This window comes from Magnolia sinica, chromosome 17 (assembly GCF_029962835.1).
Source record: "Magnolia sinica isolate HGM2019 chromosome 17, MsV1, whole genome shotgun sequence".
In the NCBI taxonomy this organism is placed as follows: domain Eukaryota; kingdom Viridiplantae; phylum Streptophyta; class Magnoliopsida; order Magnoliales; family Magnoliaceae; genus Magnolia; species Magnolia sinica.
The window spans coordinates 51,536,065-51,608,153 of NC_080589.1; the positions used below are offsets into that span (position 1 = coordinate 51,536,065).

General features: G+C 41.0%; 1 protein-coding gene and 2 long non-coding RNA genes across 3 annotated transcripts; 1 reads left to right on the plus strand and 2 right to left on the minus strand.

Moving 5' to 3' along the window:
• The first annotated feature begins 2,288 nt into the window (after positions 1-2,288).
• On the plus strand, positions 2,289-9,247 carry LOC131231604 (MDIS1-interacting receptor like kinase 2-like). The gene is made up of 3 exons (XM_058227856.1): positions 2,289-2,781; positions 5,191-5,733; positions 8,483-9,247. Exons 1-3 carry the CDS (start codon positions 2,493-2,495, stop codon positions 8,839-8,841), a joined length of 1,191 nt encoding a protein of 396 aa, XP_058083839.1. The 5' UTR covers positions 2,289-2,492; the 3' UTR covers positions 8,842-9,247.
• Positions 9,248-15,891: 6,644 nt separating this feature from the next.
• LOC131231980 (uncharacterized) lies at positions 15,892-50,911 on the minus strand. Its single transcript, XR_009164594.1, has 3 exons — positions 50,806-50,911; positions 49,245-49,453; positions 15,892-16,003 (listed from the first exon to the last, which is right to left on the minus strand). It is a non-coding gene; the product is annotated as an uncharacterized LOC131231980 (long non-coding RNA).
• Positions 18,076-23,354, minus strand: LOC131231982 (uncharacterized). The gene is made up of 2 exons (XR_009164596.1): positions 23,301-23,354; positions 18,076-18,358 (listed from the first exon to the last, which is right to left on the minus strand). It is a non-coding gene; the product is annotated as an uncharacterized LOC131231982 (long non-coding RNA).
• Positions 50,912-72,089: the final 21,178 nt, after the last annotated feature.

Consider the following 72,089-nt stretch of genomic DNA (forward strand, 5'->3'; position numbering starts at 1 on the left):
AAACCCTTTTAGGGGAACCAGAAGCTTTGGATCATTACAAAATTTGTTTTTCCTCTTCATCCAGGTCTCCGTGACATTATGAATAGATTGGATGGAAAATAAATGTTATGGTGGGCCCTACAAAAGTTTCCACGGTGAAAATCAATTTTCTGCTACTCTTTGTGGTGTGGTCCAGTTGCTCCTTGGATATGATTTTTTTTGCTTGGATAATGCTCCGAAATGATCTCGAAATATGGAGTGGTCCAGTTGCTCCTTGGATATGATTTTTTTTGCTTGGATAATGCTCCGAAATGATCTCGAAATATGGATGAACGTTGTGGATATAATAAATACGTAACTGTGGGGCCCATGTAACTTTGATATCTTTTGAACCGTTCGTACAACTCGGAGTTCGAGGAGTGTCAGCGCTCGTCTTCGCGCACAGATCCGCTTGAGGGAAAGCAGGGGGATTTTCGAGCTTATTTCAACCAATCCGCTTCCCCCTTATTAAGGTTTTTTTTATTGGACGCGGATTTCCTGCGAAAGGCTTTCGCAGGAAGTTCCTGCGCTGGGAGCGCACGTGGGGCCCACTGGGATGTTTGTGAGAAATCCTCGCTGTCCATCCATTCCGTGAGTTCATTTTAGAACATCAGGCAATCGTATCCAATGCACAAGTGCACTGAAAACGTGATAATTAAACGTCCCTAGTTGAAATATTCATGAGGCCACAGGAGTTTTGAATCATGATAATATTTGTGTTTTCAGTTCATCCTAATAGGAATGATGTTATTAATGGTGTGGATGGCATGTAAACATCACTGTTGATCCCAGGAAAGTTTCAATGGTAGAATTTCCCTAAATACCTTTTCTTTTAGTACAGTGCACTTCAATCTTGAATCCTATCCAATTTTGGTATAATCTCCTAAAATTATCTCACAAGGTGGATATACGGAGTGGATTCCAACAAACATTACGGTGGGCCCCATTTGCGTTTCCTGCGCAGGAACTTCCTGCGAAAGGCTTTCGCAGGAAATCCGCGTCCGTTTTCGTTGGTCTGGTAAATAGAGTGGGCTTGGGTGGAATTTCCCTTATTTTAATGAGATAAACTTTTATGTTTTTTGGAAACTGTGATGGAAGGTAAGAAGGCACTTAGAAATTATTCAAATGCCTTAAAGCAACGTCAAATTACATTAATTTGATTAATTGACCACCGGATTGGAGGACATCTACTACTGGAGTTCAGCAAATCTGAATTTAGATACAAGTGCTTGCATATCAAACGTCATGCCCTGCCAGATTATCAAATAAACAGTAATCCCAAAATCAGGGAAACGGATTGGCTACTCCCCCTGACACCAGCCAATGGCTGGTGGTCGGTGCTCCTTGGGCCCCACCATGATGTATATCTTTCATCCATGCCGTCCATCTACTTTTAGAGATCATTTTACAGTATGAGACCAAAAAAGAATTATATCCCAATCTTAAGTGAACCACACTACAGGAAACAGTGTTGAATGAGCGTCGACCATTAAAAAGCATTTTGGGGCCATAAAAGTTTTGGATCAAGCTGATTTTCGTTTCTTCCCTTCATCTGGGCCTGTATGACGTAATCAACATATTGATATCAAATAAACAGTACAGTGGGCCTTGGGAGGATTTTAATGATGGATATCCAATCACTATTGTTTTCATGTGGTGTGGTCCCTCTGAGATTTATATACCACTCATTTTTGGGTTCAAACCATAAAATGATCTGTAAAAATGGATGAACGGAATAGATGAAACACATACATCATGATGGGGACCACAGAGCACCGACCATCAGCCACGGGGCTGGTGTCAGGGGGAGTAGCCAATCCGTTTCCCAAAATCAGGTCGTTTGAACAATTCTGCGGACGTGGTTTGTATAGTGACCCAACACCAGCCAGATAGCTGGACCCATCATGACGTACGCATCTTATCCATAACATCCATTTATTTTTTCAACTCATTTTAGGGCATGAGCTCAAACATTAGGCGCATCCAAATCTCTGGTGGACCACACCATAAGAAACAACTCATTTTAGGGCATGAGCTCAAACATTAGGCGCATCCAAATCTCTGGTGGATCACACCATAAGAAACAGTGGGGATTGAACGCCTACCGTTAAAAATATAAGTGGTAAGTTTGTAACCGACCACAATCAAGGATATTTCAACGGTATGCATTCAATTTCCACTGTTTTATGTGGTGTGGTCCACTTGAGCATTGAATATATATGTATGATTTTCTCTCATGCGATATGGATGGTGCGGATAAAACACCAATATGACGATGGGACCCACGGAGACCAGGTCGTGCACGTGGATACTCACGTGCCAGTGTGCAACAGGCAATCCGCTTCCGTCTAAATCGCATGCGCGCATGTGTACGAGATTTTTATTTTATTTTATTTATTTAAAATAGCATCAACCTTCTCCTATAAATACCCATCCATCGTAAGTTGGTAGCATACCATTAAGCAACAGCAACCATGGCCATACACAAATCTCTCCCCTTTGCTTTTCTGCTCATTTTGTTAGCCTTTCTTTCTTTCCAAGCAATATCATTTGCAACAGCAGCACCATCAATCACACTCTCAGAAGTAAAGGCTCTCATGAAATGGAAAGCCAGCCTCTCAGCATCACAGGCTCTCCATTCATGGTCTCTTCCTTCTGCTAATTCTACCACCAACATAATCTCTCCATGCAACTGGACTGGGATCTCATGCAACATCCTTGGAAGTGTAACAAGGATAAGCCTCCCGAGTGTAGGTTTGGAAGGTAAGCTCGATAACTTGAGTTTCCCGTCATTTCCAAACCTCCTTCATCTTGATCTCAGCGACAACACACTCATAGGAACCATTCCAGCCCATCTTGACACTCTTTACAAACTCACCTCCCTGAATCTGTCTGCAAATGAAATTAGTGGATCAATACCTCTGGAAATAGGGAATCTTCTGAATTTGAATGAGCTTGACTTGTCCATTAACCATCTAGATGGTTCCATCCCTTCCACTTTAAGAAATCTAACAAAGCTTTCCATCTTGTACCTGGACCAAAATCAAATCTCTGGCTCCATTCCTTCACAAATCGGGAATCTACAAGCTCTGGTTGAGTTGACATTGTTCCAAAACAATCTGACTGGTCCGATCCCTCCTGCTTTGGGTAATTTGCCCATGCTCAAAATTTTGTATTCATCCAGAAATCAAATTTCAGGCACAATCCCTAGAGAGTTAGGGAATCTCAAGAATTTGGTCAAGTTGAGGTTGTACCGAAACAATTTGACTGGTCAGATCCCTCCAGAAATAGGGAATCTGGTTAATCTCATGAAGCTTGACTTGTCCATTAACCATTTAAATGGTTCCATCCCTTCCACTATAGGAAATCTGACAAAGCTTTCCATCTTGTACCTGGACCAAAATCAAATCTCTGGCTCCATTCCTTCACAAATCGGGAATCTACAAGCTCTGGTTGAGTTGACATTGTTCCAAAACAATCTGACTGGTCAGATCCCTCCTGCTTTAGGTTATTTGAGCAACCTTACAATTTTGTTTCTGTATGACAACCAAATTTCTGGTTCAATTCCACTAGAAATAGGGAATCTGGTTAATCTCAAAGAGCTTGACTTGTCCGCTAACCTTCTAACAGGTTCTATCCCTTCCACTTTAGGAAACTTGTCCATGCTCACTGTTCTTCAGCTGTTCGAAAATCAATTCTCTGGTTCAATTCCACCAGAAATAGGAAATCTGGTTAATCTCAAAGAGCTTGATATGTCCACTAACCTTCTAACAGGTTCTATCCCTTCCACTTTGGGAAACTTGTCCATGCTCACTGTTCTTCACCTGTTCGAAAATCAATTCTCTAGTTTAATTCCTACAGAATTAGGGAATCTAAGGAATCTTGCTGAGCTAGCTTTGTACAGTAACCTTCTAACAGGTTCTATCCCTTCCACCTTAGGAAACTTGACCAAGCTTACTTGGTTGGGCCTTTATAACTGTCAATTATCTGGTTCCTTGCCTCAAGAAATAACAAACATGACAAATCTCTCGGAACTCTACTTGGGTGACAACAACTTCTCTGGCTATTTACCTCAGTTATGCCAGGGTGGATCTCTTGAAGCCTTCACTGCTTTCAACAACCATTTCACCGGTGAGATCCCAAGAACCTTCAGAAACTGCACTAGCTTAACCAGAGTGCGACTCAATGGAAACCGACTTGCTGCAAATGTATCGGAAGCCTTTGGTGTATACCCTCACCTAATATTCATGGATGTCAGTGACAACATGTTGTTTGGTGAACTCTCACCACATTGGGGAGAATGCCAAAACTTAACAAAGTTACAACTCTCCGGGAACAATATCACTGGTAGAATTCCTCCTCAGTTTGGGCAGTTGGGGCAGCTAAGAGTGCTTGATCTTTCTTCAAACCATTTAGTAGGAGAGATTCCAAAGGAATTTGGGAGGCTGGCTTCTTTGTTCAACTTGACTTTAAATGATAACCAGCTTTCTGGTCAGTTACCACAAGAGGTTGGAAACCTATCCAATTTGGAGATTCTGGATCTGTCAATGAATCACCTAAGTGGTCCAATACCACCTCAATTAGGGGATTGCTCCAAACTCCATTTTCTGAAACTGGGTGAAAATGTTTTGAACGGAAGCATTCCTTTTCAGATTGGTAACCTAGTATACCTACAGGGCTTACTAGATCTAAGTCACAACTCCCTCAATGGAAAGATACCTCCACAACTTGCCAAATTGGCTAGTCTGGAAATTTTAAACCTCTCTCACAATATGTTGTCAGGTTCCATTCCGCCTTCTTTTGATGGGATGGTCAGCTTACAATCTATTGATTTTTCATACAATGTTTTGGAAGGTCCTCTTCCTAGCAGCAAAGCCTTTCAGAAGGCTCCATTAGATGCATTCATAAAAAACAGAGGCTTATGTAGTGAAATCCAAGGTTTGCAACCTTGCAATACCTCTTCAACAAGTCATGATGATGCAAGGAAACGCCACAACGTTGTGATCCTCATTATTCTTTTCTTCTCGGTATTGTTTCTTTTATTTGCAATCGTCGGTATAATTTCTTCCATTTATTATCAAAGAAGAAGAAGAATAGAAAAAGGGGTTCTTGAAAGGAGCAAAGGAAATACATTTTCAACATGGAATTATGATGGGATTTCTACATTTGAAGACATTGTAGAGGTGACAGAGGGTTTTGATGATAAATACTGCATTGGAACTGGAGGGTATGGAAAAGTTTACAAAGCAAATCTACCAGCAGGCCAGGTAGTAGCTGTGAAGAAACTTCATCCACTCAAAGGGGAAAATCAATCTGATCAAAGAAGTTTTAGAAATGAGATAAAAGCATTAACAGAAATCCGCCATCGCAACATTGTGAAACTTTATGGCTTCTGTTCACATACACAATGCTCATTTCTAATCTACGAGTACATGGAAAGGGGAAGCTTGGCAAGCATCCTAAGCAACGATGAAGGAGCTGCACAGTTGGACTGGACTTTGAGGGTGAATGTTATTAAAGGTGTGGCTCATGCTTTATCTTACATGCATCATGATTGTACCCTGCCGATTGTTCATCGAGACCTATCAAGCAACAATGTTCTGTTGAATTCAGAACTTGAGGCTAATGTTTCTGACTTTGGAACTGCACGATTGCTGATACCCGATTCCTCAAATTGGACTACACTCGCAGGCACTTGCGGATACATCGCTCCGGGTTAGTTGCTAGTAGATTCTCCACACTTTAATAGTTTTATTAATAATTGGTCTTTATTTTTCTTAAGCTTTTCTATCTTTTGTTGGCACTTATATATTATGAAGTTTGTGCATATGTTAGCATACTGTTGCTGAATGTGGCAATCCGCAGCAACCGGAATATGAGAAAATTGTATATGAAAATGCTCTCTTTTCCCACAAGGATTCTGTACGTGGCCCACCACCTTGCATATATATATATATATATATATATATATATATATATATATATATATATATATATATAAAATACCAGGGATATTATTCCAATCCTTAAATTTATTTAATTAAAAATTAGAGGTTTCGACATACACCTGCATATCCTTTCATCTATGGTAAAAAAAAGAGCCTGCTTTTAAACTCTTTCCAAAAACCCTCATACTCTTTCGAAAGATGGTCCTAAAGCCATCTTATTTGACTTTAACTAAAGCATGGCTAATCAACCGGTCATTATCTCATAAAAAAAATTGCTTATTCCTTTTTTCAAATAAACTCAATGATTATAGCCTACGATATTTCATCCTAACACCAGCTTACCATCAGTGAAACTATCAATAGTCAATTAATTAATTAATTAATTTAGTTATTTATTTATTATGCTTTTAGTCCATACAAATTGTTAAAATGACATTTCCAACTGTTCAAAAGGTCATTCACATTGGGTTGAATGTAACCACTTGATTCTGTCCATAATCTAATATTTTTATGGCCCCCCGACAATTTGAAAGGTGTATGTTCAATATGCACTTTTAAATGCCGTGTGGCCCACTTGAGCTTTTGATTCGGATCATTTTTTTGGCCCAAGCTGTAAAATCATATGAGGGAAATGGTGGACGGCTTGGATTTTTCTCAAATAACGTGCATGTTGGGCTCCATGATCACCATGACCATGCATATCCCATTGAAATCAGACGTGGGTTCAGATATGTGACAAAACATGATTTGTTATCAAATCTTGGCGGGATCTACTTTCATGATGCTTGTGATAAATTCGACCTCCTACCTATTTGGCCATTTAATTTTAGGATGTGGACCCAAAATTGAAGTTGATCCAATGCACAGGTGGCTCTCACAACAGCAAAATGTTGGACAGTGGCCTTTAACAATTCACTCTTTTTTGTGCTTTGTGACTCACTTGAGCACCTGATCTCCCTCATCTTTAGGCGGCTAAGTAAAACCAAACTTGTAAACGGGATAGATTTCTCCATGATGGCCCCATGCTTTTAGAAACCACTTGTAGTGAGACTCAATAGAGGAGTCGTGAGATGTGACCCGAGGCGACAATGGTTGTCACTTTCCGTTGAATTTCGGTGGAGCACACTTTCGTGATGCTTGTTGCAAATCCAAACCGTCCACCACTTTCCCATCTTATATTAGGGTGTAAGCCCAAAATCCAAGTGGATCAAATGTACAGGTGAGTCCCATGATAAGAAAAAGTATTTGGTAGCTTACCATGATTGAAACTATCAATGGTCCATTTTATATTTTTAGGCCATTCAAACCGTTGAAATGGCATTTCCTAATATTTAGAAGGTTATTCCTACTGGATTGCACCTAACTATTGGATTTTGCCCCTGATCCAAAATTTTTATTGCCCCATGACTGTTTGAAGAATCTTCAATTTAATACGCACTTTTACCTAACCTGTGGTCCAACGGAGCTTCGTATCTGGATCAATTTTTAGCCTTGCCTTAAATTCATGAGGGAAATGGTGGATAGATAGGATATATATCAAAGTACATAGTGGACTATGAGTTTTTTGGAAGGGTTTCACAGCTTTACAATTCAAGCCATCAATGTGATGTCTTACACCCTAAATGCCCCACACAACAAAAGAAGTTCTAAGATTGGAAAATCTTAGTCATTGAATTTACCGGCTTTCTTTGTTGAATATGCACAATTGGTTCGCTTCCTTTGTTTCCCTTGATCGTCTGATTAGGAGAATTATTAATGCACGAGCCATCCAAATTGGAGGCTATCAGTAATTTGGATCTTGAACTATGAGTCTCACCATTACATACTTAAAACCTCATAGGGATATCATAGAAACTCTTTGGTGAAACATGTTTATTGGTTGTTTCTTTGCTTCCCATATTTTTAGAGAGAGAGAGAGAGAGAGAGGGAGAGAGATTTGGTTTGTGGGTCCAGAATATTGATACAAGTAATTATGCCAAATCCATTTTAATATTGTCAAACAATTCACATATCACCCATGCTGATGAAATGTGTAGCTGCAATGATGCCTATATGCGCACCATTACAGTCTGGTTCACACATGCCAACTTCTCATGCATTTGGGACATTTGAGGCGTACATAGAGGTCAGCTCAACCATGCAGATGACCCGACACTATGATTATACCAGTCCGCTTATCGAGCACGCCACCACCACATGAAAACAATAGATAGTTCCGTGAGAGAAAAAAACAAACCAATAGTACGCACTTAATGTATATATGTGGCATGCTTGGTGAGTTGACCATCCCGACTTTCCTAGGAAGATCATCCCAAAAGCCTGATCCATCTTATTCACCTCCCAAATCTTCCAAACACATCTTTGTAGAGATGCCTTAGGGTTAGCAAGCACAAAAACCTACAATATATGAAACCTAACTGGAGAAACCCAGGTGAGTTTTGATATATGATTAAGAGTTTAGCTATTGATGATTAACAAAGAGAAAAGAACATGACTAACAATATTCTCTCTTGTAGAGCTTGCATATACAATGAGGGTGACTGAAAAATGCGATGTATATAGCTTTGGTGTTGTGGCACTTGAAGTGGTGATGGGAAGTCATCCTAGGGAGCTCATCTCCTCTTTGTCATCATCAAGTAGACAAGATACACTGCTAAAAGATATGTTGGACCAACGTCTCTCAGATCCGATGGCTGACGTTGCACAGGAAGTCTTATTTGTAGTATCCATGGCTCTTGCATGCATTCGGCCAAACCCAGACTCTCGGCCAACCATGCGACATGTGGCTCAGGAGCTTTCTATTAGAGGGCCTTCTTTCTCTCTACAGCCATTCCATGCAGTCACATTACGTCAACTGATGAATCTGAAGGTATAGTTGGGTGGATGAAGTTTGTGGACATGTGGCGGCATGAACATTATTACTATGTGTTTGTTGTATGAAAATCATCTAGCATGGAGAAGGTGTTTTTCTTGTTATGATATGTACATAATTCAGTGTGTAGAATCGATGTTAATAGAAATATAGTATTTTAGTGTTGGTGATCGAAATCTATATGTAATAAAGTATTTGAAAGGATAAAGATGTTTTCTTGTGTGATGTTTATCTTCTAACTGAAGGGTTTCAAGCCAAATCAAAAATCTACCTTCAAGGAATTATAATCATTTTCCTTACATATACTAATGTATTATGAAAAGTAAAAGAATGAGTTTATTTATCTAAGAGAGATGGTCTAAGTTTCTTTTTTAGAAGGCAGGGAAGAAAAGACTCTTTTATTACCAAGGGCTAAAAAAATAAAAAAAAATAAAAAAACAAAAACAAAAAAACAAGGGGCAAAGCCCTTAAAGCAAAGGAAACAAACAATCCCACATATTGGGCTTGAAACAAGCACTCACACTCTAAGACAGGAAAAAGAAGAAAGAAAAAGAAAAAGAAAAGAGCCTAAGCCCTGGGCTAGGGATGGAGAGCCCACGCCTTGGGCCATGGAAGAAATTAAAGAAAAGAAAATCCAATGAAAAGTTAACTCACTAGCAAGAAAATTTCAAAAAGTAGCACCCAAGGCCGAGTCCTAGACAATCTTAAAATAAGTTCTTTCTAGCATTTTCTAATAATCCAAGAGGAGAGATATGAGATTACACTAGCTAATAGACTTGTTGATGCAAAAATCCAGTCATCCCTTCTAGATCGCCATATACCCGCAAAACCACACCCCAATGGGGATCCTAGCTACCGCAGGGGACCCGCTGATGCCAAAGTTAGAACATGCACACTGGGTCTAATAGAACTTAGTTTTTTGTCCGTACCTTTCAACATAGACAAGGCCCTTATTTATAGCATTTTGGTGCCAATTATGTAGATGGTTAACTTCCTTACTTGGTAGGTGTGTATTATAAAAGGAATCTCCTCCCGCACACGTCATCCTTATCCTCTCGAGATCTTTGGTGAGGATATCTCCAAGTGGTTGGCCTCCGATGGGCTAGGGGTTGATGATCGAGTCCGACCTCACAAGCGAGGTGGTCGAAGTCCATGGTCGGTCTTCGATGACTGAGGCAGACTCGAGGTCGGGCTAATCGAGGTCGGGCTAATCGATGTCCTGCCACGCCGTTCGAGTAGAATTGTTGATTGCGGTCGTGATCTTCGGTCGAGGTCAGGTCGGTATTCAAAGGTTGTCTACCGGTTACAATGGCGAGACAGCCGAGGTTGAGGTCCCCTCCGGTGGTCGGGACTCGAGTTGTTTGTGGAGGTTGTGCTCGGAAGCATGGACCCAACTCATCTCCATGCTTCGTGTTCTCTCTCATGGAGGGAGTGGGCCGACTTTCTCTTTTGCGCATTATGTTCTTCTTCATACAGGTCATCTGGGCGGCGAGGACCAAGCTCTCTACCTCTTCTATACTTTGTATTCTCACTCATACAGGTTGTCTTACTTGGTACATTTTCACCCATAACAAGACTCATTGTACATGAACAAGAGTATGAAGTAGAAATCTCACACCTCCTTATTATAATCTTAAATAAAAGCATTAAAATATAGATAACATTTAATTTAAAGATGCCAACAAAAAGGATTTCCAAACTTCTATCTCCTAGCCTATGCATGTCAACCTCTAAGATAACTCCTTAGATGGCTCCTAAGGAGAGAGGAAAGAACATGAGCCCAGTTCTTATATCATTTATTTTAACACATGATATTATCCACTAAGGTCAAGATATCTGTGATCATAGTTTTGAAGCACAAGAAGACTCGCTCTATTATGCGATGTGGGGATATCCTAGACAGCAAAGAGCAAGCTTGTGGAATTGGCACCAATAAGTGCTTGAAAACAAAAATGACTAAAGATTTCAAAACATTAATGATATGGTCTAAGAACGGCTTTCTTTGAAAGAGATTTAGAATTTAAAATGCGGTTATATTCTCCCTCCCAAATATGTCAAACAAAGGCCGAGAAATAAAACCTGCTCAGCATGTTAGGAACATGACACATGTAACCCTCAATAAGATTTCTAATAGATTGAAGAAGAGGGATAAATAGCTAAATGGGATTTAAGTGAAGCTTTTCCCAAATCCAAAGGATAAAGAGATGGTAAGTTGTGGCTTCTTTAGTTAAAAGAGAAAAGAAGAAAAAAGGAAGAAGAAGAAAGAAAAGAATGACAAATCCACAAATGTGACTAAGATGGTGGTATTGTAGCTCAATGCAAAGTTTCTATGAATATACGCCAGTCTATAGGGGCATACATCTATGCCTTTCTTTACATGTAACCCTAATGTTAATAGCACCGTGACTATCATTAAGAGAGCCTTATGTTTCTTGGATATATCCAAAAATTACATAAATTGGATAAGCTTCCTCACCTTTGGAAAAGTGGAATTTTTTTTTTTTTTTCATTAGAAAATTAAAGGAGGCGTTCCAAAGAACTTCAATTGGGCTTATTGCAACCATCTTCTCCTTCTTTAGAAGTCCTTTATTATAATTATTAGTTACAAAGTTGGTATATTTTTATGGTTTGTTTGGGGCTTACTAAAACAAACAAAGAAAAGATTCAGAAATTTTTAAAAACTTCTACTATGAATTGTTCTTTAAAAAAGGGCCTGTTTAAGTGCTTGGAAAGTATTTGGGTGGAAAACATTTTTCAAGAAAATGACATTTTCTTAAATTGTGAGTTCACCTTATGGTGGAAAATATTTTCCAAGAAAGCTTTTTTATAGAAAAAAAAAACTCCTATAAAATATTTCCAAACGTCCCCCTAAAATTTTTCAAGAAAGATTTCAGATTAAAATAGGCGTGAAGGGGATAATACGAGTAGTTTAAATCATTCATTGTTGATTTGAGATTTCCAAAATGTGAGACAGATAATTGTGCCTATGTTCGTCGATATAGTGCAAGTAACTTCATTCTCTTATGATTGAGTATTAATCAAATTATGGTTGTACATCTTAGTAAAAATATGGTTGTGTAAAAGCTTGTTTGGTTCATAAATTAAATAAGAAAAATTTAGGAGTCATTAATCATATTCTTCAAATGACTATATTTGGAGCAAAAAAGCAGGAAAGTGTACATAACTCAAAAGAGTTATGTTGAAAGAGCTTTTCACCACTTCGATGTGCAGAATTTCAATCCAGCTAGTACTTTATTTACTTTGGTTTGTATTTATTTGCTTCGGTTTTAGATCAAAAATCTCTTGATCACCATTTTTATGTATGTTCATTCTGGCGCCCTGGGGAGGATGAGCATCAGAAAGTAATTGGGAGATTATTGTTTCTTGTCAATCACCACCCAGCTGTTGTCTGTCACTTGTATCTTCCACACCTTCAGCTGGCTGTGGATTAGAAATTTCTTGATTTACTATTCTCATCATCCTCTTGCTGCCGCTCTCTAAATGCCTTTCTTTGTTCAAATCCTCAGCATCCTCAATCCACTGAATTCCAGGATTCCTGGAGATCAATTCCATCACCTCAGCTTCTCATCAATCTGTTCACCCACTGGCGAATAATGATAAGTACTCAATTCTGCAACATCCTCAACCAATTGAAGATCGGAGAGGTCTTTGTCATTTCCATCACCATTGGTTCTGATCACTGGACCCTCATTCCCACAAACAGGGTTGATGTTGTTTGGAAATTCGGCATTTTTGAGAGGTTGTGGACTAAAGAACTCTTGAAGATCATTTCCATTGCCTTGTCTTGTTAATACATTCTCTCCACAACCCTCTGGATTTCGCGCATCATTCTCCTGTCCACCGTCCTCATGCAGTTCAAAATCCAAACTCTCCTCAAAGTTATTTTTGCTTTGGTGGTTGGTTTCTGCAAGATGGGAGAATCGTCATTTGAAGCAAGCACAACTTCCATTCTGACTACTTCTAGATGAGCAACAATACAAGCGTTATCAGCAGGAAAAGACTGAAATGCATCCTAATCATCATCATCTTCTTCTTCTCCTCCACCTTTTTCCATGCTACTAGTGTTGGGATGAGTTGTCACTGGTTCTAAAACATAATCTTGAGGCTCATTGTCCATCTGCAATGGTATCTTGATGATTGGAAATGGAGATGAACATGTGGATTTCACCTGAGTTGCATTCTTGCCCTGAGTAGCTTTAATCTCAGATGATATCCTGAAAAGTACCATCCAAGAATGTTAAAATATTTTTTCTCCCTAATCGGAATTAGATACAGTAGATATGTGCGGGATGAATCATGAAAAAGGAGTTTCTTGATACACTAATAGATTATGAGAGCCATAGTAGGATACCGATATTTGTACCTTAGCTCAAAACTCAAACCATCCAAACAGCATTCCCCTCTGTAAATGGAAATTCCCCAAAATTGGATTAATCAAAATGATCCTGATCTCTGCTTAATGGACTTCAATTTGTTTAATTCAAACAATTGAATATTTTCTATTCTCTCAACGAGATGTCCACCAATCAGGCAGTTCGTATCATCCACTCAGGGTAAATTTTTTGTTACAACAATCTAAAATGGGATCCGTGATTTGAACAATTAATTTAAGGTACACTGGTGCCCATGCATAGGGTGGATTATCACATGTTCCCAAACCACTGAAGCTTTTCTCATCCCGAAAATGAAAACAAATTGAGAAACTGGTCACATGCAAGCAAGGTGCCACAACTTGTCGAACCATACGATCTTTCCCACCAACAGATCACTTGTGTAGGCATCAATACTATGAAAATAGTAGGACCTACCATGAAGATCACTATGAACAAAAATAAGGTTGTCTGCATCAGCTAGGCCATACCACAAATCAATGGACAACTGACAATTTGACTCGAAGTACATTAAGGTGTGGCCAACCTAGTAAGCATATCAGCTTGAATTTCCAGAAGTATAATCCTCATGGCAGGGCCTACCATTTTCATGTCGTACACAAGTGGCATGTTGGCAGAAAATATCATATGGTACCACAAGTTGCGGTATCATTGACTGTGCATGATCAGTTCTCAAAGTGTAATAAACAACACCACTGAATTCAACAAGGCGTCAGTAGAATATGGGTCATTGTCACTGAATTATCGTAATATACATAAACAAGCCAGTGGATGAAACAAATGGATAATGCATGAGTAAAACCAAGATAATATTATGTTTAGATCGGCGAATTCATAATATATAAGATTTAATATCATATTCACTTCAACAGCCAGGAGTACAAGATTTGCGCAAACAACAATGGCCCAAAAAGGTCTCATACTCATGAAAATTCATTGCAAGTGACTGAATCAGCGTAGATGATTGATAATTTGAAGAATAGTTTCCTTTAGTAACTTGAAAATAATTCTGCAGAGGCACTTTATTGATGAGAATGTATGTGGGAATTTGGTGAACTATGTATGCTGTGGTAAAAGAATATTAAGTCTTTCGCAGAGGAGACCGAGATCCCTATTGATTCTAAAGAGGGAACAATCATGTTTAGAGCCTAGTTTGGAGATGTGGTGCCCATGGTTAGTCTACCCAAGCCATCGATCCGACGGCCCCCATCATGGATGGACCATATCCCCAAAATCTCCTAGATTGGAAGATCATTGCCATCAAATTTTTGGTCTTTCCTCCATTAAATGTGGGTTTATTCATGAATTTCTTTTTAACCATGCATTTGCATGTCAACAACTGGAAGGTTTTAGAGTTGACCAATTGTGAGGATATTCTGTAAGACCAAATGGCTTGGATAAACCAAATATGGGACTCAAATCTACAAAGCTCTAAACGGGGATGTTTCCTATTTGGAAAGAATAGGGAACTCGACCTCGACATTTACAATTTCATCTCCTTGTGGATTTAGCTTCGAGAAAAGCTGGACTGGCAGTGTGATGGATGACACATAGGCACTTAGAAATTAGTCTAAAATTGAATACGTAAAATAAAAGTAATTTAAATTAAGCTGTACAAATTATAGGTCCCTGTTTAGATGTACCATGAACATGATTATTTTTTATCTGTGACTATCAGATTCGGCAGCAAAAAATGAAAAAATGTTCAATGGTCCTGTTTCAACAAACATGCATCCACAAACCAGAAGTTGGGATTGTTCAAGAAATCTTCTTTGTGGACTGACTTGGCAACAATTTTGGCAGATTAGTCGGTTTAATTTGAGTAAAATGTATGTTGTGCATGGGTGACTGCCTATCAAAGTGTCCTACACTGCCTGAGCATCAAATAACTCCCCTTTGTTTTTATTTTTTTAGTGGTCAAATACACTCTCATACCCACACATACCACATGGGTTCTCAAACCCATAACCTCAAGATGAAATACACTGTCTACCACCAAGCCATCAGTGGAGAACCATAGGGGGCGTTTGGCGCAGGGTATTAGATGGGATTAGGTGGGATAGAATTGCATTTGGTCCCATACAATTCCATCCAGCATTTGGAGAGGATGGGAAAGATTGGGATTAGGTGGGATGGAATTGCATTTAGTCCCATGGAATTGTATTTGGTCCCATGCAGGATTTCCGTGGATTTTGAAATCCACTACACACGTAGGCCCTACATTGATGCATGCGTTTATCCATGCCGTCCATCCATATACATCATTTACATGTGACATTCTGGTTATATATGTGTACAATTGAACGGCATCCGTTGTGAATTTGGTCCATTGATTATAATTCAATGGTCCACCAAACATGATTTTGCTAAATCCAGTGTTTTCCCCTAGCAAAATTTTTATCCCAAATATGATATTGGGTGGCTACAATACCGTGATATTTCATGACATGCAATTATTGTGCAATAATTATGTTGATCCCATCTAATACAATTCAATACCATTCAATTCCACTGACCAAGCACGCGCGTAACATCTTCCTGACATTCACTTGCGTGTGACATTGTGTTCAGGAAAACCAAAAGTCTCAAGCATTCACCAGCAATAACAACCGATACCCTGGTCTGAAATCAATACAATAAGACAACTCTTTTAGAAGCACATGATGAAAACCAACTTGCTTATATGCCATAAATTCAGATGGGAAGTACCTCCAAGATCTTGTGAATTAGGGAGAAAATATCTCCGAGGAGACCTGCAGCAGAAAACAAAATGAAAGAATTATTTCCCATGTTTGCACTTTCACCACAACTTGTGGCACCGTACCATCTTTTGCACAAACATACCACTTGTGTGGCATCAACACTGTGAATGCAATAGGACCCACCAGGAAGATCACTTGAAAGTTGGAACAAAAATCTGTCCTTTTCATGCATCAGATGGACATACCACTGTAATCAATCGAAAACAGACAGTCTGACTCGACATTAAGGTGTGGTCAATATAGTGAGTAAATCAGCCTGGGTTTTCTAGAAGCATAATCCTCATGGTGGGGCCTATCATTTTGATGTCCTACACAAGTGGCATTTTGGAAGGAAAGATCGTATGGTACCCCACCAGTTGTGGTATATTTGCCTGCACGCAATCAGTTCTCAAAACAAATTATGCAAGTGCATCATTCCTGTCTTCCTGAGCTGGTCTACACCAATCTGACATAGAAGTGTAATGAAGATGACCACTGAATTCAACAAGACATCAATAGACTATGGGGCACAGATTCTTTATTTTCATAATGCAGATAAACAAACAAGTTGATGGAAACATTTACAAAATGGATAATGCAAGACTAAACCAAGTTCCTAGTATGTTTAGATCCGTGAATTCATAACATATAATATTTAGTACGATATTTTCTTCAACAAACAGGAATAGAAGATTTGCACAAAACAATAATGGCTAAAAAGGTGCCATACTCACCTGAAAATTCATTGCATGCAACTGAATCAGCCTGGATGATAGATAATTTGAAGAATAGTTTCGTTTAGAAATTATAACTTTGAAATCATTTTGCAGACACACTTTATTGTTAAGAATGTAAGTGGGAATTTGGTGAACCACGTATGATGTAGAAACAGTATACTTTTTCATATCAAATAAACTTTTCGTTGACACATTGGTAATTTATAGAAATATAATACAGAGGAGGCCGAGTTAGTTCCCTATTCATTCCGAACAGGGAACTTTCCTGTGCGGAGCTTAGTTTGCAGATGTGGACTGGCACCCACGGTTGCTCTACTCTAGCCAATGTCTAGGATATACTAATCATGGCCCCAACTATACAATCTAAGTTCCAAATGGAAAAGTTCCCTATTTTGAAATAATAAGGAATTCAAACCGCGATATTTTCAATTTTCATATAATCGTGGACTTAGCTTCAAGAAAAAATTGACACTCTGGCAGAGTGGTGGATGATGCACAGACAGTTAGAAATTAGTTAAAAATTGCATACATGTAATTCAAATTGAGCTGGCCAAATTATGGGTTCCTGTTTAGATGCTTCCAATGGTAAATTCATAACATCTTTCTGACATTCACTTGTGTGTGACAGTGTGGGCAGGAGAACTACAAGTCTCAAGCATTCACCAGCAATATCACCTGATTCCTTGGTCATGGTTTTCCGAAATCAAGAGGATAAGATGAAATGTAGCCTTCTTGTCACGTGGTTTGCATCCCTTCTTACTTGCTACCGTCACTACAACAAAAACTGCCCTTAGCTTCAGCTCAAAACTGTAACCAAAAACAAGATAAAAACTGAGGCTAAAGCCTCATTTTTGCCTCAATTATCCTAACCAAGGTTGGAACCCCCATGGCTAAAGGCTTTAGCCTTGGTTTTAGCAACCAAGGCTAAAAAGGCTTTTATAATCTCGGTTCTTCAAGTGAAGCTAAAAGTTCCAACTGAGACTAAATCCAAATTTTAGCCTCGGTTGCCTCCAACCGAAGCTAAATCTATTTTTAACCTCAGTTTTCTACAACCGAGGCTAAAGCCTTTAGCCACGGGAGTTGCAGCCTCAGCTTGGGTAACTGAGGCAAAACCAAAGCTAAAGATGGATTTAGCCTCTTTTAGCATCAATCGAGGTTAAATTCAGCTTTTAACCTCATTTCTCAATAACCGAGGCTATATCTAGTTTTTCACCTCAGTTAATGCCAACTAATATTAAATCCATCTTTAGCCTTGGTTTCTATCAACTGAAGCTAACAATATCATAATCAACCAATGACTGAACCTATGCATGTTTCACCCATTTAACATTCATCAAGACAAAACAATCAGCACAATACCAACAAAACAATTAATGGTCTATTTAAAGTTTTCAAAACAAACTACAAATGCACATGAACTGCCACATAGCCTTCCACACAGCCAACAATTTTGTGTTGGCAGAAACGGATTCTGATTTTTCAGTCTTGAATGCGTGCATCCCATATTAGATCACAGATATCCTGCACAGTCATTTTCTCGGAGACCCCATCAATTGCAGCCACCAGGTATCTATCATTGCTAGTTAGAGGCTGTCAATCTGTCACCTCTGGTACAGGTATAACACCATAACTGCCAACAACAAAGACAAAAAAAACTTAAAACTCTAATAGGAATTCAAAATCAGAAATCTAAAGATAATGCTAAAAGTAAAAACTGGAATTATAAAGTCCCTCCGAAAATAGCTGTTTTTGGGTGGTTAGTTGCCAAGAGGAAAGTCCTTACAATAGACAATCTGAGGAAAAGGGGCAGGTCTACCATTCTGTCCTCTTTTTCTGTTTCTTGGACGGCTCTTAGGTCTACGAATCGCGTGCTTGTGGCTTGGCATGGTGTCCCCCTCAGCAAAGACAGATCTCGGGTTTGGAGAATGGCTTTATTGGCTGCTTGGATCGTAGAATGGGCCTGCAATTCAGTCAATCTTAGCGGGACTCCTTTTGCCCCCGATCACCTTTTTGGTGGGTAGTCTCTGTTTTTGTGTTTTGCTTCTTGGTTTTATTTTGTTTGCTGCTTTTTCTGTTTTCTTTTCCCTTTTTTTGGGTTGTATCTGGGAGATCAGTTCGCTATCTCAGCAAAGACATTTTCAAACCGAAGCATGTCCTCAACATCAGATTCCTCAAACCGAAGCAGTCTTTCAATTTATGGGCCCATTGTTCCATGAACCAAACTGTCTCAAACTCCACCTATGTCTGAAAGATCGTGTTGTGAGACTAAGGAACCTTTTAGATGCACTACCCAACAAAAGGTGTTTCGCTGCAGATTGCTTCTTAACAAGCTCTGGTTGCTTGGTTTACTAAAATGCAGTGACCAGAGAGATTTTGATCATTCTTCAGTAATTAAGGGTGTGTTTGGCGGAACAAAGTATCATGAAATTTCAACATATTTTGCACTGAATTAGACGATTAATCATGAATTTTCATGATATTTGGAGCAACCAAAAGTAGCCTGAACTAAATTTCTACTGTCTTGCTTATTGTTTTTCTGAACTTACAGTTGTTGTGCTCTTTTCCATCTTGGGTGCAAGAGCAGAATCTATATAAGAAGGCACATGCAGAACTATAAGCATGGAATTAGAGATACTACTCAGGAGCATATACATGGAAGAGATATTATGCAATGCTCGGCCCAAGAGTTTCTATGGGTTTTCAGTTTGTAAAAGTAGAACCCGTGGTTCAGTGATCTAAACCATCTATATGATGGGATCCAACATGCATGGACCATGCAATGATCTAAGCCATCTATATGATGGGCTCCATCATAGATGGATCATACACCAAAATATCCTAGGCTTGGATATCTTATCCATTCAATTCACGGACAGTAAACGGACAGTTAAGAGACAGTTAAGAGTTAAGATCAATAGTGATTGACTCGGTAGCTGGGATCTTCCAATCTCAGGGACTTCTGGTGTGTGGTCCATCCTTGGTGAGGCACATTGCACCATCTGTTTGGATCACTAGGAACTGGCTTCAGCCAAATCTCAAGTTGACCAGCAAGTTTTTGGATAGTGTCACTTCAATCATTGATGCAAAAAAAAAAAAAAAAAAAAAAAAAAAAAAAAACAAATAAAACAGGACATGTAACCAGACTTTTTTTTTTTTTTGGTAGAACCCAAGGTGTTTTAAATAAGAATCCAACATGAACAATTAGAAGAAGATCTATTGTTGAGCATTCAGAATCATTGTGTTCAAGAATGAGTTCTATGTACTTCGCTTTTGTGGTGGTGTATTGTATTAAAGTGACCTGGGTCAGCATGCCTTCCATTAGGAAATGATAATCTCAAGAGAAGGGAGAAAATCTTCCTATGAATTCTCAATTTGGAATACCTGGGCATGGGTAACAATCTCTCCACAGAGAGCATACTCACATTTTAGATCCTGATGAAAGAAAAAGCAAAAAAGCATTCAGAAGGAAGACAATAACCCAAAAACCACAACAGAAGCACATAAAACAAGAGATTCAGTACAGGTTAGAAATCCAACACTTTCCGAAAAAAGAAAAGAAACCATAGTATAGATCAAGGGCCCATTTGGACACACTTGGCAAAGGGTGTTTCTACGCTGCATTTGTTTGTCAGATTTGTTTGATTGAGTGGGGTTTTTAGCCCCTATTTTGCTGAGCAAGGGACAAGACCAGTTCACAAAAGTATATTCAAACACATCACAAACTTTGGCACCAAACAACACATAGGTATAAAACTTCCCTTCTAGACTGTGCCCAAACGGTACTGATAACTAAAGCCCACACCTGGGTTTATACAAAAAAATAAAATATAAATATAAATATCTAAGCCATTAATGTGGCTATTCCCATCATGTGATGGTTAATACTCGAATATCTACTCTATCAGATTCCATAGCAATCCATTTGATAGCCACCAGTTGGATGGTTAGGATAGTTCAATCAATGTGATCAATGAGCCATGCTCATTCCATAGCCTTTACTCCATGCCTTTTAAAGATCCTATGCTTTCACCTCTTTCCTTATATGGAAGGAAACACCACGCGTTTTGTTGAGTGGGGCCACTTTTGTTTTGTTAGCTTTTTCCAATTGATAATCCAAACAAGCTTATCATCTCTATCCAATTATTCTTCTTGTCTATCTAGCTACATTGGTGAGTTTATCCTCATTTGCTATTTTAAAAACGGATGTCTCTATGTGTGTGTAGACCACCACCACAATCACCAAAACTAACAACAATAACAATATTTGTAAGGAAAGAAAATTCTTTGCACTTGTTTTTTTTTTTTGTTTTTGGTTAAAGAAAAGTAATGGAAAATACTATTCTTTATAGGTGAGAGTATTTGGTTTACAATCTCATAAGCGGATGTCTGAAACACCCTTTTCTCAGCATTTGACTGAAAAAAATATATATTTTGGCTCCCTTCTTAAGACAGAAATGGCAAAAGCTGGCGCTTCGCTTCTTTAAGTGCAAACATATTGTTGATAAAAATTAAATGCTTTCCTTAGTTGACCGTCAATCCGAACAAGCACTAGATTCTGTCGTCTTCTTAAAGTGTTGGGAAATATGTGTGCCCCAACTTAGTGCTCACCATGCGCACAGTTCGTACTCATTGATACGGGTGGCTGGGCAGCCCAACCTAGTAGGGTGGCTAGCTAAGATTGGGTTTGAATTTCATGCTAGATGATGAAAGGTTGGACTCTGTTAGGAAAATTCTTCCTGATATGAATTTTTTTTCTTCTTCTTTATTTTGTCTCTAAGATTTAGGATCTGATTAGAGATTTAATTCCCTCTCTTCTCTATATATTCATCACAATATAAAAAGATCTATTCATACAAAGAAAAGTCATTCAATCTTTCATAAAATTATTTTTCTCATTTATTAAAAATTTTCTGACTACGGTTGGGCTAATGATGATTGGTCCACCCTAAGCATGAGCCATTAGGGGTGCCCTGGCTTAGCCCCTGTTCTCTATACCTGGGTCGTGACCCGAGCTTGGTCTAGCCCTAGTTGGATTGAAAAGGTCATGGCCCTGCCCTATAAGGCTAGCATTATAAGGAAAATAGTCCAAATATTAAATGTGTGTGACAACTTAATCTAGGAAATTTTTTGGGAGAATCCTGTTCATCCAAGACAGTTCATCATATAAAATGTTTTGATCATCGAAACGTGACCATAGATCCAAGAGCTCCTTTAAATTACACGTCCACATTGAATGGGAACTGCTTATGTCTCTGCAACATCCTTTATAAAAAATGGTGGGCCAATTGATGATTGGACTGGGCCAGTGCCACGTTTAGTGCCCAAGTCCTGGCCCTGCACACCGAGTCATCCAGGTCGGGTCAGGCCAACTGGCCTATAAGCCAACTTCCATATAAGCCAACCACCATTTTTATCACTCTGCCACAAATTCCTATATACTACATATAAATGCGATAATGCATGTTTAGCTTAATTCAAGTACCTGAAACTTGGTGCTTGTATGGAGGAAGCAAAACAAAGAAAAAAAAAAAAAAACCATTGCAAGGACAATCAGCATTCTGGACATGATGGAGTGCATCTATGCATTGCTCAAGGACACTGGACTTGTTCCTTGTTTGATATGAAGCTTTGGATATGGGCATGCATCATAATCTAAGTCTTGTCCCAACTAATCAGAATTTGAGCATGCATGAGTTGGGATTATTGGTTGTGATTTCTTTTGGATGAATGCTAACAATTTCTTGCACCGATACAAAATTTCTAGAATCAAAGGCCCCATCTACAAATGCAAATTGTTCTAGATGTATGAGGAAATTAGCAGTGGATCATCTCAACAGAGTTTGCACATTGCTCATTTGCAAAAGGGTTGTGGGATAATTTTTTCAATGTGTTCGGAGTTTCATGGGCATTGCTGAAATTCGTTGATAGTTTTCTTTTGATGTGGCATGATGGGAGTATAGTGAATATTGGGAGAAAAGTCTGGTGATTAATTTTGTTAGTAGGCATATAGGTTCTATGGTTAGAAAGGAACGACCGATGTTTCAAAAATCATAAGGCCTTTCAGATTTGTAAGCTGGTAATGTTTCGGCATTGGATTCAGTGACATTTAATAGTTAATTGATAGTCTCTCACTGCAGGTATTGTAAATCTCACGGGACTGACATGCTCAGACACTATCCAATTGTCCAAATTCCAAAGTGCTTCGGCACCAAGTTGAGAGCATGAAAATTGTGGAATAGGTCAAGTTCAACTTAATAAACTAACTATAATATTTACAAATCCAATAAAAAAGCTCATAATCTTATATATATATATATATAAACCTAGCAATGAATTTGAAGTCAGGAAATTAAATTCCCAATTTCCTCCTGGAAACTTGGGAAGGAGAGCCACACAGATAATTCAAAATACACGACACAAGAAACCTCAACATCTGGTCCACTATTTCTACAATCAAACTAAAATAAAAATCACTAAAACCTCATCATAGCTCAAATTCAGGAGATCTGATACAGATCCAAATCACACGATGCAGTACAGACTCTATTCTGAAATGAGTTCTTGGTTTTTACCTGTCAAGGCGCCACTCGTGACAACAGCCGTAGCTAGGGTTCCATCACTCAGACATCCACCTGAAGGAATAAACAGGCAGAGAGAAACATCCATCGCATATAAGAACAAGAAACCGAAATTTCTTCATTAGAAGAGAGAATCACACTATCTGAATCGATGCCTGATTACGATCTGATCCAATCACGTTTAAAAGACGACAGATGGAAGATGAAAATGAGAAATAGACGGGAGAGATCAAATCCAGGCATGTAATAGAAATCGAAAACCTAGACACGAGAATAGCAAATCGTTGGTTGAAAGAAACAGAAAAAAATCACCTCAATGTTTCGATTTCCACGGCTATCGAAGACATGCCTAGCTATAATGACCTTTATCGCGCCATTTGCTCTCTCAAATGGCCTTGATCGTTGCCATTTCCTCTCTCTCGCTCTTTCTTTGCTGCAAATGAATGAGGGTATCATGGCCGCGGGTAACTCATCCACCAAGGAAGCGGACACGGATTTCCTGCGCAAGTATGATGGGTGGGGCCCACCTCAATGTATGTGAGAAATTCATTCCGTCCATTCGTTTTTATAGATGGAAAATTGGGGAAATTGTGAGCGGCCTCCAGAATTTATCTTTTCAAGTCGTGAAGGTTCGGGACGCATAGGCGGCCATAATACCGTAGGCCTCCATCCAGACCGATTCTCCATTCGGATCTTTCATTGTCGCTTGCACGCTCTCTCATCTTTACCAATAGCTCATTTTCTTTTCTGAGCCACAATGATTCGATCATCAATAAGTGGCTGCATGTGGAAGTATGCGACGCTCTCGAATGGCTCCTCCACTATCAGCTTCTGCTCGAAATCTCGCACAAACTCCACCATATTCTACTCTCTTACCATTAACGGGGCTGCAAATTCCACGGTTTTCTTGCGGCTCAATGCATCGGTCACAAGGTTGGCCTTGCCAGGATGGTAAGAAACTTTGAACTTGAAGTCTTTCAATGTCTCCATTCAGCGGCGTTGCCTCATATTCAGGTCTCTCTATATAAAAATGTACTTGACACTCTTGTGATCGCAAAAGAGCTCGAACTCCTCTCCGTAGAGGTAGTGTCTCCGTAGCTTTAGTGCGACAATGACTGCCGCTAACTCCAAATCATGAGTGGGGTAATTTTCTTTGTGTTTCCTCAACTGTCGAGAGGCATAGGCGATCACCCTATCCTTCTGCATAAGTACGCAACTCAAACCGACGTGAGAGGCGTCGGTGTAAATAGTATATTTAACCCCTTGCTCTGGCAACACTAATACGGGTGCAGACGTCAGCTTGTCCTTTAATTCTTGGAAGGCTGCCTCTGCTTTCTCGTTCCAAGCAAACTTAAGATCTTTCTGTGTAAGTTGAGATAATGGTCAGGATATCTTGGAGAAATCTCTAATGAATCGGCGATAATAGCCGGCCAGTCCAAGAAAACTCTTCACCTCTATGATTGAGCCAGGCTGCTCCCAGTCCTATACCGCGGTCACCTTGGCAAGGTCCACGACGATTCCTTCCTCGAAAACTACATGTCCCAAAAACTTGACTTCTTCCTTCCAGAAGTCGCATTTTTGGTACTACGCAAACAACTAGTTCTGCCTAAGAGTATCAAAGACTGCTCCCAGGTGTTCTTCGTGGTCTTTCCAACTCCTTGAGTATATCAGAATGCTGTCGATGAATACGATGACGAAACATTAAAGATACGACCGAAACACCCGGTTCATGAGATCCATGAATACGGTCGGTGCATTTGTAAGTCCAAACGGTATCATGAGGAATTCGTTGTCCCCGAAGCTGGTCCTAAAAACTGTTTTCTACACGTCTTCATCCCTAACGCACAACTGATGATACCCGGACTGTAAGTCTATCTTAGAAAAATACTGAGCCCCCTTCAATTGGTCGAATAAACTATCTATCCTGGGCAGAGGATACTTGTTCTTTACCGTGACGTAATTTATCCTGCGATAATCTATACACAACCGCAGCGATCCATCCTTTTTCACAAACAACATAAGTGCTCCCTAAGGAGATACGCTCGGCGTATAAAACCCGAGTCCAACAAATCATCAATCTGCTTCCTCAATTCCTCCATTTCACGTGGAGGCATGTGATACGTCGGTAAGGAGATAGGTGTTGCACCTGGCACAAGGTCGATGGTAAAATCGATCTCGTGTTGAGGAGGTAGTCAAATGATCGTTCTGAACACATACATGAAATCTTGGATTACTGGTGTGTCCCCAAGCGACGGACTATCACAATTTTCCAATAGGGAGGCGTAACAACGAATGCGGTAAGCACAACTAACCTGAACTAGGAAGGTGAAGGTCGTACCCTTGGACCCATGGGCTGTCACCAATCTGGTTTCACAGTCAATCTCTGCCTTCATTTCGGTGAGCCAATCCATGCCGAGGATGACGTTGTAATAATATATCCGGGTTACAATTAGGTCAATGCACACCACTCTGCTCCCTAAATCTATCGAGCAACTCTTACAAAGCTTAATGGTGTTTGAGAAGGTTCCTGCTGCAGCGATGACTCTCACCCCATTCATAGGGGTAGTGTCCAACCCTAAACGCTTGACTGTAGAACATGCTATCATTGAAACAGTAGACCCGGTGTCCACCAACAGGAATATAGGTGTACCTTAAATGTGGGCATTGACTTCAAAGGTTAGTGGTACTGCAACCACTGATTCAGATGCTTCGGCAGCGAGTGCATGTACGCGAGCTTGTTGCAAGAGGTTAGGCGACGCCATCATAGGTCGTTGTGGCGGCCTATTTCGGGATATAGGAGGCCGGTTGTACGGTTGCATCGGTGCCACAAATCGCAAAGGAGGGGCTGAAATAGCATACAGTGGCTAGCGATTGACCCTCTGAGGCGGTGTGTAGCCGTTATCTTTCATCTTGGTAAAGCAAAAGGGGTCAGTATGGCCCGCTTTATTACAATAGGTACACCAAAGATCGGATCGCCTCTGCTAAGCCGATGAAGCCATTGGTCTTGGAGGTGAGTTCACACGCGGCCTCTTGCCGAAAAACGGCCGGTTCTGCAATTCGGGCCCAGGCCTCGGGCCCATTGGTATGCATGTTCGAGACACTCGTTCACCATCCTGCTCAGCTCGCAGGGACATGTTCACTAGCTCAGTATAGTTGGGGAAGCTAGTGCAACACATCTTGGTGTGGATGTCAGCTCACAACCCTTCTGAAAATCAACACATTCTCATCGGCTCGTTTGCCAAAATCAAAAGAGCATATCTAGCCAGCTCCATGAAATGATTCTCGTATTCTGCCACTATCATTCTCCCTTGTCTGAGGTAGAGGAATTCACCCTCCTTTTCATTATGGTAAGTAAGGGGTAAGTATTTCCCGTGGAAACGTGTTTCGAACTCGTCCCACGTCCACGCAAATCTTGGGGGAATGGCTCGTAAGATGCTATCCCACTAGAGGCTAGCCTCATTTTCAAACATATACGTAACAAGCTCGACCTGTTCCACTTCAGTATAGTGTAATGGCTTCAACATCTTAGATATGCGATCCAACTAATACTCAGCCTCCTCGAGTTTATGAGTACCCGCAAAAGTGGGAGGATGGAGGCACTGAAAGTGTTCAAACAAGCCACTTGCAGTCATAGTCCCAGTAGCATGTACGTGTGGCATTAGCGGGGCCACATTAATGTTTTGTGTGATGGCCCCCGCTATAGTTACCAGAACCTATTGTTGCTTTTGCATTAAGAGCATCATCTGCTCCAACCTATCAGGGGAAGAGGCTACCTGAGGCATGTGTGGCATCGACGAAGACGTGCGGTTCTGACCTAGAACCAGTGGTGCACTCGGTGTTGGCCCATTTGTGGGGCCAGTGGGCAGTTGTGAATCTGGCATCATCTTGCTACTCGGACCCAAACTAGGGTTTGTTTGGCTATCACTCGGGAGAGGGGCCTCGTCAATCATCCTGCCAAGTGAGAGACGTGTCATGTTCTGAGTAGTTTTAGGAGGCATTCCCTATATACAACATAGGGTATAACATTTATAGGGTTAGGATAACATCATCAACTTTTTCCAAACATTCTACGCATTTCTAAACAAAAGGAACTTCATGCATTTCATTTAACAAAAATTGTCATAGTTACATATGCTTTGGCATTACATGCACTATGACAGAGAATACATGAAAGCTTACTATAAAAAGCTTCAACACTTACTAACCTAGCATCCAAACTAAGCCTATCCAAGGCTATTACAAAAAGAAACAAAAAGCAACTACAACTATAATACTAATCCTCCGATTCTGGCGAAGGTGGAGGTGTTCCCTTATCCTGCATACAGCACAGGAGGGCCTTCAGGGTACGGGACATTCTCTTAAACTTTTACTTCAGGTAGGCCTGGTTTTTCTTGAACTTCTGTTTCAAGTAGGCCTGATTTTTCTTAATCTTGGCCATGCGGGCGTCTAGGGCAGCCCAATCGTGGCGGTCATCACGAGCAGTAGGAGGCCCCCCGTCTGAGTCTTGGGCCCCCTCTTCTTCCTCCTGCTCCTCTTCTTCACTGTCTTCCTCTCCTTCACCGCCTTCCTCTTCTTCGATCTCTTCTTCTACTCATCCCCAAATTCTTCAATTCTGGCTTGGCATTGCCTGGGGCCTATTTTCATATTGTTGAGAGTAGACTCGTTGATGAAATGGACAGGGGCGAGGTTGTCAATGTGGAGCCTGAATCCAAAGTTGCGGGCGATCTTCCAAATGAGTTGGCCGAATGAGAGGGAGCCGTCTCCCCGAGCATACCGTGCCGTATTGATTATCTGGGTCAAGGCAAGAGTAGGTAGGCACACCTTTTCTCCCTATCCAACTCGGTACAGGAAGTCCACCATAAATCTAGTACATTCTGTGTGGTTGCTCCATCTTGGATATACATTGTACATGCATATATGGTGGAGCAGGCAGAAATCTTTCGTCATATGTGTCGATGCGAGGTTGTTCCCTCACCTCCAATCAACAAGCTGGCCACAAAGGAAGCGATTGTGGCGATCTCTCTCCTGTCCACTAGCAAGATTAGTCTCGCTAACATGCACAACACCACGCTCTACTCCCCTGATACGTGTCATGATATCCACATCGACCTTGGTTTCTGTTCTCCCCAAGAAGATGGTAAACTAGAGAGGCTCAAGAGTTGGGTCCCTTATGTGTGCATAAAAGGCGCGTACGGTGCCCTCACTAGCGTGTGTTTTTCCTTCAAATATGAGGCCCCACCCGTTCTCCAAGAGGTGGATGATCACTGTATATATCCCAAATAGTTTCTCATCCACGTGAGCTTCGAAAATAACCTTCCGATTACGGAACTTACCGAGTCCGGTGCCCGCCGGTAAGGACCTCTCTATCGGGATTTGAGGATCGAGGTCCCGCTTTGACCTCCAATCGATGCTCGCACTTGTTTGTGCATTTGTCTTCTTTTTAAAGTAACTTGGACGGCTTGGCTCGGCCTCGTCTGGGGCTGCTCTCTTCTTTCCCATGAAGGAAAGGAGTATCGAAATGGAGAAGATGGCGGTCACGATCTCAAAAAGAGCCATTGCGATGGAAAAACCTTGAGCAAGGAGTGGATTTGGAGGTATGAAGGTTATGAGACACAAAAAGGAGGGTTTTGTGCTCAAATGAGTGAGAATAAGGGAGATTAGGAGATGTAAAGGATGGTTTTTAAGAAATAGTGGTGAAGGGGTGTAGGATGTAAAGAAAATGGGGGATTTGGATGTATAGAAATGAAATTTGAGAGAGAAAGAGGGTCTTTAGAGAGTTTAGATGGGTTTGAGGGGTTGAAAATGGGTAAAATGAGGAAAGAGAGGTGTTTGAAGGGTTTAAAGGGGGCCCCACACGTGGGAGGGACCCACCTTGGTCAGCCGGACGGCAGTACGCCACCGATCTCGTGGCGCTGCCGCACCTTACTGGACAGGCCGGCGGTGCGCCGCCGACCAGGCAGTGCCGCTGTGCCCATTTGGTCGGTCCAACGGTGCCTCCTCCATGGGACGGTGGCCACCCCCTTCCGGTGATGTATTTTGGTCTGTGGGACCCCCTGAGCCCCACTGAACTTCGAGATTTAGGTCCTTAGGCCCGTAGGGTCCATTCTCGTGGTCCAAAGCGCGCGTATTCACGCCACTTGGGTCCGTTTCAAGTTCAAAACTTGTCAACTAACGACTCAAACTCGTCAACTGATGACCTAGAGGCGACTTAGATCAATTCACGTGATCTAAGATACGTTGTGGACTAAACTATAGTATTTGGTCTCGCCCGTTGGTGAAACTTTGAGATCCTAATGTGGTCTCTAAATTCCATCGCCCCCTTCCTAAGTCAGAGTACACCGTGTTAACTATAACCCAAGTCCAGTTTAATCAAATTCATGCTCTGATACCAACCTGTAACCCAGCAAGGCTCTACTCCTGAGATTCAGAACATCACTTATGTAGTATGGACGATGATGTTCAGATTTTGTCCATATTAATGAGTTAAGCATGAGTGAGATTATACTAAAACAACATATCATACTTCGGATATAATTAAATTAAGCAAGCGGAAGTCTGAAACATATTAATTTAAGCATATGGGTGTTTCACAAACCTTCAGAGTATGAGTACATAGTCGGGTTTAATATATACATATATCGTTTCAAAATGAATAAAATATGAAAATGTAAAGTGTTCAACTAAGCCAAATATCCCCGTGGTCTTTGCGCATCGGCACGAGATCTACATCGACCCGCCCGAGAGCTGAAAGTAAGAGAATTTCTCCTCCTCATCCATAAAGTTCTACTCCATTGCATAGACTTCGTCAGCACCTGCATCTAAATCAGAGTCTAATTGGTGTTTTAAAACACCGTCCCAGGATGGGAGTGAGTGATTAACTCAGTGGTTCTATAATACAAAAGTTAACATGTTATCAAGTCAAACAAGCAGTAATGATAAAGCAAACTAACAATCACTTTCTAAATACTCTTTTTAATGAAGAAATAGAGTGCAAGTAATGATGTATGCCCTCGCATTGACGCTCCCTCACAAGCGACTCTGACAACCTATTTCGCATATGACATCACTTCCTCAAAATGGTGCAACTTCATCGCCTTTAAAACACATCCTAACTAATGTAATACGATGCATGGTCATGTTAGTTAAGTAATTAATTGAGTCTATTCATACAGCAAGTTTGGAAAACTAGAGTACCTCCCTTTATATCATTGACTCGAATTGAAGGATCCATCTAGGTTCGTCACTCCTAGTTAAGCACATACGATGGGTAAGTTGTAGGGTCATCACTCCTAATGAAAAGCAGTCAATAGGCAAATTTAAGAGTTTATACTCGCGGTTACTAAGGGAGGCTCGTCACCTCAGCATAGGCTGACAGCACGAACGCAGTGTCCCATACCACTATGCCCGGCTTACGAGTCTGAGTTGCTCATTGGTCACTACGGGGAGGCTCGTCACCCCAGCGTAGGCCGACAACTTAAACACAGTGTCCCATACCACCATGCCTGACTCATGAGTCTTACTGGATCGTGGTACCATGGTTAAAGTAGGCCTTTACATTGGTGGAGGTACCTTAGATTCAAGCAGTAGTGTTCATACATGGTAAACACACAATAGGCCAATCGATTCATTAGGCAAGCTCGATTAGTACGGGCACACGCTGACTTAATGAACATGGAGCGCATAATCACTCCTCGTAGCCTAACCACTGTCGACAATCGTCGTGCGACCCAGATTCATCTAGTATACCCAATGTGACGAGACTAGTTCTGCCACCCAAACAGGGACATTTACCGATTTCCTGGGCTACGTTGTAGCTTCAATCCTACTCATATACAGCAAGTAGACACATGTGATAATCGTCTCAGTATTTTAACAAACAATCCAAGTGAATTCATCATTTGAGTATTTCATCATACACATCGATCATATTACCAAACACTTGCATTTTTATCAATTAATCACATAAAGGCAAATATGATTACATAAAAGAAACTGTATATATGCATAAGGCAATAAAGAATCCTATCTTAATACTTATAATAAATATAAATCACCAACCATTTCTCATTCAAGCAATTCATCAAACACTTAGACTACACTTCACCAATTATCTAGAGTAAGTTAGTTACATCCTATAATTTAGCAATTCCTTATACAGAGAGATCAACATACATATAACTATGATGAATCCTAGATCAGTAATCATGGAAAGCACAAGTCATGTTCAAATGTTCATTCAAACATTTCAACAAATACATGTGATGCATCTTTTACTCATCACAGTTCATATATGTATATCATACAGAAATCGACGTATCTAAGACAATACAGTAGCAATCAAGTCAGACATAAATCATTAGCTGACATGAAAGCATTGATAACTGCAACCTAAGCGTTTATAGTCCGCACCTTTCGTCGGGATGCTCGATACGGACTCGGTTTAAACTTTACGTTTCTGAAAATGAAACGTCGGGCACTTAAATGATGGAATAGGTTAGGTAGGTTGACAAATAATTAACCTGGATCTCTACAACGATATTAGGGTTAGGATTTCTTACCCATATCGTAGCCGAAAAAGATTGTGTAGGGTAACGGGACGGAGATTTGGTGCATGAAATCGTGAGAGAGGATTCCTACAACAATCTCCCAAGCTCTTCCTTCTCTCCTTCCTCTTTTCTTTTCTTTTCTCTCCTCTCTCCCTTAAAGTTTTTGTGAAATTCGTATATGAGAGAGGAGGGGTGAAATAAAGGCTATTTATAAGCCCAGAAGTGATGCAAATGGCCCCAAGGCCACTATATACATAGTTTATACCCTTTGGGCAGCTGTTACTGACAAACAAGGCTCATAGGGAGGCCTACGACCCACCTACGTCATAAGGTACATTCCCTAACAATGGATCTATGCCAGGACACGATTTCGGTGATATCAAATAAGCCGTCCATGGAGAGCCTGCATCAGATCAGCGTCCATGCTTACTCAATCGGGGCCACAGTTATACGGATATGTGCAAGGAGATTTTCTTTCTGCATGGGCGAAGTTTGGTCAGAAACTGATGGTTCGAAATCCTCAATTTCGCGTGAGAGCAAACGGCCCAATTCACTTAAGTTTCAGTTCATTTTCTAAAGATATTCGCATTTCTTACGCACTCACTCATGGCTCAAATTGTGCGTTTCTAGACACTATCTAGGCTTGATTTTCGTGATGGTTGTCAAGTCCAGTAGGACGGACATAGTCTTATAGTTTCACGGTCATCGGACTCTCGACGTGCAGTCTAAGTCTGATACGGGGTTTCAATGTACTCCCGAGAGCGACAGGCTCTTGAGATTTCTCCTAGGTTTTAAAATGACATTAGGTTAGTGGTACTAATGGTTTTAGGCCTTCTCATTTGTGAAAATGGTGGCCCAAGCTTAATCGACCGATTATTTAGTTTAGTACTTAACTAAATTCTGCCTAAATTATACGACAGGATTGGTCCTTAGGTAGTTCTGCCTTAGGTGGTACTCGGGTCCTTGTACAGATTTTTCTAAGACGTTACATTTCACGGTCAATTTCCTTCAATTCACGGTCATTTCCATGCATATCACGATTAATTCGCTTCACTTCACGGTCATTACCATGCATTTCATAGTCAATCTCAGCGATTCCATTTCATTTCACGATCATTTCCATGCATTTCACAGTCAATTTGCTTCACTTCACGATCATTACCATGCATTTCAAGGTCAATTCTGGTGATTCTGTTTCATTTCACAGTCATTTCCATGCATTTCACGGTCAATTCCCTTCACTTCACGGTCATTTCCATGCATTTCACGATTAATTCCCTTCACTTGACGGTCATTTCCATGCATTTCACAGTCAATTCCCTTCACTTCACAGTCATTTCCATGCATTTCACGGTCAATTTTGATGATTCCGTTTCACTTCACGATTATTTCCAAGCATTTCACGGTCAATTCCCATCACTTCATGGTCATTTTCATGCATTTCATGGTCAATTCCGATGATTCCCCTTCACTTCACGGTCATTTCCATGCATTTCACTGTCAATTCCCTTCACTTCACGGTCAATTCCCTTCACTTCAGGGTCATTTCCATGCATTTCACGGTCAATTCCCTTCACTTCACGGTCATTTCCATGGATTTCACTGTCAATTCCGGCGATTCCACTTCACTTCATGGTCATTTCCATGCATTTCACGGTCATTGTCATGCATTTCACGGTCAATTCCCTTCACTTCACGGTCATTTCCATGCATTTCACAATCACTTCACTTCACGGTCATTTCCATGCATTTCACGGTCAATTCCCTTCACTTCACGATCTTTTCCATGCATTTCACGGTCAATTCCGATGTTTCCATTTCATTTCACGGTCATTTCCATGCATTTCACGGTCAATTCCCTTCACTTCACGGTCATTTCCATGCATTTTCACGGTCAATTTCGGCGATTCCCTTTCACTTCACGGTCATTTCCATGCATTTCACAGTTAATTCCCTTCACTTCACGGTCATTTCCATGCATTTCACGGTCATTGTCATGCATTTCATGGTCAATTCCCTTCACTTCACAGTCATTTACATGCATTTCACGATCAATCCCCTACACTTCACAGTCATTTCCATGCATTTCACGGTAAATTCCCTTCACTTCATGGTCATTTCCATGCATTTCACGGTCAATTTCGGCGATTCCGTTTCATTTCACGGTCATTTCCATACATTTCACGATCAATTCCCTTCACTTCATGGTCATTGACTGTGAAATGCATGGAAATGCCCTTTAAGTGAATGAAATGAATGAAATTGACCGGGAACTGATTGAAATTGACCACGAAGTGAATGAAATGGATTTTTGACCATTGACCTGATGGAATCTTGGAAAATTACCAGGTTGGTTGGCTAAAGTAGCTTCTCCTACCCCAAAATCATATAGGGCTGAAAGTTGGGTGGAGTGGGTTGGGTTGGTGCTCAACCATAGCCCAACCCAAGGTTCCTATACCTCAACCCTAACCCAGCCCAACCCAACTTCGGGTTGGAAATTTTCAACCCAAGCCCAACCCAAGTGGGCTCGGTCAGGTTGGCCAGGTTGGTTGGGTAGATATATGCTAATATTTTCATTATTACATTTGTTTATTGTATTTTCAATACACATCTTATTTTTTGTACCTATAATTTTATTAATTACATGTGTAGTTATTTATCATAATAAGTTCATTTTTTTCTAAACAAACAAGCTAAATTATATGACAACTACTAAAGTCGTATTTTGTATCAAGCAATTTATTTGGGAGAGGGAAATCCGGCATATCCTTTTAGCTTGAGTCATCGAAAATGATGTGGACCAGTGAAAGCAGTTGGCATTGGAATTTCCTGTGCCTTCAATACAAATGATCTGCACTCAATTATAATTAATTTATAAGGAACTTATATATTAATCGAGTTCGGGTTGGGTCAGGCAACCAGAGCCCAACCCAAGTTTTATCGGGTTGGTGTTTATATGGCCCAACCCCGAGACCAAACCCGATACATCTTATCCAAGCCCAACCCAATGTCGGGTCAGTCACAGGTTGGTCAGGTTGAACCCGCCCAACTTTCAGCCCTAAAATCATATATGGTATGTCAAGTAACTAATTTTGGTTTAGAAGATATTCTTGTTAAATTAATAAAGAAAGAAATGAAAAAAAGAGAGAATTTTTTTTATATGCTATATATACATATTTACATAAATATGTATTAGAGAAAAATGTAGGTAGAATAAAATTCTCCATGTAAAAAAAAGAAAAAAAAAAGTGCATAGCACTATGGTTATGGCTACGGTTATAATCTGTAGCCATAGATAACCCAGTCGACCCCACTTTGGCTTGATTTAGCATATTTGGGGTTGACTGGGTCACACGAACAGTGACTTGGGGTCGACCGGGTTTCTGCAATGTGGTCCACTTGATCTTTGGATCTATCTTCATTTTAGGCTCAAGCTTTACAACAATCTCGCCAAATGGATGGACAATTTGGATATAATACATGCCTCATGGTTGTGCCCATAGAACTTAGTTAGGTCAACACACCATTGAGGTCAGTGGTGTATGGTACACAAGCTAATCTGCTTCCCTACTTGAGGTTACCCGGTTAAGTTAATCGAGTCATCCTTCTTTTCATTGCTGAATCGCAGTGTCAAATGGGATCTAATCTAATCAGCTCTGAGTCAACTCGAAAAAGTCACACAACACTTTATAATAGACTTAAAACCTTATTCTACAGTTCCTAACTTTCACGCCATTAAATCAGATGGCTATGATCTTCAGCTCAGTTCGATCTTTGCATCATGACCAGTCACTAATGACGAGGAACAAATGCAGGTTTTACATTTGTCTCAAATGTTACTTCAAAACTCTAGTAATGATGGAACAACAACATTTTTCTTTGTTATTTCTCAAGCGTTTCATTACATAAGCTACACCCATACAAGCACATCTAACAGTAGATTTCTGGCCATACAATGAATGGCTAAACAGAACACTTTACATAATCACCATTGAAATATTTGTCATCATTCATGTCGACGATATCAATCATATCACCATTTTGTTACTTCATGGCAATAACAGAAAATCAACAATTACTTGAAGCTTAAGTGCGGTGGGCAATGCAAGGCATATCCGTTCTTTCTTAGGGCTGGTTCTTTTGTGGCAAACGTACTAAACTGGCCATGAAGTGAAGCCAAATTGCCGCAATTGACCGTGAAATGCATGGAATTGACCATGAAATGAAGGGAATTGACCATGAAATGCATGTAATTGACCGTAACATTAAGGGGAATTGCCGGAATTGACCGTGAAATTCATGGACATGACCGTGAAGTGAAGGGAAGTGATTGTGAAATGCATGGAAATACCGTGAAATGAAGTTTAATTGCCGGAAATGACCGTGAAATGCATGGAAATGACTGTGAAGTGAAGGGAATTGACCATGAAATGCATGGAAATGACCGTGAAGTGAAGGGAATTGACCATGAAGTGCATGGAAATAACCGTGAAGTGAAACGATATAGCCAGAATTGATCGTGAAATGCATGGAAATGACCATGAAATGAAACGGAATCGTCGAAATTAACCATAAAATGCATGGAAATGATCGTGAAGTGAAGGGAATTGACTGTGAAATGCATGGAAATGACCATGAAGTGAAGGGAATTAACCGTAAAATGCATGAAAATGACCGTGAAATGAAACGGGATAGCCGAATTTGACCATGAAATGCATGGAAATGACCGTGAAGTGAAGGGAATTGACTGTGAAATGCATGGAAATGACCGTGAAGTAAAGGGAATTGACCGTGAAATGCATGGAAATGACTGTGAAATGAAACAGAATCACTGGAATTAACCGTGAAAGATAACCTAATATAGTTTTAATCAGTCCTTTTGCAGTCAACCCATCCCTCGGATCAACCCTCCCGAGGCTTTCGTGATTAGAAAAAGAAGTCGAATTGAAATGCACAGACTTGAAAATTTTTTGCACTCCAAGATTACTGTAAACCTCGTACAATCTACTCCGACCGGGCTTGGGCAGCGATTCAGTTTATGCTTTCAGATCTGCTCGGTTTATGCTTACCACTTATAAGTTAACACTAGTTTGTTATGCTGTTCACATCAAAATATCATTTGTACCTGTATGGGACCAAAGACCATGTCATTCAAAGTGTGTTTAAACTGAAAATGCTTGCTTTTGCCACTGTATAAAATTTGCATCTTAATTTGGTCATACGGGCAGCATGAAAACATCTTAAAGAGTAAAGAGAGTAGTTAATAAAGTTCATTTCAGACGAATTTCAAATATGAATCTAATTTTATTAAATTATTTCCTTAATTACTCTTTTGAAGTATAGGGAATTGACTGTGAAATGAAGGGAATTGACCGTGAAGTGAAGGAAATTGACCGTGAAATGCATGAAAATGACTGTGAAGTGAAAGGAATTGACCGTGAAGTGAATGTATTCAATTACTCTCACAATTTCAAAGAAAGCAACAAATATATTCAATATACAACATTTACAGTCATAATACAAAAAATGCACTTCAAATTACATTATTCCAGAGGTATTAAAAATTTGCAACTCCGATGATTATGCTCTGTTTATTTGCAACGTCTGCATATTTTTGTTGTTCGTTCCTCTCCACGGGAAAGGATCCGTGCCTTCTTTGGTCTTCCAACTAACGTCATCTGTAGCGGGGGCTAGATTCTCGAATAATACTCCTTGAATCCAGCAGAAATTTTCCATTAACTCTTATCTTGTACTTGGTACATGGAATTTTCATACATGATCTGGTAATTCCTCGTCGTGTACAATGGGGAGCGATATGAATAATGAGGAAGATTATAGTTTATACATGCTGAAAGAACATGAAAACAAGGCAATCCCTTTACTTCAAACTCGCGACATGTACATGAAAGCTCATTGAACTTGACGCTATCATTATAGTCTCCTACAATATAGTATTCATCCCGGGAAATTGCATGCAACAAATATCTCGTGCCTTCGATATGAGATCCTTTAATTGTTTCTCGGCCCACAGTGTTAACGGTCCAACAAATAATGATTCTGATTCTCTTCTGTTAGAGAACATCTCTTGAATTTTCAATCTGACTGTCTCTATTAGTATAATCATCGGATATTCTCGTACTTCTTTGAATAAAGCATTAACACACTCAACTATGTTTGTAGTGACCAAATTAAATCTTTTTCCTAAGAAGTGCGAAGATGCCCACTTTTCATAAGCTATTTTCCTCAGCCATGCATGTACTAGGAGGTTAGCAAGTTCGATATCATGCATTAACTTATTAAACTCAGCCCCCCTACAAGTCTTTACAGCTTACCAGTAATAGATTTCTAACGACTTGTCTTTGAACATGTCCACCAAGTTTCGGTATATATGATACGCGCAGTAGCCATGGATTGCTACTTGGAAGACTTGTGGAACTTCTTTCATTAGACCTTTATGCTAATCTAATATGATCACAAGACCAGGTAGATCCCCTAACGAATCGCTAAGGTATGTAAGGGAATTGCAATCTCTTTAGCGCGCCATGCCTTCCTATAGCTAATAAGAATATTATACTTCTCTTGCATTGTAAATATTATGTCCTTCGGCCTTAACCCCAGGCGCTGCTCAATGCAATTGACAACCAGTTCACTAGCCAGCTTACTGCTCACTTGCCGATGATCGCTCTTCATTCATGACATTCCACAAGTATGTATAGACTTGTAGGTCTTAATCTTGAATATCTCTGCATCATTCACCCTAGATGCGTGTACCCTCCATTCACACTTATCTTCCATACATACCACGGTGAATTTCTTTGATGTGGAATACAACACCTTGTATTGAAAGTTGTTGCGAATTGCAAATTGGCTCAAAATATACTTATACTAGCTCTTATCCTTAAACATTTGGCCAATAGCTATATCAATCAGGTCATCAAGTGGATATGAATACAGTGACAGGTCTGCATTGGTGAAACCAACATCCTCGAAAGACAATGGAAAGCCTAGTGGTGAAGTCCGATGTTCGAGCCTACTCGGGCAATGGAATGTTGCTTTCACTTACATTTCCGGTGTTGGATGTTGAGGGCAAATCTACTCTCGTAAATGAAGGTGATGTCGTATATTCACTTCTGAGGTTCGCATCAGCCGACGCCCTCACTTGACTTGTCATAAAGTTTGATGTATGAGCCGGCTTGGGTACCGGAGTGTTGCTTAGAGGAACCTGTGAAGGTGATGTCATATATTCGTAATTCAAGATATGTTCCTCACCCAAACTTTCTACTGCTAGGGCGTCATGTTCGAACCCACTGTAACCCACTGGGTCTTTGAGTACTGCTTCATTAACACGTTGCATTGTCTCGATGAATAAAGGGATGTAGTGATTCGGGTGCTTTAGCTGTGCTGTCAAGAACATTCTCACATCTTCATCGTCTTTAATTACAGCTGGAGGGACTGATTCGTTTGTGCAAGGATACAATACTTTCAACCTTATATCGTAATCCTCAGGTCTACTATTCGTAATTTTGTACATTTTCGATAGAAGCTGTTCATATGGAATGTTAACGCCCATAGCTGTAGGTTTCGAGTCTCCACCCTTGTACGTATATCGATTGTTTTCGCTAACTCCCTACCATATGAGCATATGATGATTACCGAAGCCATTTTCTGAAAACAAACACAATAATATAACTCGTTTAGTATTCACATGTATATGGTGGATTTGACCAAGTAGTAGGAAATCCACTATTGTACTAGCTCAAATATGACCGACTTATCGGTTAGATTTTTAAAGTTCTAAATTGCAGGGATGTATGTCACTCAGTTCGCGATGATTTTCACTCACTTTACAGTCAATTTCACTCACTTCTAGGGTAGGTTTGCTCACTTCGTGATGAATTCCCTTCACTTCTCGGTCCTGAAGTGATTAAATATGATTGCAAAGTGAGTGAACTTATGTTTGATTTTTGGGCTCACTTGTAATTACCATGTAAATGGGTAATAATTATTTACCTATGTAATTACCACATCTTTCCCAATGTAGATGTGACAACTTACTTTTTTAACACTTAACTAGATATATTTACAAAATTAATGTGGGGCCCACCGTGATGTATGTGATTTACATGTATGATGGAAATTCAAACAGGCCCTAGGGGAATTGAATTGACTGTGAAAAGTGAAGGGAATTGACCGTGAAATGCATGAAAATGACCGTGAAGTGAAGAGGGAGTTGACCATGAAGTGAAGGGGATTGACCGTAAAATGAAGGGAATTGACCGTGAAGTGAAGGGGATTGACCGTAAAATGAAGGGAATTAACCATGAAGTGAAGGGAATTGACCATGAAGTGCATCGAAATGACCATGAAATGAATGGAAATGACCGTGAAGTGAAGGGAAATGACTGTGAAATCCATGGAATTGACCGTGAAGTGAAGGGGATTAACCATGAAATGAATTGAATTGACCGTGAAATGCATGGAATTGACGGTGAACTGTAGGGGATTGGCTGTGAAATGCATGTAAATGACTGTGAAATGAAGGGAATTGACTGTGAAATGCATGGAAATGACCGTGAAGTGAAGGGAATTGACCGTGAAATGCATGGAAATGACCATGAGGTGAAGGGAATTGACGGTGAAATGCATGGAAATGACCATGAAATGAAACAGAATCGCTGGAATTGACTGTGAAATGCATGAAAATGACCGTGAAGTGAAGGGAATTGACTGTGAAATGCCTGGAAATGACTGTGAAATGAAACGGAATCACCGAAATTGACCATGAAATGCATGGAAATGACCGTGAAGTGAAGGGAATCGACCATGAAGTGAAGGGAAATGACCGGGAAATGCATGGAATTAATCGTGAAGTGAAGGGAATTGACTGTAAAATGAATGGAAATGACCGTGAAGTGAAGGGAATTGACTGTGAAATGCATGGAATTGACCGTGAAGTGAAGGGAATTGACCGTGAAATGCATTGAATTAAACATGAAGGAAGGAAAATGACAGTGAAATGCATGGAATTGACCGTAAAGTGAAGGGAATTGACCGCGAAATGAATTGAATTGACCGTGAAGTTACGGGGATTCACATGGAATTGACCGTGAAGTGAAGGGGATTGACCGTGAAATAAATGGAATTGACCGTGAAATGAATGTCTTATTGGAAATTTGAATCGTAGTGATAACAATTCGCAATTTCAAAGAAAGCAACAGATGTATTCAATATATAATATTCATAGTTGTATTACCAAAAATACACTACAAATTCACCATCGTATTACAGAAATGCAGTACAATTTGATGGTAAAATACGTGAAAATGACCAAGTAGTGCATGAAGTTGACTGATCAATTCAGTATATTGACCGGGACCTAAGTGAAATTGACCACGAAACTTCATCAAATTGAATAGCCACGTAAAATTGACTTAGCAATGCATGATATTGATGACGTGAAATTGACCATGAACTTTTAGGTAAACACTTAAGAATTTACCTAGAATTTAAACTTCAAGGTAATTGACCGCTAACTCCAATCACTCCCTAACACTCAGTAAAATCCGTGTTTGAGAAAAAGAATAAGAGTGTGTTAATGTGAAACACGTTCTTTGGAGAAGGTCTTCAAGATTTCACATCTATTAATGCATTCGCGTCCTCTCATAAAAAGAATACACTTAGGCTTGAGTAGAATGTAACATGGAAGATGTAATGTGATAGTATGATGGAGATTATATGGAGATTTAGTGAAGAAAATAGGTGAAAATAAGAAATAGGGATGATAGAGGATGATAGAGTCTGGCCATGTATTTGGGTATAAAGGAGAGAATGGACTGAAAGTGAAAAAGCAGGGGCATTTTTGACATTTTGGAAGGTGTCTGTACAGCTGGGGCTTATTCTGGTGAGGTAAAAAGAGGTGGAGTTCGACAGGTAAACGGGACATAAAATGGGTTGTACAGTGGTAAATTTCTGGGCAGGAAATCCGCGTCGAGGAAGCGGCTTAGGTGCGGCCCGAACTGACCCAACATAGTGCGACCTGGCCGTGGGGCTCACCTTGATATGTGTAATGTATATCCACACCGTCCATCCGTTTTTTCAGATCATTTCAATGCATGGGAATTAAAATTAATAAGATAAAATCTCGTGTGTAATATACCATAAGAACTAGTGGAAATTGAACGCCCATCGTTAAAAACATCCTACGGCCCACTGTAATGTTTCCATAGTATTTATTTTCAATCTAATCTGTTGATAATGTCAAAATAAATCAATATTAATGGAAAAATAAATTATCAGATTAATCCAAAACTTTTGTGTCCCACAAGAAGGTTTTAATGGTCAATCGTCATTGTTACAATGGCATGGTCCACCTGAGATTTGGATCTACTTCATTTTCAGGTTCCTGACTAAAATGAGCTGAAAACATAGATGAACTGAGTGGATTTACAATTCATATATCAAAGTGGGCCCCATAGCCAGGTCGTACCATGTTTGGTGAGGCCGAGGCGTACCTAATTAACTCCCAAGTATAGGGCGGAAACGGATTGGCTACTCCCCACCGGCCCCGTGGCTGATGGTCAGTGATCTGTGGGACCCACCATGATGTATGTGTTTCATCCATTCTGTTCATCCATTTTTAACGATCATTTTAGAGCTTGATCCAAAAACTTAGAGGTATATAAATCTCAGATGGACAACACAACAAGAAAACAGTATTAATTGGACATCCACCATTAAATTTCTCCACCCACTGTACTGTTTATTTGACATCAGATCGGTTTATATATAGACGTAGATGAAGGGAAACAACAAAGATCTGTTTATATGGTCAAGGTTCATTCAACACTGTTGCTTGCAATGTAGTCTACTTGAGATTGGAATATACCTCTTTTTTTTTTTCTTTTTTTCTTTTTTTTTTATCATTTCTTAAAATGATATAGAAAAATAGATGGACGGCATGGACGAAACATATACATCACCGTGGGGCCCACCGAGCACCGACCATCAGCCATTAGCTGGTGGCGGGGAGTAGCCAATCCGTTTCCATAATAAGGGACGCGGAACAGGTTGAGCAGCGAGGTTCCCTCCTGAAATGACGTCACCAAGTTATGCGGGCCCCACATAATGTATGTGATGTATCCTCCATCAATTGGGAGGGATCATTTTAACGTATGAGCTAAGGAATGAGGCAGAGCCAAACCTTGAGGACCGCACGACATAAAACAGTGGAAACAAGATGCCATACCATCCATAAAAACCTATTAAAATTATCAAAATTTTTAAAAATTATCAATTCTTTCAATATTCTCTTTAAAAAAAAAATTATCAATTTTCTTTTAAAATTCTCAAAATTTCAAAATTCACTTATTATTTTTTCAAAATTTTTAAAATTTCCAAATTTATCAATTTTTCAGAAATTATTAATTATTTTCAAAATTATGAATTTTATGAAAATTATTTTTAAAAAAATTTCAAGATTCTTAAAGTTTTTTAAAATTCCCAAGGGCAACTGGATTTAGCGTTGAAATTTATCAAATTTTAAAAATTCTTAGTTTTTTTGAAATTATCAAAAATATAATAATTCAGGTAGCCTTTTCCTTTTTTTTGAAATTTTCAATTTTTGAAAATTCTTAATTTTTTTATATTTCTCAATTTTTAAAATTTTCCAATTTTTTCAAGATTCTCAAATTCAAAATTCTTGATTATTTTTAAAATTATCAAAATTTTGCAAAATTCTTAATTTTTTTAATTCTCAATTTTAAAAAAAAAAATCATAAAATTTTAGAATTATCATTTTTTATTCTTAATTTTTCAAAAAAAAATTCTTAATTTTTTTTAAATTCTCAAAATTTTTAAAAATTCTTAGTTCTTTGAAATTTCAAAATTCATTTTTTTTCAAAAATCTCAATTTTTCCTTTCAAAATTGTCAAAATTATCAATTGTTTCAATATTCTCAATTTCATCTAAAATTCTCAACTGTTTTCAAGATTCTTAAATTTTCAAAATTCATCAATTTTATTTAGAATTCTCAACTTTAACTTAGGTTTTTTATTAACTGAGGCAAAATATTGTACTTTTAACTTCGGTTCTTTTGCAACTGAGGTGAAAAAACAAGCCTTTAGCTTCGATTCATTTGTAACCGATGAAAAAAAAATGAACTTTTAACCTTGGTTTTTAATGACTGAGATAAAAAATTTGACTTTTATCTTCAGTTGCTTACTAACTGAGGCAAAATGATGAATTTTTAGGCAAAATGATGAATTTTTAGCCTCAATTTCTTACCAAACGAGGCAAAATAGTATACTTTTAGCCTCGATTTGTAAGCCCCGTATCCTAGACCGTACTGTTCCATAGGCTTCCGCGGTCTTCCCGGTCGAATTCCGGCAACCTTCGACCCTTAACCGGTGTTTGCGCGCGACCCTGATTCTCATGCCGTTAACCCGAGTTGACTCAACCCAGGACTCGTACCTTAGCGACCGCGTCGTCGCTGCGGTCCCGATGCCGCAACTCGCGCGTCGACGCGATACCCTGGTCGGGAGATGTGGACCAGCGTTCGGTGCGAGGAAAACGCCGCGCATGCGAATTCCGAGAGAATCTCTACAAGGTGTCACATCAATCAATCAACCCATCAATCCCATCATGTAAAGGACACATCACCTTTCACCTTTTCTCAAGCAAGCCCCAAAGTCAAAAAGTTCTTACACAAGCCTTACCTTTCTTACAACTTTTGCCACAAAAGTCAAAAAGAAGCTCTTACACCCATCCCTCTCTCTCCCATCCATCACTCCATCACCCATCACTCCCTCTCTCTCTCCCTTTACAACTCTCTCTCTTCTTCATTTTTTTCAAAAAAATCCAATCCAAGCAAGAGAGCCTCACGTCCAAGCCCTCCTATGGTGAGAAAATGCAAGTGTGGCCCACCTTTCCATCCCTAGATCTCCAATCCTAGCCATCTATTTCTCATCTTCCTCCATCAAAGAGAAGCACAAGGAGCTAAGGAAGCCAATGGAGTAAGAAGATCAGGCGGTGGGTGCTTTGATAGGGTAATTTTTGATGTTTTAAGATGGGCCAAGTGAGGCCAACCGATCAATGGTTTGGATCTCACTTTGGACCCTAAGATGTGGCCAATGGCCCACTTGGATCATCAGGATCATTCCATGATGGGGCCATTCTCCATGGACCCCATCATGATGTTTATTTTCTTGCATATTTAGGGTCATCTAGACCGTCTAATTTAGTGGAGAAGGGATCTCCACCGTTGGATTTTAATTTAATGGGCCCACATGTAATGGGACCCACTTGATGTATGATTTAGTGTAAGGGAGGGCCCATAGTGCCGGGGTCCCTCCATCACGCGAGTCTCACTCTCCATCTCTCTCTCTCCCTATCTTTTTCTTTTATTTTTTTTTTAGATCTTGATATGATTGTGTGGCCCACTTGAATGGACCCCACCATGAGACATGTATTTTATCCAAACCATGTTCAAGTGGGGCCCACTTTGTGTGTATTGTACCCACACCATACCCCACTTGGTGGCCCACCTAAGCAGGGCCCACCTCTAATGTTTATGCTAAGTCCAGCGTCCAGGGACGCTGGACGTTTGTTGGAAGGAAAAACAAATATTGGCTTGGTTCCAAGCCAATGGGGGAGGCCCACTCATTTTGGTCCCACCTTGATGTATGTCTTCAATCCACGCCGTCCATTCTCCTCTCAACCTTATTTTAGGCGTTGAACCAAAAAATAGTGTCAACCCGAGGTTCTGTCGGGCCATACCGTAGCAAATGGTGATTTTCACCATTAAAACCTTCCCTATTGCTTTTATACGGCGAAATATGCCCAATATTGGGCTTGTTTTGCTTGTCTGGAGCTATGGAGGGCCATTGGACGGAGTGGATTGTCTAGATGTGGACCCCACCTATGAAAACCATAGAAAAACTGAAAATAATAATAAAAAAATACATCACAGCAGCAGTAGGTGCTGTGTCAGGATAGCAGCAGGCGCTGCCTGCGCACCAGCATCCGAGCGGACGGGCGGACAGGCAGCAACCCACGGCTCCCACCTTGATGTTTTCTGTCATCTAACCCGTTCATCGGGTGGGCTACTCTCTGAAGTGGGCCCACTCCAAAAATCAGCATGATCTAAATCTCAGGTGGCCCACACCGTAGGAAACAGTGGGATTGAACCTCTACCTTTGAAACCCTTTTTGGGTCCACAGAAGTTTTGGATCAGGGTGAAATTTGTTTTCACCCTTCATCTAGGTCTACTTGACCTTATCAACGGGTTGGATGAAGTGTAAACATTATGGTGGGCCCCACATGGAGCCCACAGTGATATCCGTGTTTTGTTGCCACCGTCCAGGCGGACGGTGGAGCCCACTGTGATGTTGGTGTTGAGCGGTGGAGCCCACTGTGATGTTGGTGTGGAGCCCACTGTGTATATTGGTTGTATCCCCACCATTCAGGGACGGTGGGTGCGTTCGGATGCGTGCGTGTGTGGGTGTGTACGTGTGTGTGTGTGTATATATAATATTATATTATATATAATGTTGTATGTAATATACATATAAATTATATATTATATTATATATAATTTTCTGCTGGTGGGAGGTCCATCTCAGCTTACTTGTGGCCCATGGTTGAGGCCCACTTTGATATATATGTAAGGCCTATGGGTCGAGGCCTATTTGATGTACATTTGGGGCCCCATTGGTGTGGCCCATTTGATACACATAAGGCCCATGAGATTAGGCCCATTTGATGCATTCTAAGGCCCACGGGTTATGACCCATTGCAATGCACATAAGGCCCATTGGTGCGGCCCATTGATGTGGCCCATTTGATGAATATGAGGCCCATATGATACGGCCCATTTGATGTATTGAAGGCCCAATGGGATATACCTAAGGTCCGTTGCAATGTGCAATCCCATCATGATTTATGTAATAGTGTTTACGACGGGCTATACCTTGGGAGCAATGGCGGTTTGACGTCCCCATTGCAAGTATAGTGTTGGTTAAATGTCCGCATTATGACTTTCCCTAGGGCCCATGCATGTAATGTTTAGGCCGTCTAGGCCCATCTTCGTTATGAACATCATCCATCCTATATAACATGTTTAGTTCCATGATTCATGATCATATGCATCATACGTATGCTTGATATGAGAAATGACTGATCATAGCATATGCCTTCGGGCAGATTGTTTAGGGGCTCCCGTACAGGGGGTGTTGCCCTACATGAGCGCACGATACGCGCAGGATTGCTGCATGACTGGATAGTGTGATTCATGCATTCGCATTGTGTGATATGGTTACTGTACGCCCTAGCGTCATCAGGGCCGTAGCCTCCACAGACGTATCGTGGTTGGCAGGATTGGATACCGAAAATACTGTTCTACATGGGGTGCTATAGATATCCCTGGGTGAAAGTTCCTAAACCCTTATGGTACCAAGAGGTTACTCCAACGTCTAGACTGAGTCGGTGCATGGGCGCCGAGTGTCGATTACTAGACGGTTGCGCTTTCCACTGTGTCGTGGTTGGTTGGAAGGGGGTGTGGCCTTACCTGCCCGAGAGGAGGGGGCAAAGCTAGGCTGAGTCTGACCAGCTCGAGGAATGGGTCCACTATTGACGAGCCGAGCCCGATATTGGCAGGCGGATAGTGAAGTCTTTTCCACTCACCTTATTGCGCGCGATGGGGCGGCAATCTGGCTTGGAGTGTACTCGACCCCGGTGATATTCTAGATTTTTGAGTTGTATCGATATGTGGACTTAGACGAGGATTTGTATGCTTGAGTTGCATTTCGCATGGCATGGCCTTGGTATGGCCGACATCATCCTTTGCACCACATGGCCTTGGTACGGTTAATGGTATTCTTGGCATTCATCAGCATGTTCCGCATTACTCTGATGCTGCATAGCTGCATTATCACCTTGAGCATACACTTTCACCACCCTCTAAGCTTTCTATAAGCTTATGCACGACCGTTGCGTGTAGGTGACGTTGGATCGCAGCAGCGCTGAGGCTTGGACGCGTGGGAGATCATTTTGGAGCTTTTGGTCTATCTTCATTGTATTTCCCTTTATGCTCATTGTACTTGTAAAGTTTTTTATCATAGTGAAAATGTAATGGAGTTTTTGGTTGTTGTTTGTGGGTTATGCCTTTGGTTATATTTATTACGAATCTAACTGATGTTGAAAATCCTCCTTGTAGCATCTCAGGATCGGAACCTGGCGAATGGGCGATGGGAGCCGAGAATGGGGTTCTACGGAGGCTGTCGGCGCCGGATTCGGCGATCGAAAATTTTGTGAGCCCGGTTTCCGAGTTTGGGGTGTGACACGATTTCTCACCAACCAAGGCAAAATATTGGACTTTTAGCCTCATTCTCCTATAACCGAGACAAAAAAGTAAACTTTTAGCCCTGATTTCTAACAACTGAGGCTAAAAAATGAACTATTAACCTCAGTTTCTTACTAAGGGAAAATTGTGCACTTTTAGCCTCACTTTTCCACCAACTAAAGCAAAACGTTAGATTTTTAACCTTGGTTTCTCACCAAGTGAGGCGAAATAGCGGACTTTTAGCTCGGTTCCTTAGCAACCAAGGTAAAATAGTTGATTTTTAGCCTCGGTTTCTCACCAACCGAGACGAAAGGTAGACTTTTTGCCTCAATTTCTCACTAACTGAGGCGGAAAAAAAATAAACTTTTAGTCTCAATTCCTTAGTAACTAAGGTGAAAAAACGACCTTTTAATATCGGTTCCTTTACAACTGAGGCTAAAAAGTGGACTTTTAACTTTGGTTTCTTACTAAGTGAGGCAAAATAAGATACTTTTAACCTCAGTTTCTTACCAACTGAGGCGAAATTGTAGACTTTTAGCCTCAGCTTTTCACCAACAGATGTGAAATAGTGAACTTTTAGCTTCAGTTTCTTACCAACTGACGCAAAATGGTAGACTTTTGGCCTTGATTTCGCACCAATTGTGGTGAAATAGTACACTTTTAGCCTCGGTTTCTCACCAACTAAGGCAAAATAGTAGACTCTTAGCCTCGGTTTCTCACCAATTGAGGTGAAATGATACACTTTTAGCCTTGATTTCTTACAAACTGAGGTAAAATGGTAGACTTTTAGCCTCAGTTTTTTATCAACCGAGGCAAAATATGGACTTTTAGTCTCAGTTTTTCACCAATTGAGGCGAAATAGTAGACTTTTGGCCTCTATTCCTTTAGAATCGAGGTAAAAGAGGAACTTTTAGCCTCGGTTCCTTTACAACCGAGGCTAAAAAGCACATTTAGCCTCCATTTTTTGAACCAAGGTTAAAAAAGTGTTGCTAAAGGCCTATTTTCTTATAGTGTCTAGAAAATGGTCACATATTGGAAGCATTGATATGCAATTACTTGTATATTGGAGTCCGTAACAATGATTTGCACGCATTTGATGCCTTATCTGCATAGAGTGAAAAGGAACTTGTTATTGTCTTTGCTCTATTTAAGCTATTGAGTTTCATGAGCTAGTCTCGCAAGGGATCTTGCTTCTTCAAGGTAGACGAAAGTTTTGTATGTAGAAAGAAAGTTTACAATAGCATCATCACAAAGTTCAGCTTTATCTGCAATACAGAGTTCACATCATTTACGTAATTATGTATTCACACCTAAGATAGTTTAGAGAAGTAATTCATTAAAAACATTAAAATGGCATATAAGAGTGGATTTTAAAGTGAATCATTGGGTTATGCCCATCTCACTAAAGCTTGGGGTTGATCCTCACATAAAACCAAGCAGTAGATGAGACATAAAAGCGGGCCTAGAAATTCAGGTGCTCTTTAAGGCCGGTAGCAAGAAAGTGTTGATGTTGGTGGAGAGAGAGAGAGAGGTGGTGGTGGGGGGAGAGAGAGAGGTGGTGGTGGGGGGAGAGAGAGATAGAGAGACAGAGAGAGCTGGTGGTGGTTGTGGAGAGAGATAGAGAGAGAGAGAGAGAGAGAGAGAGAGAGAGAGAGAGAGAGAGAGAGAGAGTTGTTGGAGTTCTTAGACACAATGGAGAGAGGGAGGTGTGAATCTCCCAACCTTCAGAAAAAGAGTCGTACATTATAGGCTTCTTGTCAGTAAATCATTTACTAGCAAATGAAATCTCAAAATTTTGCTAGCAAATAAAAAAGGGAAAAAGTTGGTAAATCATTTACTAGTTGTAAATGATTTACAAGCATTTTAGGGCATCTAAACATAAGTTGTAAATCATTTACAACTTAACTCATTTACCATCGTCCAAATGACTAAAAGGAGGCATAGTTCCTGAAATGCAATCATACTACTTTAAAGCTTAAAATGAACGAAATATCACTGCATACAAAGAGTTGCTTCAATTATGAATAGTGAGGAAGACGGTTACATTTTGGTCATTTCCATGGTTGGAAATGTGCTAGAGTCAAGCTAGACCTGACCTTGGCCCAAGGCCAAGCCCAACCCAATATATGCATGGACTGACTAATTTGCATAAATAATTATAGTTAAAATTGCGAAGACATGAATCATAAAAAATAAAAGAGTAATACAGACGGACCCTGAAAACGTGACCGATTTGGTCCTGGTTATTCTTTGAGATGGAGTGGAAGAAGGAAGGAGATTCTCAAACAAGGATTTAGTAGTAGTGATTGAGATGGAGGCCTGATTCGACAATGGCACTGTGATGATGGATTAAACTGTTCATCACCATCTCCACCATTTGAGGGCCAGGTCTGATAGGGGGTTATGAAAAAAATTCCCCAAGCAGGCCCATTAAAAGGGAGGCTTATGTTCTCCAACCAGTGGCAGCGACAACCATGGTTGGTGATGGAAAACCTTCAAGGGTTTTAATGCTGGAAAAATATCACGGTCGCATAAGCAGAGACCTTGCTTTGATGCCAAATGTTTACAATGTTGTTGAGCGTCGAATCAATGGGCTGACAGAGGTTTTGATCCTTACCTACTTGATCACCAAATGCTTGAGAAGACGCTCGCTGGAGAAGTGTCAAACGCCTGCAATCTTCCTTCTTTACCTCCCTCTCTGCAATGGTAAAACGAGATCTGAACTTGGGAAGAGAATCAGAGAGAGTGAGGACCAGTAGAGTGATGTGCATTGCTTTGATGCATTGTCTGTATAGTGTAAAAAAGAACATCTTGTTGTCCTTGTTTGTTCTATCCACATTGTTTGAGGGCTGATTCGATTTAATTATAAACAATAAGGAAGGTTTTTAGGGCGGGCAATGGGTGGGGCCTAAGTCCTAGCCTTAGGCCAATCTCAAAATGCAGAAGGCCCAAGCTTAAGCTTGACCTAACAATTGGTAAAATCCCAATTTCCTATTTGAATTTTCCTAATATATCCATTGATCATGCGTGGCAGTTGGCTCCAATGCACAAAGAAGTAGACATTGTAGAGGAATTAAACGAGCTGTCTACATTCATGATGAATGGGTTGCCTTGCCTAACCTAGTGTATATTTGTGGGATATAATACATGCACATATTTAGCATAAACCAACATAAGTCCTAGCTTGACTTAAAAAATAATCAGGTTGTTCATGGAAGGTCCAAGCCTGGCCCATAGGCTTAGTTAGTTGGTCCAAGCTCGGCCGAAAGTTAGGTTGGTAAACAACCCCTCCCATTGCTAGAGTTGTGTATGAGCCGAGCTGAACCAACTTTGACCCAAGTTTGGTTTGGCTTGTTTATGTGACACCCCTTGTTTGAGATTTACATGAGCTGAGCTTTGAGCCTATCCCTACTGTTTGATCTTGGTTTGGTTTAGTCCAAATATCCAAGCCGAATTAAGCCAAGATAGAACACAGGTCAACTCATTTTATTTTTTTGTTAAATAACAATATACATAAAATTGAATCATATGTATTAATCCGAACCTTCTGTCCCCCAATAAGTTTGGATACCGCGTTGTGGTCTACCAAAGATTGGGATCTTCCTTATTTTTAGTCTCATACAGTAAAATGAGCTGAAAATTTTAATGGATAGCTTGATAAAACACATATGTCATGGAGGGCCTCATAGAGCTTTGGCACTAGCTATGGGTGCTGAGGTCCCTAGCCAATTCGAATCCCATTTTAGCATACTGAATAAACTTTGTGGGCCCACCATCATGTATATGTATTATCCACGCTGTCCATCTATTTTTCAATATCATTTTAGGAGATGATCCAAATTTGAATCATATCCAAAGCTCAAGTGGACTGAACCATAAGAAATAGTGTGCATTCATGTATATGTATTATGTATTATCCATGTCATCATGTATATGTATTATGTATTATCCATGTCATCATGTATATGTATTATCCGCGTTGTCCATCTATTATTACATATCATTTTAGGACATGATCCTAAAATTGAATCATATCCAAAGCTCAAGTGGATCACACCACAAGAAACAATGTGCATATAATCTACAACCTGAATTAAACCGAGCTGAATGAAGCCAAGATTGAAGTTAAGCCAAGTCGGTACTGCCTTGGTTTGAGCTTGGTTTGTGTTTTTTAAATGAGCTTGACTCTGGCACTTAGTTTGATTTGAACTTATATTCCAACCAATCTAAGCCGACCTTTTTCAAACCAAATATTCCAACCAATCTAAGCCAACCTTTTTCAAACCAAACCAAACCAAACCGAGCCAAACTTTCGAGCCGACCGACCCATTGCTACCCTTGGTCTCATTTCCTGTCTATTAAATGTGGTGCAACTATCACATTGCAATTAAATGCAACCTTATTTCTGTGAGCAACAACATATATTAGAGAAACTGTGTATAGAATGAAACTCAATTTTTACTTCCCATTCACACATATAGAGATTCTGCCTTCAACAAGCCTCATATTTTCTATATGACAGAGAGAAATTTCCGTAGATGCATCACAATAAATTTCACAAAGGCTAAACAAAGAAATATCTCGATACTTCCACAAGGAAGACGACCAAACAATAATTCCAGAGATGTGTACCTCCAACATGGTTTGGCGAGCGATGCTGCCTGTATCCACCTCAATGCTTTGTGGGCCCACTATGATGTATGTAACTCAAATCTATGTAGACCCCACCATGATATATGTATTTTATCCTCGCTTTCCATCCATTTTTTTTTCAGATCATTTTATGGCTTGACTAAAAAAATGAGGTAGATCTAAATTTCAGGTGGACCACACCACAAGGAAACAATAGTAATTAAATGTACACCATTAAAAACCTCCAAGGGCCCACTGTAATGTTTACTTAAAATCCAACCTGTTGCTTAGGTGATAGAGACCTGGATAAAGGGAAAAAACAAATATTAGCTTAATCCAAAACTTTTGTGGCCCTAAGAAGTTTTTAATGAATTGCATTCAATCAATATTATTTCTTATGATGAGGTCCACTTGAAATTTGAATCTACCTCACATTTGGGCTGATGCCTTAAATTAATCTTAAAAAATTGGATGGTCGGCGTGGATGAAGTTATTGGACAGTGCTCTCTTGGCCTCGTCATGATTAGGGGTGTCAATGGGCTGGGTTAGGGTCGGGGCAAACTATCCAAGCCTGGCATGAATTTTTTTAGCTTCAACCCAAACTTGGATTGGGCCCGTAGTATGCCAGAACAATCCAATCTGAGCCTGTCCCAATTTATTATTACAAGGCTCGGCCCGAATCTGGCCTAAGCCCGAGCCCGATGTGACGAAAACTCTTTAACAATTGAAAAGAGATGATGAAAATTTTGTGATATTTACATACTTAACAACCAGTAGATGAAACACTATTTCCTACATTCATCAAAGCTTCTTCTTATTCTTGTCCGTCTCCCTTCTTGAAATTAATCTAAACGCTAAAATATAAACCAAACAAAAATTATAGAATATGAAGAAAACTCAATGAATCGGCAGATATACAAATGGAGTTTGGTGTGGATGAATTGACACATGTACGAATGGAGGGTGGTGTGTCTGCAAAGAGGGGCAATTAAAAGAGGAAGTGGATCAGGTGTTAGCTGGGTAATAATGTAGTTGCGAGGCACATCTTGATGATGTGTTGTATATCAACACCATTCGTCCAGTTTTTCACACCATTTTATATGTATTCGCCAAAAATAAGCAGATCCAAAAGCTTACGTGGACCACACCAAAGGAAACAGTGGTTATTGGACACCCACCATTAAAAACTTCTAGGGTCACAATAATGCTCACCATAATCTTTCGTTTCCATCCAACCCGTTCGTCTATTTGGCAAGATCATTTTAGTGGTTTATCTTAAAAAATTGAGACAGATCTAAAGCTCAAGTGGATCACACCAAAGAAAGCAATGAGCATTGAATGTCTCTCATTAAAAACTTATCGAGGGTCACAAAAGTTTTGAATCAATCTGGTATTTGTATTTTCCCTTCATGTAGGTCCATGTAACCTTATGAATAGGTTAGATAGCAAATAAACATCATGATGGGCCCTAAGAAAGTTTCAATAGTGGGAATCATTGTCCCTCTAGTGTGGTCCACTTGAGCTTTGGATCTACTCATTTTTGGGTTAATGCGCTGAAATGATCTCTCAAAATGGATGGATGATATGGATATAACACATACATTATGGTGGGGCCGAGAGAACTTGCTGATGCCAACACACCATGGAGCACACGACGCAATCTGCTTTCGGTTTAAAGAGGGAAGCATTAACAGCAGCCTTGGAGAAGGGGAACTATGAAAAATAGTTTTAAAGAATGAAAAGTTTGAGGGAGAAAAGTTTAAATTTTGAACTTTAAAAGATTGTTACACGCCGGCAAGTTAAGGGGCCTTAGATGACTATATTCAAGCTCAGCCTGTAACACCCTGTACTTTTCAGTACACGAGTGTTATTATGGAAACATAACTTAGTGTAAACATAGATCTGGCCTACTTAAACGTTTAACTTCATGCTAACCTGAATCCAACCGTCTAGTACAATCGCCATCCATAAATTGATCCATTCATCCATTGAATTCCAGGTAAGGCCATCACATCATTTGGAAAATTCATTTCTAGGACCTCGATTTCCTTGATAAGTAGAATGAACCGTCCATTGCTAATAACAAACCCCTAATCATTAAACCTGCCATTCATCAAGCCGCAATAACTAAGATTTTATAATAATCCACACTGAGTAAACCAGATGATCAGCTACAAATTATAACTCAGATCAAACTAGAAAACTCTACTGTCAATAATTAAGCCATCCAACTATTAGATCGCCTAACATCACTGTCTAAAATCCCTAATTTTGTACTATAGGTACTCCTAAATGAAGGCAATTATCATGGAAGTGGTGACATAGATCACTAAATACATCTATTGTTAGACTTACGTCACTCAATATAGAAATCTATCACTGACCATCATAATCAAGTTATTGGACCATTGAATCCACCACTAATTATCCTTTAAACAAATCCCAAAAACCCTGTAGTCTAGTGTGAATTAGACTTGGAACAAATCTGACCATTGAAAAACACTTAAATCACTTAATGTGGCCCACCTGAAGCTTGAATTTGCCTCATATTTGGTCAAAGGCGTCGAATGAGACTTCCAAAGTGAGTGAGTGGATTATATCTCACAAAAAAAATCACAGTGGACCCCACTTTTAACTTGAGTGCACACGAGTGTTCCAGACACTCGATGTGCACTATACGTAGAGTCAGGTCAAACCAAGTTTGACCTGACAGTTTCCTGAAGAAGGAGAACTGCTTCCTTCTTTCTCCGTTTTCCCTACCAAAGATGTTTAAACAGGCTGGTTTTATGCGTAATCTGTGGCCCACCTCATAATACATCATCTAGATCTACACCATTCATCCGGTTCGGAGGGTCAGTATGACTAGCACCCTAGTCCTTGCACTTGTTGGAACTCATCTGTGTGCACACAGATTCTATCACGATCAACTAGGATTGAAATCGGGCCACTATTCTAGTTCGTATCATTGATCAGAACCATCCATCATATAGCCTAGGAGACTTTAACCAAAACCCAAGAACTTTCTGCTCTAGCTAATCATGTACTTGTGCACAATCTCGGGCGAAACGTGAGTTGTGTGTGGTGTAATTTCAGAAACGGAAACCGTCATCCAAGACAACTGGCAACGCACATGCTCTCCATCCTTAGATCCTAGCTACTCATGCCTAAGTTAATCCTAGCCCTCCGTTCACCCTGCACTCTAGGGCTTCCTTCACAATCAAAGAGCCACCGCAACTTAAAAAATTGAAGAACCTACTAAGTTTTCATCGCTGTCCTTCCAAAACATGGGTCCACAATGCTAATGGGACCAATCCATACCATCCATAGACATTAGATCACCAGATCAACCACCTGTTAAGAAACTGCCATTGTCGAGGAGGTCATCTTCCCCGTTAATCCGAAAAACCGACCATTTGGTGATGGATCCCATTCCCTGATCTGAGTCGTCCATCTGGTGGCTTATAGCCTCAGATTATCATTTGGTTAGCTGGATTACAACCATGTTACCAGAGTATAGCTAGATCATATCAAACCTTTTTAATGACATAACTAAACTGGTAACTAGTCAGCTGATTAGTTGGGATAAAAGCGCTTAGTAATAGGTTAATAAAGCCCTATTTAAGGCTTCTTTTTAGGGCGATCTCTGGCCAGAAATAGAAAGGGAGAGAGAAAGAGAGCGCCATCTTGAGTTATGGTGAATATGGGCCGAGTCCAACTACTAGAGTTTGGTCTGGTCCAGCGACGTAGCTGGGAAGGTTTGAAGAAGAGGGAGAAATGAAAAGAGAAGAAGAGAAAATAGAGAGAGAAGAGGAGAACAAGAGAGGTAGGGACACGGTCCGAGTCGGGACCGAGACCTTATTGCGAGTCTGCTGCCGAGTTGAGTTTGGGTGCATCAGTCTTGAAGAGAAGGTTGTGTTAGAGATGATTTGCAGAGAGAGAAGGAGAGAAGGAATAGAGAGAGAGAGAGTGGACGAGTTCGCCAGTTGGCACTACACTGAGTTGAGTTCCGGCCACAAGTTCAATGACTCAGTGAGTCATTGGGTCTGCTGTAATGTTTGCCTAAGTTGGGCTACTGGACTTGTCTTCAAAAGAAAGAAAAGAGAGTGAAAGTAGAAGAAGAAAGTAGAAGGAAGAAAGAGGAAAGAAGAAAGGAAAGAGTGGAGAGAAGAGAAGAGAGAAGAAGAAGGAGACTCCTAGCCTACCAAGTCGACTCACTGAGTCAACCAGCTGGTTCGCAGCAAGATAAGTTGAAGTCAGGCAGGTATAGATCTTTTGTGAGGAATCAATTAAAAGCAGCTTGGGTTGATTAGACCCAAGGTTTCTTGAATTCAAAATCGAGCGTTGGCGAGAAATGTGCCCACACCAAAGGTGAGGGATATCCCACATGGTTTCATCATTTCATTGAATTCTAAAATAACTTAAGCTTAAAAGTATGAAAACCGTATAATTGTGTAAATGTTAATGCTGCTTCCTTAAATCTTGAAATGATATTGATAATCATGTAGGATTGTCTTGAATCTTGTTGCTTTACTCCATCTTATAAGAGTTGTATTATGCTCATTATGCCCCATTTGAAATTGCTTATGTGCACGTGTACTTCTATTAGTTACACTAAGAGGTTAGAGAGATTGTTTCTATTCTAATGGTGAGTTGCTCCTTTAACCCCTTGTATATACTAGATTAGTTATGAATTGAATTTAATAGAGTATTATAATATTATAAATGGAAACTTATTCTTTAGATTTCCATTTGAAGTTGATGAACATGGGATATTATATTAACTTGTACTGTAAGGCCTATATCCTAGTCCGTATTGTTCCTTAGACTCCTGCGGTCCTCCTGGTCGAATTTCGACAAACTGTGAATTGTAATCGATGTTTGCGCGCGACCTTAAGTCTCATTCCGAAAATCTGAGTCGGCTTGACTCGAAACTTGTACCCTAGTGACCGCGCCGTTGCAGTGGTTCCAACATCGAGTCTCGCACATCGATGCGATACCCATGCCAGGAGATGTAGGCCCATATTTATTTCAAGAAAAATGCCATACAAGAGAATCTCTACCAAATGTTAAATCAATCCCATCAATCAATTAAGTACAACACCTATCCCTCTCTCACTCAAAGTCAAAACAACCCATACCTAGTCAAGTATACACCCATCACACCCATCCCTCTCACTCTTACATCATCTCTCTCTCTCTCTCTCTCTCTCTCTCTCTCTTTCTTAAACCATTTCTCAAGTAACCCAAGAGAGAGAGAGCCAAACGTCCAAGCTTCCCATGGAGAAGATATAGTGTGCCCCACTTCCTACCACCTCATCTCCCATCTCCACCCTTCAATCTTCATATTCCATCATCAAAGGGAGAGACTAGGAGCTAAGGAGTCCATGGAGCCTAAAAGAAGCGAAATCAGTGAGTGTGCATAACACTAGATAGTAATTTTGATTTAGGGCCCACATGATTTGGGACCCATATTGATGTATGTATTGATGCATGTGTTAGAGGGGCCCATAGTGGCGGGGCCCCTCCATCGCTTATCTCTCTTCCTCTCTCTCCCTCTCTCTTGCAGCCCACTCCGATGTATGGATTAGAGCTATACCGTCCATGAGTGACAGCCACCTAGCTGTCCACCTTGCTACCCACCTGGGGGAGGAACTGTTTGAAGGAAAATGTAAGATCCGTATCCTAGCCCATACAGTTCTGTCGACTCCCATGATCCTTCCCATCGAATTTCGGTAATCCGCGACCTATGATCGATGTTTGCGCGTGACCTTAAGTCGTATCCCATAGATATAAGTTAGATCAATCCGAGACTTGTACCATCGCGACCGCACCATCACCGCAGTTTCGACGCCGCGTATTACGCGTTGAGGTGATACCCAGGACAGGAGTTGTGGGCCCGCGTTCAGTTCGAAGAAAACACCACGCGTTTGCAATCCCAAGAGAATCTCTACAACATATCCCATCAATCAATCAATTAATCAAAGTATACACCCATACTTTCTTTCTCCCCAAGTCAAGCAACCACCAAGTCAACTCTCAAGTCAAGTACACTATCACCTCACATCCATCACTCACCTCACATCCATCACTCATCACTCTCTCTCTCCTTACAACCACCATTCTGTCTCTCTTTCTTAACACATTTTCCAAGCCATTCTAAGAGAAAAAAATGGACGTCCAAGCATCCCAAGTGAGAGAAAAGTGTGTGTTGTGTGGCCCTCTTCCCACCCCAAGATCTATCATCCTAGCCCTTCATTTCTCATCTTCTTCCATCAAAATGAAGCACAAGGAGATCGGTGTTCCATTGGACCAAGAAGATCGAATGGTGGGTGCTTTTATTTGTTGATTTTGTGATTTGAGGGCCCACATATGTGGGACCCATCTTGATGTATTCATGTATAGGGAGGGCCCATAGTGGCAGGGTCCCTCCCCTCTCACAACCGTCTCTCTCTCTCTCTCTCTCTCTCTCTCTCCTTCCTTTATTTTGTGGCCCATTTAATGAGTATATGTGATGTCCAAACCGTCCATCAAATGGACCCCATGGCTGTCCAAACATGGGGACCAACCCACTTTGCTACCCCTCTTGGAGGGTCTGGATGATGGGAAAACACACATATCAGGTTGATTCAATCAAGTGGGCCATGTCCACGTGGGACCCACCTTGGTGAAAAATATCCACGTCGTCTGTCCAGCGTCCAGGGACGCTGGACGTGGTTAGTAAAGTGTGAACAAACAGTGGGGTCTGGTAACAGCGTCTGGACATGAAAGAAAAAAAAAAAAAAGAAAATAATATATATATATATATATATATATATATATATATATATATATATATATATATATATATAATAAGCTTGCTTTAAAAGCATTTTGGGTGGGCCACTCATGCAAGCCCCACCTTGATGTATGAATTCAATCCACGGCGTTTATTCCATTTCTCAGCTCGTTTTAGGCGTTGAGCCAAAAAATGAAGTCAATCCAGTTTTCTAGCGGGCCATAGCATAGAAAACTGTATTGTTACCTTTGAAAACCCACCTTAATGTTCTACTCACCAAAACATGCTGCATATTGGGCTCATTTGGATAGTCTTAAGCTATGGAATCCAATGGGTGGAATGGATCCACCTGATGTGGGCCCCACCTGGGAAAAACAGCAAGAAATTGATTTTTTTAAAAAAAAATAAAAAAATCATGCAGCAGCTGCTGCTGCTGGCATCACCGTAGATGGGCAGGCAGGACAGGGGTCCCATACGTGGGCCCCATCGTGATGTGTGTTGAGCATCCACGCCGTGCATTGGTGGGACCCTTAGGGCAGTGGGCCCCCTTCCTAAAATCAGCCATATACATGGCTCAGGTGGTCCACATCATAGGAAACAATGGTGATTGAATGGCTTCCATTGAACCCTTTTTGGGTATTACAAAAGTTTTTAGTCAATATGAAATTTGTTTTTCCTCTGCCTCCAAGTCTGCGTGACCTTAGCAACAAATTGGATAGAAAATTTACGTTATGGTGGGCCCCACGTGAGACCCACCAATGATGTATGCGTTTTATTCACACCGTCGACACCATTGGATGGTGGGACCCACCACGGTGCATGTGTTTTACCACACCGTCCACTCCATTGGCTGGACGGTTAGTGGACCCCACCATGATGCATGTGTTGCATCCAAACCGTCTAACCATTTTGAAAGCTCATTTTATGGCATGAGCTAAAGAATGAGACAGATCTAGGATCAAGTGGACCACCCAGCAAAAAGGCAGTGGGGATTGAGCTTCTGCCATTGAAACTCTTTAGTTGTCATAAAAGTTTGGATCATTAGAAAATTTATTTTCCTCTTAATCTAGGTCTGTGTGACCTTATGACCAGATTGGATAGAAAATAAATATTATGGTGGGCCTTGAGAATTTAATGGTGGAAATCATTATCACCACTGTTACTTGGTGTGCAGTCCAGATAATCTTTTAATATGTTTTATTTTTTTTGTTTTGTGAAATGCTCTAAAATGATCTTTAACATATAGTTGAATGGCGTAGATGGTGAGGCCCAAGTAGTGCAGCTCACTTGTTGTATATGAGGCCCACGTATGAGGCCCATAGGTGATGCATTTATGGCCCATGTGATTAGGCCCACGTTGATGTATTGTGGCCAGTTTTTAAGGCCCACCTTGGTATATATATATGAGACCCATGTGATTAGGCCCATCTTGATGTATTTGTGGCCCGTGATTGAGGCCCATCTTGATATATATAAGGCCCAGGTGGTTAGGCCCATCTGCATGTATTTGTGGCCCATTATTAAGGCCCACCTTGATATATATGAGGCCCATGTTATGCGGCCCATTTGATGTATTTAAGGCCCATGGGTCGAGGCCCAATGGGATGTACATAAGGCCCATTTCAATGTGTGATTTCACCATGGTTTATGTAATGATGTTTATGGCGGGCTATGCCTTGGCGCAATGATGGTTTGATGCCCACATTGTAAGTACAATGTTGGTTAAATGTCCGCATTGTAACTCTCCTTAGGGCCCTTTGATAGGCCCATACTTGTTATGTGTAGGCCGTTTAAGCCCATCTGCATTGTACGGATAGTTCATTACTTTATAACATGCTTAGTATAATTCCATGACTCATGCTATACACATCATATGTATGCTTGATATGAGCAGTGACTGATCATAGCATATGTCATTGAGCAAATTACTTATAGGACTCATTGATAGGAGTTATCCACATGAGCGCGTGGTATGCGCAGGATTATTGCATGACTGGACAGTGTGACTCATGCATCTCGCATATGTGTGACATGATCATTGTACGCCCTAGTGACATCAGGGTCGTGGCCTCCACAGACATATCATGAATGGCCAGATGGGACACCGAAAATTCTTAGTTCTAGCATTGTGGGCACGTAGGTTGTCCTTGAGTGAAAGTCCCAGAACCTCCTTGGTACCAGGAGATGCTTCAAAGTCTAGACCGAGTGGAATATGAGCGCCGGTGCTTATACCATGAGGCCGTGTCTCTCACTGTGTCGTGGTCGGTTGGAAGGGGTGTGACCTTATCCGTCCGAGTGAGGGAGCTATAAGCTAGGCTGAGTTTGACTAGCTCGCAAATGGGTCCACTATTGACGAGCCAGGTAGGTATTGACAGACTACTGGTCAGGCGGATAGTGTGGTCTCTTCCACTCGCTGGGCTATGCGGCTAGGGAGGCGGTAGTTAATGTGGAGTGTAATTGGCCCCGGTGAGATCCCGGAGAGAAACTATACTAATATGTGGACTTGATATGAGGACTGACATAATATTATGACACCCCGTCACTGTTGCACATGTGGGCAGCACACGTGGGCGGACGCTGATGTGGGCGGGTGTGATATGGGCGGGGTTGAGGCCTAGGCGAGCTACCGGTGGTTGACAGGCTACTGTGTTGGCAGGCTACTATGCAGGAGTTGCGTACTTAGCACTTGACTCATTCATTCATTCATCTACTATACACTCAGGCTGGTGGTGCGTAACTATTTGTTACGTGTACCTTCGCAATGGCCAGGATTTCGGTTGGGGTGCGTAACTAACCTGAGATCAGGAGTTTACCATATTGTGTTTGACTATCCAAGTTTAGGTATGGGACTAGTTTGGATAGAATTCCCTTATTATGGACCCCGTAGCCTACGATACTACATACTATCATCCCGACTTCACACTCTAGCTTGGCCATTTCATTCACATCGCATACTACATTTCATCCGCGGCATACGGTATTTTGGATTACTATGTTTCTGCACTTATATGGCTTAGACAGACTTGGCAGGATCTGCATATTACATTGCATCCGTAGTATATGATATTTGACTTATTTTGATCTACATTGCATACTCTAATATTATATGACTCATGGACTTACCAGTATATTTCCGCTTACTCTGATATCGTATGATTCATGATCTTGTTAGTATTTCTACTTATTCCGATGTGTATGATTTATGAGCTTTATTGTATACTTGATACTTACCTTGTGCACACACTTTCACTACCCTCTAAGCTTTCTATAAGCTTATGCACGATAGATGCGTGTAGGTGGCGTTAGGTCACAGCAACGTTGAGCTTGGAGCGTGTGGCTATCCTTTGGAGCTTTGATTTTCGATATATGTATTTCTCTTTTAGCATTGTATTCAAATGTTTATATTAGTGGATATGTGATAATGATGTTGCCTTTGTGATTCGGGTAAACTTGTGGTTATGCTTCTTATGAGACAAATGTACATTGGAAAATCCTCCTTGTAGGATCCTAGGATCAGAATTTGGCAAATGAGCGTCGGGAGCCGAGAATGGGGTACTACGGAGGCTATCAGCACCGAATTCGGCGATCGAGAATTTTGTGAGCCCGGTTTTTGAGTTTGGGGCATGACAGGAAATTACAAATATTAGCTTAATCCACACACATGTGGCCCACCCACGTGGGACCACCGTGATGCATGTGATTCATCCACACCGTCCAGCCCCATGGATGGTGTAACCCACCTCAAATTGAGTTTGCATCCAAGCCGTCCAGGGCCTAGACGCTTGATTGATACACACACACATGTATGTAGGTATATGTGGTGGGTCTCATGTGGGACCCACCTCCTGTAGTGTTTTAACTATCATCCAGGTCCCTAGACGTGGGGCCTGGCATGATGTGCGTGCACTGTCCAATAGCTGGACGGTGGGTACCAAATGATGCATGTGTTGTACCTACCATCCAACTATGTGAAGCCCACCCGCAGCACGGCTGCTATCCTGGTAGGATGTTAGCAAGCCCTAATGGCCCCACATGATGCATGCGTTGCATCCAGCCGTCCATCATTGATGCTGAGGACGTTAACAAGTTCGTTGGGTCCCATGCGATGTATGTGTTTCATCAATACCGTCCAACTAGTTGATGTGGACCCCACCATGATATATGTGTTTCATCAACACTGTCCATCCAATTGGTGAGCTTGTCTTAAGGCTTAAGACTAAAAAAATGAGGTAGATCTATCAGGTGGACCACACTGTAGTAAACAGTGGGGGATTGAATGGCTACCCTTGAAACCCTTTTGGGTGCACAGAAGCTTTGGGTCAATATGATATTTGTTTTTCCACTTAATTTAGGTCTTTGTGACCATATGCATCGATTGGATGGAAAATAAACGCTATGGTGGGCCCTATGGGGTTTTGACGGTGGAAATCAGTATCACTACTATTATTTGTGGTATGGACTAGATGATCTTTCGATATGATTTATTTTTTGTGAAATGCTCTTAAATGATCTTTAAATTAGATGAATGGTGCAAATGGTGCGGGCCATGTGATGCGGCCCACTTGATGTATATTAGCACATTGGTGTGGCTCATTGATGCGACCCACTTGATGTATATGAGGCCCATTGGTGCGGCCCATGTGATGCGGCCCACTCGATGTATATTGGCCCATTGGTGCAGCCCACTTTATTGTATATGAGGCCCATTAGTGCGGCCCACTTTATGTATATTGGCCCATTGGTGCGGCCCATGTGATGTGGCCCACTTGATGTATATTGGCCCATTAGTGCGGCCCATGTGATGCGGTCCACTTGATATATATTAGCCCATTGGTGTGGCCTATGTGATGCGGCCTACTTGATTGTATATGAGGCCCATTAGCGCGGCCCACGTGATGCGGCCCACGTGATGTATATTGGCCCATTGGTGTGGCCCATGTGATGCGGTCCACTTGATGTATATTGACCCATTGGTGCGACCTATTAATACGGCTACTGGATGTATATCAGGCCCATTGGTGCGGCCCATGTGATGTGGCCCACTTGATGTATATGAGGCCCATTGTGATGCAATTGAGGCCCATGGGTTGAGGCCCAATGTGATGTATATAATGACCATGAGTGAGGCCTAATGAGATATATGTGAGGCCTTTGTGCGAGGCCGAATGTGATGTATATGAGGTCCGTTGCAATGTGTGATTCCACCATGATGTATGTAATGATGTTATGATGGGCCATGCCTTGGGAACAATGATGGTTTGATGTCTACATTATAAGAGCAATGATGGTTAAATGTCCATATTGTAACTCTCCCTAGGGCCCATTATTAGGCCCATTCTCACCTCCCCTTAGTGGGCTAACCTAAACTGTTGGGCCCTCATGATCATTAGGCCCATTCTTAATATGAGTAGGCCGTCTAGGCCCGTCCTTGATATGAGGAGAGTACATCATCATCATATAACATGCTTAGTATAGCTTTACGATACATGTCTATGCTCATCATATGTATGTTTAATATGAGGAGTAATTGATCATAGCACATGCCAGTGAGCGGTTTATTATGGGACTCCCTGAGCGACGGAGTTGTCCCACATGATCGCGCGATACGCACAGGTTTGATGCATGACTGGATGGTATGACTCATGCATCTCACATTTTGTGATATGACCACCGTACGCCCTAGCGACATCAGGGCCGTAGCCTCCACATGCATATTGTGGATGGCCAGATGGGACACTGAAAATCTTTTTCTACATGGGGTATCATAGATATCCCTGGGTGAAAGTCCCTAAACCTCTAGATACCAGAGGACGCTCCAATGTCTAAACTGAGTGGATACATGAGTGCCTGAGTGCCGAATAACAGTAGGCCATATCTCCCACTGTGTCGTGGTCGATTGGAAGGGGGTGTGCCTTACCCACCCGAGGGAGTATGCATAGCTAGGCTGAGTTTGACCAGCTTATAAATAAGTCCACTATCGACGTGCCGGGTAGATATTGGTTGACTACTGGCCAGGCAGATAGTGATGTCTCTTTCACTTACCCAGTTGTGCGCTTGATGGGGCGGCAGGTGGCGTTGAGTGTACTAGACCCCGGTGATGATCCCAGAGATGTACGGTACTGATATGTGGACTTATTGAGCAGGAGATACATATTCATTCACTATCCACTCGGCCTGGTGGTGCGCAACTAATTGTTATGTGTACCTTCGTAATGGCCAGGATTTCGGTTGGGGTGTGCGACTAACATGAGATAAGGAGTTTACCACATTAAGTCTAGCTATCCAAATTTAGGTATTGGACTGGTTTGGATAGAAGTCACTTGTGATGAACCCCATAATTTACGACACTACGTACTATCATCCCACATAGCTGATCTACATTGCTTCCTCAGTATATGATATTGCCTTATTATGCTTTTGCATCACATAGCTTGGATAGGCTGATGGTATTTATGAACTTTCCTGCATATTTTTGCATTGTTTTGATATTGCATACTTAGCACTTACCTTGCGCATACACTTACACTACCCTCTAAGCTTTTTATAAGCTTATGCACGATAGATGCGTGCAATTGGCGTTAGGTCATAGCAGTGTCGAGCTTAGAGTGTGCAGCTGTCTCCTGGAGCTTTGAATTTCGATATATATATTTTCCTTTCAACATTATATTCAAATGTTTATATTAGTGGATATGTGATGATGATGTTGCCTTTGTGATTTAGGTAAACTTGTGGTTATGCTTATTACGAGATAAATGTACGTTAAAAAATCCCCTTTGTAGGATCCCAGGATCGGAATCAAGCTTATGGGCGTTGGGAACTGAAAATGGGGTACTACGGAGGCTGTCGGCACCAGATTCGGCAATCGAGAATTTTGTGAGCCCGGTTTCTGAGTTTGAGCCGTGACATTTACTACTCAAGTCCTACAGTTCATAATCATGTGATTAGAGTTTAGTCTTGCATTCTCTATGCTATCCGAGCAATTGCCCAATTTTGGACATATCTTTATTGTAGTAGAAAAGAGTCATGATGCTTCCATTCCTTTTATCTCACAAGTCGTACAACAAATGCTAGATGTGGAACATCACCTTTCTTATGAAGTAGAATGAATCTATCACTAATTTAGTATGCTTGAAATATCGTGTTTATGGGCATTCATTTGGACCTAGAGAAATATAAATGAATTTACGATTGAAATCATGCTTGGATGTTTAATACCCCGTGATCTTTGACAATGTCTATGAAAGCAACCTTGTTAATCATATGGAGTGTACATGAGCATCATGGTGCATGACATCCACGCATGACATATGAGATATATGGTCTTTTCCGGGTGGTTAGTTCTCCTTGGGCATACCTTTGTATACTTTTTCGACTGACTAATTCTCCTTAGGAGATCTATATTTTATAATCTTTTCTGGGTAATTAATTTTCCTTGGGCGATCTATATTTATGGTCTTTTCCGGGTGATTAATTCTCCTTGGGCGATCTATATTTATGGTCTTTTCCGGGTAACTAGTTCTCCTTGGGCGTACCTTCGAGTACTTTTTCAGGTGACTAGTTCTCCTTGGACGACCCTTTATTTTGAGAGATGGATATGCATCCCCAGATCTGTGACTTGAGTATACATTCATACATCCATACATTTACATTTAAATTTACATTATCCTCAATATGATTGATTATGTCTGCTTTAAAATGTTTTGGAATAACATGGTATGCATGAATCCTTGCAGGAAATTCCCACTGAGTTTTCACTCACCCAATCGTGCAGTTACACCAAATAGACCCAAGTTTGATGACAAGTGGAGACCCCTATGACAGGATCCTAGGGGCGGTTGAGGTGGAGTTTGGTGAAGAAGTACTCTATGTGAATGTAGTTGAGTCGTTGGAGCTCAATTAATATCTTAGGATTTCACTTACTTTCATATCTTAGACTTTAAGTTTTGTTTGAGCTGTAATAACAATTCCCTTGCTAAGGGATTTCATGTTGCTTTCATTTACTTGTATTAAACTTCCTTATTGTTACTCTTAATATTCTAGTCTACATAGTAGTTGCCTAGTTTTATGTCATGAAATTTTCTAGTGACTAGATGTAAAGTTGTTCACTTCATAGTGTAATACTTGGGTTGTCATACTCGAGCAATCGTCCTCGGGTTTTGAGAACCAGGGTGTTACACAGCCTGATTGAAAAACTAGTTCTATCTTAGAGACCGAACCTGGCCTAACAACCTAGCCCAAGCCCAACCTAAGGCAAGCCAGGCTTGGAAGTCCACGGGCTAGGCTTACCCATTGACAGCCGTAATCATTTATTTGTTTTTATCGATGTTGTCCAACCATTTTTCTAGGTCATTTGAAGGTATGAGTCCAAAAATAAGCACATCCAACTCTTATGTAGACCACACCATAGGAAATAGTGGTGATTGAATGCCCACCATTAAAAACTTCTAAGGGCTATAAAAGTTTTTGATGCTATTGATATCTGTAATTTCTGAACATCAAGGATGTAACCTAATCAATAGGTTGGATGGTAAACAACCATTACATTAGGCATTAGAAACTTTTTAATGATGGGCTTTCAATCACCATTATTTTCTTGTGGCCCGGTCTATCTGAGATTTGGCTGTAAGACCCGTGTCCTAGTCCGTACCATTCCATTAGCTTCAGCGGTCCTTCCAGTCGAATTCCGGTAACCTTCGCTCCATATCCGACGTTTTCGCGCAATTCTAAGTCGAGACCTGTATGCGAAAGTCGGATCGAACCGAAACCTATATCTTGGCGACTGCGTCATCACCGCAGTTTCAACGCTGTGACTCGCGCACCGAACCGATACCCAGGCTAGAAGATGTTAATCTACGTTTATTCCGAAGAAACGCCGCGCGTTACGAATCTCGAGGGAATCTCTACGATATGTCCCATCAATCAATCAATCAATCAATGTCAAGTACAACCATACCTCAAGTACAACAACCCATCCCTACTTTTTTCAAAAGTCCACTCTCTCTCCACCTCACCATTCCTCTTTTTCCAAATTTCAACAATAACCATGCATCTTTTACAAAATTTTCAACCCAACCCATACCCTTCCTTACATCACCCATCCTTATCATCCCATCACTTCTCTCTCTCCCTCATTTTCTCAAAAAAAAATCTCTCCAAGCAACTAAGAACCCCAAAACGTCCAAGCTTTCCTCTCCCTCCCAAGTGTGGTCCACCTTCTCATCTTCCATCTCAACCATCCAAACCCCATCATCCACCGTCCAAGATAAAGGCAATGAGCTTAGGAGTTTAAGGGACCAAGAAGAAGGAAGATAAGGCAGGTGATTTACCGTTATTTTCAATTTTATGGCCCACTTGTTGGTGGGACCCATTTGGATGTATGTGATTTAATCAAGAGGGGCCCATAGTGGCGGGGTCCCTCTATCTCACCATATCTCTCTCTCTCTCTCTCTCTCTCTCTTTGTGATGGTGTGGATCCCACCAATATGTGTTATATCTACCTGTCCATCTACATCAGACGGTGTGGCCCATTCTATTGTAGGTGATGATCCACACCATTCACTGTTTGGATGGGCCCAATACACCTTTTTTTATATGTTATATTTTATATAATATATAATATAATATGTATTATATATATAAAATATAAGATATATATTATATGTATATGTTGGTGGGCCAAGTCCACGTGGGACCCACCACAATAATGTATACGTTGGCAATCAGTGAAGTGTAAATGGGTGTGGGAGTGTACTAACGGGCTAGCCAAAGAGGAGAGAGTGGTGGACCACTCATGCAGGCCCCACCTTGATGTTTTTATACAATCCAAGCCATCCATCCTCTTCCTCAGATCATTTTTGGCGTTGAACCAAAAAATGAGGTTGATCTGGTTTCCTGGCGGGCCATGGTATAAGAAATAGTGTTCCTACCTTCAATTTACTCCCTGATGCTCCTGTATATTAAAAACAGCTCCATATTGGACTCCATGGGTTTGTATCGAGCCACAGTGACCAATGAATGGAGTGGATCTTGCTTATGCGGGCCCCATCTACTAAAAACTACAGAAAATAATTAAAAAAAACTCAGACAGCAGCAGCTGCTGCTGTCAATGCATGCAGCAAGCGCTGCCTGCGGGTGACGGACGAGCGGACGGGCTGGGGCTCACGGCCCCAGCTGTGGGCCCCACCGTGATGCGTTTCGAACATCTACTCCATGCATTTGATGGGTCCCCTCGGACCAGATGACCACCCCAAAAATCAGCTGTATACGGAACTCCGGTGGGCTACACCATTTAAAATCATATGAAGACATGCCTAAACATATAAAAACACTTGGTCGGGGCCTACCTGAAATTTGGATGAAGCTGAAACTTGGTCTGAAGGGTCAGCCAAGTGGGACGCACCCAATGAGTGGGCTGGATCTGTGGACCACATCGCGGTGGGCCCCTGATTGTGACCTTATGGTCAGTTTGGATGGCAATAAACATTACCGTGGGCCCCTGGTCCACACGAACTGTGAACAGTTTGGATGGTAAACAAATAAACATTCCAGTGGGCCCATTTTGGACATAAAATAAATATTACAGTGGGCCCTATCGAGGCCCGCGTGACCTTATGAATAGTTTGGATGTCAAATAAATAGCACAATGGGCCCTATCCAGGCCCACGTGACCTTATGAATAGATTGGATGATAAATTAATATTACAGTGGGCCCTACCCTGGTCCACATGACCTTATGAACAGTTGGTTGGAAAATAAACAATATGTTTGGCCCTAGGTTGCTTGGAAAATAAACACTACTGTGGGCCCCGGTCTGAATGACCTTATCAATGGGTTGGATGGGAAGTAAACATTATGGTAGGCCCCACATGGGACCCACTTATGTATGTATTGTAAACCATACCCTCCATTAGAGTGGGCACCATCATGATGCATGTGTTTCATCCAACTGTCCAACCATTTTGGAGATAATTTAAGGCCCACCTTGATTTGTATAGGGCCCATATTATGAGGCCCATTGTGATGTATGCAAGGCCCATGTGACTAGACCCATGTTGATGCATTTGTGGCCCATCATTTAAGGCCCACCTTGATATATATATACACGAGACCCATGCATAAGGCCCATTTGATGTATTGGAGGCCCAATGGGATGTACATGAGGCCCATACCATGATTTATGTGTTGACCCTTATAGCGGTAGTGCCTTGGGAGCATTGATGGTTTGATGTGCACATTGTAAGGTTAATGTTGGTTAAATGTCCGCATTGTGACTCTCCCTAAGGCCCATTAATAGGCCCATACCTGTAGTATATAGGCCGTCTAGGCCCATCTTCATTTTGATCAGAGCCCATCACCACATAACATGTATAGCATAGATCCATGATTCATGATCATACGCATCATATGTATGCCTGATATGAGAAGTGACTGATCATAGCATATGCCTTCGAGCAGATCGTTAGGGGCTCCCTGATAGGCGGAGTCACCCCACATGAGCGCTCGGTACGCGCAGGATTGTTGCATGTTTGGTAGGGTGATTCATGCACTTGCATTTGTGTGATCATGATTATTGTATGCCCTAGCAACATTAGGGTCATAGCCTCCACAAATACATAGTGGATGGTTGGGTTGGATACTAAAAATGTTTGGTTCTAGCATACGGGCGTCATAGATGTCCCTGGGTGAAAATTTCTAAACCTGATGGTACTAGAGGATGACTCCAACGTCGAGACCGAGTGGATATATGAGCGCATGAGGGACGAATACTAGGAGACCGCATCTCCAACTGTGTCATGGTCAGTTGGAAAGGAGTGTGGCCTTACTCGCCCGAGGGTAGGGGGCAATACTAGGCTGAGTTTGACCAGCTCGCGAATGGGTCCGCTATCGACGTGCCAGATAGGTATTGACAAACTATTGGCCAGACAGATAATGAGGTTTCTTATGCTCACTTGAACTGTGCGGCTAGGAGAGAAATAGTGCCATTTGGAGTGTATTGAACCCCGGTGACTATTCAGACTGAGAAACGCACTGATTTGATGCTCTAGTGATGAGGTGCATTTATATGTGGATGAGGATTGACATGCTTGACTTGCATTCTGCATCGCATGGCCTTGATGTGGCCGATCACATTCATGTTTTGCACCGCATGGCCTTGGTATGACTGATTGCATACATGTGTTCATCAGTATGATCCCGCATTTCTCTGACCTTGCATCCTAAGCACGCTCATATTGCGCACACACTTATACCACCCTCTAAGCTTTCTATAAGCTTATGCACGATTGATGCGTGTAGGTGACGCTAGGCCGCAGCCGTAGCATAGCAGCAGCAGGAGTGTGCGGTCGAGCCTTTGGAGTTTTGTTATTCGCATTATCTTGTATTTCCCTTCAGTCGCATTGTACTTAAAATTTTGATCATAGTGGATTTTGTGATGGTGTTCTCGTGTTTATTGTTCGTGGGTTATGCTTTTGGTTATGCTCATTATAATTGAACTA

Excerpts from the sequence above, each read along its gene's own strand:
- LOC131231604 (XM_058227856.1), top strand. The coding sequence starts at position 2,493 with ATGGCCATACACAAATCTCTCCCCTTTGCTTTTCTGCTCATTTTGTTA. Across the intron at positions 2,782-5,190 it reads CCCGAGTGTAGGTTTGGAAG|ACATTGTAGAGGTGACAGAG; the intron begins GTAAGCTCGATA and ends CTACATTTGAAG. Across the intron at positions 5,734-8,482 it reads TTGCGGATACATCGCTCCGG|AGCTTGCATATACAATGAGG; the intron begins GTTAGTTGCTAG and ends TCTCTCTTGTAG.